This window comes from Ziziphus jujuba, chromosome 11 (genome assembly GCF_031755915.1).
Source record: "Ziziphus jujuba cultivar Dongzao chromosome 11, ASM3175591v1".
Lineage (NCBI taxonomy): Eukaryota > Viridiplantae > Streptophyta > Magnoliopsida > Rosales > Rhamnaceae > Ziziphus > Ziziphus jujuba.
In genome coordinates, this window is record NC_083389.1 from 9318856 (window position 1) to 9377212 (window position 58357).

At 33.1% G+C, this 58357-nt stretch overlaps 8 protein-coding genes across 12 annotated transcripts; 3 read left to right on the forward strand and 5 right to left on the reverse strand.

The window, feature by feature from the left end:
- Positions 1-1893: 1893 nt before the first annotated feature.
- Positions 1894-3534, reverse strand: LOC125419415 (uncharacterized). The gene has a single exon (XM_048465281.2). It carries the CDS (start codon positions 3304-3306, stop codon positions 2527-2529), a length of 780 nt encoding a protein of 259 aa, XP_048321238.2. The 5' UTR covers positions 3307-3534; the 3' UTR covers positions 1894-2526.
- Positions 3535-4770: 1236 nt separating this feature from the next.
- On the reverse strand, positions 4771-8299 carry LOC107433617 (protein CHROMOSOME TRANSMISSION FIDELITY 7). The gene is made up of 6 exons (XM_016044916.4): positions 7765-8299; positions 7131-7395; positions 6956-7051; positions 6705-6773; positions 6023-6369; positions 4771-5418 (listed from the first exon to the last, which is right to left on the reverse strand). Exons 1-6 carry the CDS (start codon positions 7944-7946, stop codon positions 5271-5273), a joined length of 1107 nt encoding a protein of 368 aa, XP_015900402.1. The 5' UTR covers positions 7947-8299; the 3' UTR covers positions 4771-5270.
- A 4477-nt stretch (positions 8300-12776) lies between these two features.
- On the reverse strand, positions 12777-21895 carry LOC107433628 (uncharacterized). Of its 5 annotated transcripts, none has more exons than XM_060813001.1 (20): positions 21626-21891; positions 21185-21250; positions 20989-21074; positions 20560-20682; positions 19797-19966; positions 19073-19222; positions 18778-18921; positions 18628-18688; positions 17945-18258; positions 17364-17495; positions 16889-17008; positions 16659-16745; positions 16211-16333; positions 15897-16017; positions 15640-15765; positions 14884-15018; positions 14492-14643; positions 14137-14277; positions 13101-13394; positions 12777-12996 (listed from the first exon to the last, which is right to left on the reverse strand). In XM_060813001.1, the coding sequence occupies exons 3-20, from the start codon at positions 21029-21031 to the stop codon at positions 12883-12885; spliced, it is 2550 nt and encodes an 849-aa protein (XP_060668984.1). In that variant the 5' UTR covers positions 21032-21074; positions 21185-21250; positions 21626-21891; the 3' UTR covers positions 12777-12882. The 5 variants fall into 5 exon arrangements, with proteins under 5 accessions (XP_060668984.1, XP_015900414.3, XP_060668983.1 ...); XM_016044928.4 differs by having other exon boundaries at positions 21002-21074; positions 21626-21890; XM_060813000.1 differs by lacking the exon at positions 21626-21891 and adding an exon at positions 21415-21561 and having other exon boundaries at positions 21002-21074.
- A 410-nt stretch (positions 21896-22305) lies between these two features.
- On the forward strand, positions 22306-25439 carry LOC107433629 (mediator of RNA polymerase II transcription subunit 27). Its single transcript, XM_016044931.4, has 7 exons — positions 22306-22764; positions 22908-23073; positions 23461-23920; positions 24554-24613; positions 24703-24771; positions 24866-24909; positions 25003-25439. Exons 1-7 carry the CDS (start codon positions 22467-22469, stop codon positions 25184-25186), a joined length of 1281 nt encoding a protein of 426 aa, XP_015900417.3. The 5' UTR covers positions 22306-22466; the 3' UTR covers positions 25187-25439.
- Positions 25440-26924: 1485 nt separating this feature from the next.
- Positions 26925-31206, reverse strand: LOC107432263 (receptor protein kinase TMK1). The gene is made up of 3 exons (XM_016043366.4): positions 31075-31206; positions 28251-30633; positions 26925-27714 (listed from the first exon to the last, which is right to left on the reverse strand). The coding sequence occupies exons 2-3, from the start codon at positions 30619-30621 to the stop codon at positions 27206-27208; spliced, it is 2880 nt and encodes a 959-aa protein (XP_015898852.3). The 5' UTR covers positions 30622-30633; positions 31075-31206; the 3' UTR covers positions 26925-27205.
- Positions 31207-38320: 7114 nt separating this feature from the next.
- On the forward strand, positions 38321-41207 carry LOC107433639 (uncharacterized). The gene is made up of 9 exons (XM_016044947.4): positions 38321-38485; positions 38576-38695; positions 38836-38903; positions 39452-39560; positions 39655-39723; positions 39929-39986; positions 40260-40495; positions 40594-40645; positions 40775-41207. The coding sequence occupies exons 1-9, from the start codon at positions 38483-38485 to the stop codon at positions 40840-40842; spliced, it is 783 nt and encodes a 260-aa protein (XP_015900433.2). The 5' UTR covers positions 38321-38482; the 3' UTR covers positions 40843-41207.
- Positions 41208-41616: 409 nt separating this feature from the next.
- LOC107433640 (protein LEAD-SENSITIVE 1) lies at positions 41617-44033 on the reverse strand. Its single transcript, XM_016044949.4, has 3 exons — positions 43875-44033; positions 43544-43617; positions 41617-42521 (listed from the first exon to the last, which is right to left on the reverse strand). The coding sequence occupies exons 1-3, from the start codon at positions 43892-43894 to the stop codon at positions 41845-41847; spliced, it is 771 nt and encodes a 256-aa protein (XP_015900435.2). The 5' UTR covers positions 43895-44033; the 3' UTR covers positions 41617-41844.
- Positions 44034-46518: 2485 nt separating this feature from the next.
- LOC107433638 (digalactosyldiacylglycerol synthase 1, chloroplastic) lies at positions 46519-51622 on the forward strand. Its single transcript, XM_016044946.4, has 7 exons — positions 46519-47360; positions 48128-48160; positions 48696-48783; positions 49201-49685; positions 49781-50047; positions 50231-50580; positions 50778-51622. The coding sequence occupies exons 1-7, from the start codon at positions 46734-46736 to the stop codon at positions 51310-51312; spliced, it is 2385 nt and encodes a 794-aa protein (XP_015900432.1). The 5' UTR covers positions 46519-46733; the 3' UTR covers positions 51313-51622.
- The last annotated feature ends 6735 nt before the right edge of the window (positions 51623-58357 follow it).

The following is a 58357-nucleotide window of genomic DNA, read 5'->3' on the forward strand; positions in this document are numbered from 1 at the left end:
AATGAACAAGTGGTGGTCTGTTGGAGCGAGTACCGTGAAATGTGTAGACGAATGTGTTTTGGCGAAAATACCCGCAAGGCTGACGTTTTTGGCAGGCACAAATCAACGCAACGGATGCTATCTACCACCAGTGACTGGACCTGTCCCATCAAATGACACGTGTCGGTCGGGTGATTAATGCTGAGGATGGGCTACCGTGACGGTGAAAATCATAGTATTCTAGTTCACGAAGAGCTGGGGCATGCCACTGGTACTGTGCTACTACTTTATTTACATTTCTATTTTTTTGTTCTCTTTTCCTTTTTACCCTTTATTGTTGTTTTCTTCTTTTATATGTATAGTTTCTTTTGCTAAAAAACTAAAAATTTATTGTGTCTAAGTTACTTGTAATAACCAAAATTTCAAACTCAACACGTTTTTTTTTTTTTTTATATATATAAAAGGTGGGATGATTTGAATTAGAATTATTGTTTGGGAATAAAAAGATTTTTATCCAGAGCCAAGTGTTATTTGCCATAAAAATAAAAAAGAATCTTGAAGTGTTTATGTTGAAAGCTCTTTTTCAATTGTAGTGTACTAAAGTATCTTTTATAGTAACAATAATAGTATTTAAAAGTTATCTATCAAAACTAAGCCAATGTAGAATATAATTTTGTTCTAGAATTTGAGATTCTTTCACTTATTTTGTTTTTGTTTTTTTGTGTTTTTTTTTTTTCTCTTTTTCAAAGAATAAAAATATAATAATGGCTATTTGGTGACTTTTTTTGGTAATTGATTATCTGGTGACTACCTTTTTTTTTTTTCGGTTGGGGTGAACGGTTATTTAGTGACTATTTACCAAAGTTTCAGCAACAATTGTATGATGATCAACTTCAAAGCTTACCAGAAATTTTTACATTAATCCACTTTCATTGGATTTTTTTTTCCTCCACTTTTTTAATTGAACGTGCTGTCACTATCATCATGATTACATTATGTGGATGATTTAACAAAAACTATTCATCTTTTACAAGACAATTACACTTCATATTATAAAATGAACAATAATGTATAATTAAACGTAAGTAAAGTCTTGAAATTCTCAAATTAACGTAAACGCACCGCATGGACAAGTAGGGGAGTATTCATTCTCATAATCTCTTTACTTTAGACAACGAACTTTATGTTTCCGAAAGTAAATAAAACATTATTCATGTAGGCAGTTTGTAAGATTATGATACACATTCGACATCGATTTCAAAATGGATTGAAAATAACAATATTATAAAAAGTGTATATATGTTTTTAAGGGAAAAGAATAGTAAATTTTAATTTAACATAAAAATTATAAAATTACCAAAAAAAACACTTGATTGCGGTCGTTAGATAAGCATATAATTAGTTTAGTTTATGTTAAAAAATCAACATATGCGTTTGCAACATGACCTTTTTTTTTTTAAATGAAAGTTTACAACATGACCTTAATTTGAGAATGAGGCGGAGGTACAAAAGAATCTTGGCTTATTTATGATCGATGTACCAGATCATACCTGATAATAATTTAATAACATCGATATTATTTATTACTTTCTCCACGATATTATTTATCTGCTCCAAAATTGGTAAAGCATAATGTAAAGAAATACCCAACAGTAATATGAATGGTAAATTATATATTAATTTTTTATTATAATTAAAATGTGAATTATCCGTACATCATCCTCACAAAATGTTTCGGTATAACCACCTTTTATGAATAATTTCCCTTATACATCATCCAAATGCAATTGAAATTACAAAAGTAATCAATGGATTTATTGACGAATTCAAAACTCGACGTTTAATATATATTTTTTCTTTTAAAGGTCCTCATTCCAGATTAATAGTAAAGATACAACTTTCTCCACACACCAAAAAACAAAGATTTGAAACTATTTTGATTCTAGAGTTTCAATTCCAGCTTTGAAACACTCTCCACATAATAAAACAATTGAACAAAATCTCAAAACCCCATTTAAGGGGCCATATCAATTCCTCTCCAAGGGAAAACCATGGTGGGAAACAACCAACATTACCTACCACACTCTTCCATGAACCCCATCCTCGGATTAATATATATATATATATATAAAGAAAAGAAAAATCTTTGATTTTCTTTCTGGAAAAGTCGCAGCTCCAAAACAGTGCCAGATACTAGAAAGCACTCTTCCTAAAAGTCCTAACTATTCAACCAAATTGGAAAAAATTTAAAAAAAAAAGAAAGAAAAACCAAAGAACCACACACATCCCTACTACCTCTTTCGTGGGGTTCACAATTGTAATTAATATATGGTATATGAACTGTTTCATATCCTAACTTTCTTTATGTCATGGGTACTATGGTACACCTTCCTTACCGTATACCAAACCACATCAGATCATCAACCTATCTGGCTATCTCACTCTGCATCCATTCTCTGTTTTCTGTCTTTCCCAATCTATACAGCAGAACACCAAAAAGGCAAGTCGAAACCGAAAAGCAAAAGCAAAAGAAAACCAGTCATATATCTAATCGGACCCTTTGATGGGTCGGGCAATCGGGCCGGCAGGAGATCGGAAGCCGACAGTGACAGTATCATAGATGCACCAATGGAACCCAACCTCCTTTCCCATCTCTTTAGCTTCCAAGCATACCTCACAAACCGCCTCACCACCTCTCCCACCTTTCTCTCCCACCATACCGTTTTCTCCATATGAAAGGTCCGACCCGGTCAGACCCATATTCATCAAATACCTCTCTTTCTCGAACTGCAAGTCCCTTACCCGTTTCTCGTATTCGACCCGATAAGCGTACGGCAAATTGAGTTGCGGCCCAGAAAAAGCCTGGTCCTGGTTGATTATACCCACATCACGCCTGAGAAGCATTACATTATCGGGCGGGTTTTTCTTGATCGGTTTCTGCGGTGGGGGTTTCATCGGAGACGTGAAGTACACGTCGCCTGCTGATTCTTGCTGACTCCTTCGCCGCCTCTCGCGTCTTGATCGCTTCAAGACCACGAGGAACGAGTAACCCTTCTCGCGAGAAATTGCGCCGAAGTTGACCCTACCAGTGATGGGTATTCTTCGGCCGGTATCCTGCGAAGAGAGGTAAACAGAGAACTGGTGCGGAGAGATCCCGATCTTCTGGCTCAGCATAGATTGGAACCGCTTGAATTCAAGAGTCGGGTAAACGACGATGTTGCCGATATCAGTCTCGCGTTCGCCGTCGAAAAAGACAAGCGGGAACGCCACGCCTCCGCCGCCGTCTGCCTCCGCCATCCCTGACTTGATAGCGTAAGATTCCGGCATGATTGGATTAGATAAAGTTAGGAAAAATCGGAAAGCAAGAAAGGAAAGAAAAAATAAATAAATAAATAAAGGAAAAAAAAAAAGGGAAATACGAACAGCTTTGGAGTTACGAGCTTAGAGGGGTTTTATATACAAAATTTTGGGGGTTTAGGTTTGAGAAGGTAAATATGTGGAGGCGGTGGGGCGGTTTGTGGAATAAAAGATATAAAAATGAAAATTGCTTGGCCCCCAAGTTTTGAAGGGACCGAAAAAAAAAAAAAAAAAATGCAAACGACGCGTACTTCTTGTGTTTGGACAGTGCCTGAAATTCCCTGTTTTATCGCAATGCTAGTCGAAATTGCCCTTTTATTAAGGATTAATTATCGTATATGCCATTTATGTCCCACAGGAGCTCTTTGGAACGGATGTTACCGTGGGGAAGCTCCCCGGTACATCTACAGAAAATATGTGGGAATTTGTCTCTTTCATTCCTCTGGAAAGGTCCATAATTCCATTTTAACTTTGTATTAAAAAAATATTTAACAAAATTTACAAAGGCCTTTTAACTTTTCTATGGAATATAGATCTTATTACCTAAAGCTTTTTTAGGTACTTTTTTTTTTAAAAAAAAGAAAAAAAAAACGTCATATTATATTCATAATGAGAAAATAAAACATCAAGCGGATTAGATTTCTTTTTTTTTTTTTTTTTAAGTTTTTTAAGTTATTGAAACACTTATGGAATGAGTTTGTGGCGCAAATTTGAGTTTAGATTATTTGGGGATTTCGTTTATTTGTTAAATTTTATAATTTTTTTTATTATAAAATACATTTATTTTTTAACTCAAAAAAAAAAAACAAAAAAAGCCCTTTAACAACTTATTAAGAAAAATTCCAAACAGCACTTAAAAAAACCGTTTGTCACAGCTTTCGAGGTGTAAACGGTCAAGAAAGGTCTTTTGAATGGCAAAAACTCATTTTGGTTGCAGTATGTAATATACGAAGTTGGATAACATCTCGAGGGTTGCTTGGTAAAAACTCAATAAAAAAGATGATTTTTTTTTTAATAAAAATTAATTACAAACAAATAGGACAATCTTTTCTGGTAACCCATGTGGAGTAATAGACCGAAGATAATAATGCGTGAATAAACAAAACGGGTTCATTACCTAAAAGTATAGTTCCTAAAAGGTTTCATTACCTAAAAGTATAGTTCCTAAAGGGTTGTTGGAATAAAAATCTTGCCAGCAACATTTTTGCTAAGAAGGGCCTTTTTAACAGGTGAATAGCACACATTTTGTTATTTGTTTTTGAAAATGAATTCTTATTCATCATAACTAGCAATATATACATCATATAATCTATACAATCTATCTAGACTTTAATGTGATAAATATTGAATGTAATATATTTTAATGTGTAATTCATTGTCACATTAACAACACAGTGACCCACTAGATGTGTACTCATGGTCAATATTTGTTAGACTGTTGAGCAAAATGCTGGTGAGTTTTCTTATGTTAGTCTAAAGAGGACTTGTAGCCCCAAATAGGACAATGGTAAAGGATCATAATGCAAGCTTGCAATGGAAAATACAACCAAATATAGCTCATTAATATAGCTCATTTTGAATGGAAAGGGTACACTGATTATAATGCAGTGTCTGAAATCTGGATACCCTTTCAATGTCACTTTCCAGTCAAACCATGCCTTGAGCTACGGAGCTCAGAAATAACTAGCTTTTCAGATTTTCTGGGAACTTACAGAACAAGTAGTTTTATGCAAGTAACCTAGCCTTGGTGATGGGAATTCTTTTTTTAGGCAATATTAATGGTGGAATTCTTTTGTAAGGATTTGCCATCCTATGATCTAAAAATCTGAAATCTATAATGTGAAAACCAAAGTTGTCAATTAGGGTGCTTTTTAAATATGTATATCCCTACAAAAAGGTTTCAAAACAATGTACCTCAGCCTTCAGATTTATGATTAACAGTCTGAGTCCACGTTGTTGGATTTGTACACCAAGAAAGATCCCACACCTACATAATTTGATGCCAATGCCTTTCCAGCCGAGGTAGGTTGAGAAAATGCTAATTGAGAGCGTTCAAGGACATATCCCAAGCAGAAACTTTTCCTGTGACAGAATGAGAAATAAGGGATAAGATGATCGTGCAAATGAAGCACTTTTTTATTTTTATTTTTTATTATTTTTTTTTTTTGGTGAATGACATTGCATTATTGTACAAAAAGCCCCACAAGGGGATTACAACCCAAAAAACTACTTCCAACAAGTCAGTACCAAAGTCAACCAGCATATCAGGAAGGGTATCATGAAAAGCAAAGTTAAAAGACAATAGACAGGCTTTTTAGCCACCAAGTCTGCAAGTGCATTATGTGTTCTTGCATTCCACACTAAATTCCAATTTAACATAGACAGTCCATGTCTAATCCTCAGATATCATGCCGAGTAAACCACCCCCTTTGGCCTTCACTTGAAATAAAGCTCATTAAGCTACTTAAAAAATGACTATTGCATTACAATAAGAAAGATTTCAAGATGATCAAGGTTGGGACCAACTTCCAACTTCCAACAACTACTGCGAAACTGAAGCACTTGGAAACGAGTGTTCTTATATTTACAAATAAAATGTTCCAGTTTATGCTTCAAAATGTTACGCCAATCATTCAAATGCTTTCAGTTTAGCTCACAAAGAGATTAAATGGGTACAGGAACTTACCTAACAGCATCTAGTAACTGGGTAGCTATGTGTTTTCTTCTGTTAGCAGGAGAAACCCAAATGGATCTAATGCCGCAAACAGCAGGTACTGCTTCCTTCTCACAAAAGATTGCTCCATTCTTCTCATCCAATAATAAAGTATTACTAGCGGAAGTAGCTCTTTTAACTACTTCCCTCTGGAAACTAATATCCCCAAAATGGAGCACAGTTGGCCTTCTCCTCTCTTCCTTTTTGTTAGCACCATCAGACGTTCCACCAACTGAAGTTGAGAACACTCTGAATGCTTTTTTAATTGGTTCGGCAACTACGCAACCAACAACCCTTTGGGATGAAATGAACAGAAACACCTGCAAATGGTGGCAAGAAACAACATCAAGATTCAAGAATGATGCTGATGTCCGAATCATAAAAGAGAACCCAAGTGTTTGATGGTCATATTGGAACTCCCAGGAGCCATTTGTTACAACTTCTGATCTTTATGACTCACTTTTATCATTCATGGAAAAGTGAAGATTCGCTTGTTTCAAATGTAATCAACTTAACTATTATTAATCAGAAAGAATACAATTCTTAAGATTTCATAAGAGATTTTGATTTAACAGATAATGTACAGAATTTTCTTAACTCATGAAATAAAACAGAATTTTCTTTAAGTCATGAAATAAAACGAAGTGCCAATTACCTTACACAGCTTATGGAAGATCCATCCACTTTCAAGCTCAATCTCCATCATCTTCACAACTTCCCTAACCTGGAAGAACAACAATATCCCAATGAGAACAAATGCTTCAGAAATATTCACGTTACTTTCATTTTTTAAACTGACAAGGAATTCATTCCATTATTACTTGATTTTGCAGTCCCACATACGTAGTAACAATTACGGACATTTATTTACCAAAACTAAGAATGCAGAGGACACAAATTCTAAACCTTATTTCTCCAAGCAGGAGGATCACTATCGAACACTGCAATAATCCGACCACCTTCATTGGTATGCATATGAATAACCCTTTCATAGATCCAACCCTGCAAAATTAAGTAAGAAAATGGATAGCACAAGCACTAAAAAAATTACATATACTCTGAAATTCTCTAGTATTTGTACCTTGAATTGAATTCCATGGGTATAGTCCTTATGAAAAGTCTTGTGAGCCTTCTCATCCTCTTTATCTCCTGGAGCATATTTGATGCCACATGTGGAACATGTGTGGAGAAGAAAATCAGATTGACCCAATTCTAAATGGAACTGGGCGTAGCTTCTTTTCTTGTTTTTAATCACCGTTTTCCCTGATATTGTCGATTCTGGCTTCGAAAAGCAATTATCTGAATTTGGTTTTTTCAGCAATTGGCTAGACGGCTCTTCATCGCTTCTGAAAAACATTCAGCCAGACGAGAAAATATCAATAATTAAAATTTCGCAAATCTAAAAGAAATAAACAAAATGGAAAAAAACAATGGTACTGCAGCTATAGGTTCTAAGCCAACTGCACGTTGAAAATTACTTATTAGTGGCTGATTCTCTTAAAAAAAAAAAATAACCAAATAAAAACAAACATCAAAAGTCATAATTTCTATTTTACTTTCCGCAGCTTTTTTCAGCAAGCAAACAACGCCTAAGCCCAATAGATTGGGTATCCATCTAAAACCATACAACTTCTTTTCTTTTTTCTTTTTTCTTTTTAAAAAAGAATATATAATTAGAAAAAAATAAAAAAAATAAAAAAAAGAAAAGCAGATACCTATAGAGGTTTGGAGCTCTGCGACTGTAGGTGTTGAAAAATTGATGGTCTTTGTTCTCCCAGATGGCCAAATCGTCATTCTCGGCGTCGATAATCGGAGGTGGGACCGGTGATTTGGGAGCAGGAGAAAAAGAAGAAGAAGAAGAAGGGGATCTGAAGAAGGCACTGATTTTGGACTGCATTTGAATACTACGATTTGAATCTTTGGGTGGGTTTCTTTTTGTTTTTTGTTTTATTATGAAGTAGTGCTCTCCGAGACCCTCAGACTCAAGCCACCATTACCACCAATATACCCATTCGCAGACGGTCCACAGAGAATACAAACCCGGGAAACCAAATCCTTCACGAAATCCAAACAAGAAGACGACCCTTCAATCTGATATGGAAAACGAGTTTGAAAATTGTGATTGTTGATGTGGGTATGGAATCGACAGCGGTGTTAGTAATTTTTTTTTTTAATTTTTTTTTTTTGGTTGGAAAATTGTGAATTTGTTCGAAAATTTTGCTCGAAAATTTGCCAAAATATTTTCCCGCTTTTATTGCGGAGTTTTTAATTTTGAAAGACATTATCTTTTATACGCGCGCGTAAAAGATCTACAATGATAGTAGAATACTCCCCCAACTCATATCGAAAGTGGATCCCACCGTGGGTCCAATTAACTTCAAAATAGACATTAATTCCCTGCGGAATCTGTTTTCTTTGACAACGAGAAGAAATAGTACCAGACCTTTTTCGTTTTTATGGTGTCGTATTTGACTATATTGGATTCGAAGGCTCACCTTTTCCGATTATTTGAATTAATAAGAATTTTGGTTTTGGGTTACAGAAAATAATAAATTATAAATTTGTTGCAATGAAAAATATATGGGTGTTATATATTATTGTTTTTGGATCTTATTATTATTGTTCGTTCTTATGATTGAAAGACAAATATATATATTACTAATCATCCAACCAAAAAAATATATATATCTATATATATATGTATATATATTATTATTTGTTCAAGAAATAACATCAATTAATTCATAAAAAAATAAAATTGTTCATAAATCCATAATATTTTTGGTTACAAACTTCATGGTATATCAGCTATACAATTAGAACCACAGACAAACTAACAATTAAATTCAAGCAGTAGCAGCAATAAAGCCAAATTCCATGAGTTCCAAGTCCAAAGCTTGATCGTCCTTGTTGAATGTAACCCTTTTCTTGTTGCTGACGAAACTGGGAACAGGGAGTGAACTCGGACTCGGCGAGTCAGAAGCCATAAAAGAGTCAGTACTGAAAAGCTTCGACCCATCTGAAAGTACACCTCCACACATGATCTCTTTCGTCAACGATTCAGGCAAACTCTCGCCACGCTTTATTAGTATCTTGGGCCCCATGCTAAGCTGCTTAGTACAAGCAGAGGGTGGGGGAACACGACGTCGTTGAGGTGCTGCGACGTTGAAGTTCTTGAGGCGATCAGGGATTGGAGACGAAGTCCTTCTCCAGCTGCCATTGCAATTCTTGAGGAAATAATTAGGGCTTGACAAAGACGAAGTTGACGATGATGATGTTCTTCGCCACTTGCCTGTGCAGTTCAAACGAGGATCGAAAGGAGACAAATTTTTGGTATAATGGCGAGAGATTAATGGGTGTAGTGGTGCCACATCCATCTTCACGATCGATCAATCAGGATGAACAGGAACTAAACTAGAATATTTGAAGAACGAAGTAGCATGAATGACTGTATGTATGTGTGTGTATACATATATATATATATATAGGTTCCTTGAAGGAAGGAAATAGGAAACTTTCCTAAATCCAAATACCGCAAGAAATAGAGTTATAGCCGTTACAGCCTACCTTGGTTGGAATATATATATATATATACATATATACATATATATATATATATATATATTTTTTTTTTTTTTTGTCTTCGCGTCATTCCGGATATTTATTCATTAGTGTACCATTCTTTTTTAATATAATTAATAATTTCGAACTAATTAACTTAGAAAATCTACAAGAAAATTTCCCATATAGAATAATTTTCAGATTTTTTTAATGAACATCGATTTTTTAATTTCAAGTGATCCAAAACTTTAGATTGATTTTCACAGTTATTGTTTATTTTTATAAAAATATTATTTCATACAAAAATAATTTTAATTTTTCATAAAAAAAAAAAAATCATTACCAACATGTACATGTAAAAATAATATACATAATTTATTCCCTTTCTCGGCTCTTCTTGTTATAATCCTCAGTTGACAGATAGCAGATTGTAAGCACCAGGCACAAGGGTTATCATGTTTGACTACATATTCCTTTGGAAAGCCTCGCCTTTTTCTAGTTTTGGTTTCGGTTTACATGAAATTAATAATTAAATTGATCTAATGAAAAAATAAATAATATGGGTCTTAATCTTATATTATTATTGCTTTTGTGATTGAAAAGATAAATAAGGGGAGTACAATCAGTGATTGTATAGTTCATCATCATTAGTTCAACCAAAAATAGAAGCATATAATTTGTTTGAGACCGTAAGTAGTGTTTCTTTTTCAAGAAAGAATTATCAATTTCATACATTCACATATATATATATATATATATACGGAAATTTTATGGTGAGTACGGTCCGTATGAGGACCGCAATATTAGTAACGGTTTTTTATAGTATTAACCACGATTTTTTAGAAAATCATCACTAATACTATGAAAAACTGTTATCAATACTGTGGTCCGCATGAAGACCGTTCGCACCATAGACGGACAGTAATATATATATATATATATATTACAGACTTTCCACTGCAAGTTATACAACAAAAAAGACAACAGTAATAAACTGGAGAAAAGTTGGACAGCTTGTTCAAAAGAAACTACAGAACTAAGTTCAAAAACAATATACTAAATAAGTCTATATATATAAAAACTATTAATTCAATTCAAGTAGCAAGAAAGCCAAATTCCAGGAGTTCCAAGTCCAGATCAGCTTCGTCATCCATGTTAAAAGTAACCCTTTTTTTGTCGCCCTCGAAACTGGAATAGGGAGCGAACTCGATCGGACTGGGTGAGTCAGAAGACAAAAAAAAGCCACTGAAAAGCTTCGATTCATCTGAAACTACTCCTCCAGTACCACTCATCTCCTGCTTCGATGGTTCAGACAAATCCTCTCCACGCTTTATTGGTACTAGAATTGGTCCCCATATCTAATCACATGTAATTGTAATAAATAATTTTGAAAATTATTTATATACAAATTAAATTAAATTAATTAATTATATTATTTTTGATAAATAAGAATTAAAAACTATTGATAGTTTGTTATCAAATTTACAATTTTTATTGTTATGGTTTTGCAGTTTTGCAAAAATTAAATAATTTGGACATCTTTTTTAATGAGTAAGGATGTACCATTCTAAGTTCAATTAAATAAATAAAAAAAATATGATAATAAAATAATAAAAATTATATAAAATAAATCTGATCAAATATAAACGATTGGATTAATTTATAAAGAACAAACAAATTAAAAGATTTTTAAATGCTTTGTAACAACAAAAATTTTAAATATAAATTTAGTCAACTAAATAAAACAACAAAAAATAACAAATTTTTTTTTAAAGAATTAAAATATTATAACAAAAATTGAAATTGAATAGGAAATATTATTCAATAGTTGTATTTCTGATTGATTGGAAATTGAAAAATCACTTGCTCTATTTTCTATTTATAGGTAAAAAAATTTAAAACTTGATAATGATACAAATATTATTTTGAATGATGAATATAAATTCTTTTTAATTCCTAAAATCAATTCATTGCTCCAAATTAAAGATTATTCCTTTATTATTTAAATTAATTTAAAAAACTACCATGTATGGTCATGCTTTTCTCAATCTGAATACTATGAATCTAGTCTTATTTATGTCTTTATCCATTCAAGGAAAAAAAAATTATTTTCAAAATAAATAATTAATCTTAGGCAGCTTCGTTTGCTTCAATATATAATAATCATTTTAAAAACGAATCATTTTTCTTATCTAGATTCATTTACTACCGTTTCAAAAATAAAAATATAATTTATTTGGACTTCTTTAATTTCATAATCAATTCTCAAATTTATTTTTACTATTTAAATATTGTAATTTTATGTTTTATTTTTTTATTCCTTGAAATAATTAATTATCCTATATTAAATCCTCATAATATAATTTAATTATATTTATTATTGTTATTATTATGTGCTTTATGAATATATTTTTAGCTTATAAAATAATTTATTTATAATTACATATATTTTAAAAAATCAAATAAAAAGCTTAATTTTATTATTAAAATCCATATATTATGATATTGAAATTTTATTTATTATATATCCATATATATATATATATATATTAATATATAGAATCTAATTATTAATCACCGTATATAATATATTTTATTTTACAATAAAATAAATATAACAAACCACTCTCTCTAACCAAAACACCAACAAAACTAAAAATTAAAGTTTTTTTATCAATAAACTATAAATAAAAGAATTTACATTGTAGTTTTATAATTATTTAAAGACTAATAACTTGAATCTTACTTTATTATATTGTCGTTCCTAATTGTTAATTTTAATATAAAAAATTAATCTCAAGTGTGATTATATTCTTTGATTCAAAAAATAAAAGTGACATCATATTTTGCTAATAAGCTTTTAACGAAAAAAATAATATGGAAAACTGGTTCTTTCAATGTTTTTTCCTTTAATATTTCTTAAACACCTCCCTTTTACAAACATACAATATTCTTTTAAACTCTTCAACAATTTAAGCATCCATTTTTAACTTCTAGTAATCGAAAGCTTTAAATTGCATCTTTCAATTTTAATTTTTTTATGAAAATATATATTTTTCATACAAAGATAATTGTAATTGTTTATACTAAAAGGAAATGATTACCAACATTCTTTTAAACAAGTATAAAAGCTACAATTTACCCCAATAAAAAAAAAAAAAGTATAAAAGCTCCAAATAACCATCTTCAATATATAAAATCAAAGCAAAGCAGGAAAAATAAACTTAACTAAATTATTTAATTAACATTATTGATATAAAAATAATATACAATTAGAAAGATACTTTTTTCCCTTTCTCGGTACCGCATATTACACTCTCCAGTTGACTCATTGCACATTGCACTTTGTGCCTTTCTTCAAGGGTCAAGCTGATTTCCTCGGAGGACTGCATGAAGAAAGTAGAAAACCAACAAGCTTTCAGCGTTTAAACAATGAAACAGAATAGAGTCAAACCCACGACATACATACTTCAAGGGTGCAAGATCTTACCTGCAAACAAATAATGTTCTGCAAAATACTGTCAACATCTTCCTTGAACGAAGATATAATTTGCCCAATCCTAACATCCTTGTGCATGAATAGAAGAACAGAAACAATTGCACCTACTGTACTTGAAGGATTTGTTGCATATTGACCACCATTACAAGAAACAATTGACGCAAACATTCTCAAAACAAGATTTAAAAGCACATGGCTCCTATCAAACAGGAAAAAGCAAGGTATAAAATAATAACGACATGCGCTCGAGTGAATGGAGTCGGTGTCCTCATCTTTGGAAATGCACTGCATTGGAAGGCATCACCACAAATCACTACAAGCTTCAGCTAGAATCATAAAATTCGACAAGACCAAAAATCTTATTTCCGAAACAAATAAATGGAAAACAGAAAAATAGACATTAAACTACACTAAGTTACAGTGCATGAGTTCGACAGCAAGATGTGGGAATCATGTTGAAAAGACACCAACATGCAAACTCTTGATCCACTGAAAATCATCCAACCATATATGCAACTATAAGCCCATCGCAGGTGGCCAAACACCATTACAAGCATCTTAACCATACCAATCTATGCATAGAGGTTCATATCACACAATGAGAAGGCAGATACACGGATACTACGTGATTTTTTAATTTTACCTCATCAAATTAAAATAATATTCTTCAGATAATTGGTGTGTGCATTCACCTAATTAACACAATTAACCCTTCCAAAATCCCAAATTAAGGAGTCTGGACAACATATATTAGTTTAAAGGTAACAATTATGGTCATCACGTCTTATTTTGAGCTCCAAAACTAAATGAGATAGGAGACATTATCAGAGTAACATTTTCTGATTTTAAAGCCCCTTATTTGTCCGCTTGGCCAAAAATGAAAACAGAAAAAGAAAGAGGGAAGTGTAAAAATAGAATTGAACATTAATAGCAAGTAAATAATAAGAAAGTTGTTTAGCAAAAAAAATAAATAAACAAAAAATAAAAAAGAAGCATAAATTTTATGTCAGACAAGAAACATACTTACACCAACAACATCAATTAGATACTCAGAAAGGAAATTGCCTAGAGTTGTAATACTTTGTTGAGAAAGTCTTGTGGGAGTTGAGTCCAGTGTAATTAGTACTCTTAGCATAGCACAGACATTATCTAGGGGAGGCTTTAGTACCTGAGACATAAAGAAATGTCACCGTCAGGCCTTCACTTTCAAGGAAATTTATTGAGGAGTAATCAACAATGTTATAACTCAAGTAAAAATTACCTATGCAACAATAATTTCTGAAGCATTAGTGAGAGAGTAACAAGCAGATACAGATATCACATATAATCATGGAAATATTTTAGTAATATCACATATCATGGAAATATTTTAGTAAACTTACTATCTGAGCAAGTAATATATTCTCTAATATGCGAAAAACAAGATTTTTATCACCCATCTGCAACATGCTTGAGCAGACGATGCTAGTGATGGACTTAAAAATCCCACGATTTGATATCTTTGCATCCCTATTTTCATCTGGATAACTATTTTCTGCACAGAGAAAGCCTTTCCAAGTTTAAGAACCTATAAACTCATCAATCTCAAACTGTATAAAATTAGATTACAGACCAAGGAGAACTACTATTAGCACAATGAAATTTAAGAGTGAAAAAAAAAAGCAGTTTGTGGTTGTCCAATAATTTTCTGTCATATGGAGATGAGTTGATGATAGCCACAAAAAAAAAAAAAAAAAAAAAAAAAAGGGAAAAGAAGATTTTCAATCTGAGATACCTGGAAAAACTCTAAACCTTGAGAGCAAAGTGATGAAGAAGCTAATGCAGTCGGCAATTTGGATACGCCCTGCTTTGTAGGTGGAATGCAGAATCTCTAATATTCGATACACTATTAATGGGTCCATATCAGGACCTGAAATGAAATGGGGAAAAAAGACAATGAGGGAAAAAAAAAAAAGGTTTCTAATTTGCAGGCAACTTCCACACATTAATGATGTTCATACCATATCAAAAAGTTCGAAAAAGAACTTTCCAAGTTTCTCAGATCTTTCTCTTAATGTATGACTACCAAAACTATGCATTTCTAAACTTATATTTTATTCCACAGCATACTTTCAGTGCAAAAATGTCCTACAAAATTCTGCTTTACTTCTTCAAGAACATGATGCCTCTTAAATGAAGAATATTAGGTATAATTTTCCAAGTATTACTGACACATATATTTTGCCACCCAAAGAAAGCTTCAACACTAGCAAAGCAACTTGTACACAGCATACTTTCAGAAACAAGAAGCTCATTTATACATTTGGCAAACATCAGGTAATTTATGCAAAAATATTCAAAAACTAAAACATTGGATTCACACAAGCACATACAAACAGTTTGGACAGAGTGTTTTAAGTTATTTATTTAGTACTTTATGTAAAGGGTATCAAACAAGCTTGAAACACAATAAACAGAAACTAGTTACACTCCATAGATCCTGTGAAGTTATTATTCATCAACACTCAACCAACAGATGTGTGATACTTACACAGGCAACACAAAGATATTGACTTTAACAGAAGAGGTTCCAAATAAGAGAAATAATAAAGGCAACAAAGAGCGAGCTCCTGAGAATCCCTGGCAAGTCTTACAAAAGGACCATAGCATATATTTCCTGCAAGAGGAACAAAGGGTATGATAAGAAATCAAGTGATATATATATATATATATTTTTTTTTTTTCCTGATGGTTGTTTAATTGATAGAAAAAAAATATATATAATTTCAGTGTGAATTTGATTCTTACCATCATCTGAACATATAATGTAAAATTTTTGCAGTAAGTGTTGCATGTTATCGTATCCCCACATGAGGGAAGGGTTCAACAAAGAACACTGTCCCAGCTTAAGTTGAAGGTGCAACACAACCTGCAAAAGGGAACAAGGGGAAAAGATGCAGCATCTGATAATAATATTGAAAAAATTGTAGATCAAAGCCAACTGGGATTTATTATGTGCTAAACTTTTATTTAATTGATCTCTATTGGGCCCAAAGCCAAATATTTTTAGCTCAGCTGCAAAATCAAGAATGATTTTGAGAGGTATAACAATAAATAATTACCTGAGAACTTGATGGATGTTTATCACCTAGCTGGATTAGTAACAGAGGAAGCTGTCTTATCCAAGCAATCTGATGATCTAGAAGATCCAGAGCACTTGCATCTAGATAGAGCATGTCTTCTCTCTATGATTTATATTAAAGTTTTATTAGTACAAATTTGAAAAAGAGAAGATATATATCAAATATATATATACAATTTTGCAATAGTGGGCTTGCATGCTTACCTTATGGTGATCATCTCCCACCCCACATGTAAAAGACAAATTTGCAGAAAATCATACTTATTGCCACATTAGATGGGGTGTGAGAGGCTCACTATAAGGTGAGCATGCAAGCCCACTATGAAAAAATTATATATATATATATATATAGAGAGACAGAGAGAGAGGGAGGGAGAGAGAGTTTGATAAAAGCAATCTATGGAAACTGCATATTAAAGAAAGCTTACAGGAATTAGCATTTTCTCAATTGTTGAAACAAAAGCCAATTTTAGCGAGGATTCTGGATTGCAATCCTCAAATTTCTTAGTAAATGCCTGCAATAAAATTTAATAACATCTCTATATTAGGGTTGAAATTTCTCTTGACAGCAAATAACTAAAAGCACAACACTTGAAAAAGTGAAGGAATATACAATTTTGTAAATAACTTTGAACTTGAAAATAAGAACAAGTCAAACCTGAAGAAGACGAAACTTCCATTCTGTCGCCACCTGTGAAACAAGTTTTGGAATAAAAGGAAGAAGCAAAAGTAAATGCTTCTCCTCAATTGCTTTACCAGATCGAGTGCCACTGCAGATCTACCAAATATCATTCAATAAGAATCTTTTACAAAATAATCATAACACCTCAACATGCAACATAGATGACTAATACGTTCTTAAGTACGTTAAGAATTTCTTACAAAGGTACTTTACCAGATTAAGTGCTATCTCATGCTAAGGATAAGTAAACATGTTCCAACTGCCAGAAAAGCTATGCCCTCCGTTGAGCATGCTTACCAAACCAGTTAAGAACAAAACATAAGTAATTTGTGGTTATATGTACTTATAGCACATCCTCAACATGATATAGAGCATACAAGTAAAAAATGCTAAGTTTCAAAGACCAGGCATCCTCTTAACCGGATATGATAAAGTGGTAGAAGAATCAAACCTTTCCAAGCAGTGCACTTTCTATGAAATCTAAAAATCTCTCCAATAGAACATCAGGAGGACAGATCCATTCACACAAGTGCAAAAATATTTCCGTAAACACAGTGTTCAAGGTAAAATATCTATCATCACCCTGCCAAGCAGAAAAAAAGAAAATGAATTAAACCTTGTGCCTCGCCCATATACCAACTCCCTGAGTCACATAGATGTACAACTCAGAATATAAATTGAAACTTTAAAATGAAAAAGAAATGTTGCTCATCAAGTTTTCTAATTTTATAACAGTATAAATAAAAATAAATCATAAGTCTTGAAATCGAAAGGGGTGAATACTTGCAACTATTGAAGAATCTAAATTTGCATGTCAAGCATGAAGTTTCATAATTAAAGGCGATTAATGTTAAAACAAACTTAACAGTAACACTTGGTTCTCATTCTCATTAAAATAGCAAAGCGAAATGGCCATAGATTGTAATAGAAACATAGAAAAAGATAGAATCATAAGAAGAGGTTAAACTTTAAGGGGGAAAAAAATTCTCATGGGAGAAAATATGACAAAACCAAAAGTTAAGCAAGCTATACCTTCTCCGAGAATTGATTCACTGGATTAAGGGGAAACATAACTAGTAACTTCTTCAATAAGAATGTTGTGATAGTTTCAGTCCACATAGTCGCATCAAGTCCTCCATGAGAAGCTTGTGACTCCTGCTTATTCTCACTAGTAACATAAATATAGAACCTGATTGAAAGATCTATGCTCTGAAGTATACACAGCATGCAATCAAATGATTGTCCATCAAATGATGGAAAAGTCTGAGCTGTAGGAATAAATTCTTGGAAACAACTGACTAGAACTGGTAGAAGGTCTTTAAGTTTTGGGATGATAATGGAAAACCCTGCAAAGATGAATAAAATGTCACCAGTGTAAATATTAAATTATAATTTTGGATTGATCTCATAGCATAATGACAAATATAATACTATGCTGCTGCACCACCACTTAACCATTGCTAGTGGAAAAAATGTACGAATACAAGACTAAGTTCTGAGTTTAATGATGTTATGCCAAATGTCAAATGCAAGGTACTAAAAAATAATTTGCACAAAATAAAAATATATAAACAACATTTGCAGATTTTGGTGTTATTTTGTAACAAATCAGGTCTTTCACTGTTATATAAACAATTATAACAAGCCAAGTGCTGACTCTAACAGAACATTGCAATAGCAATACCCACAAACAAGTAACGAGGCTTTTCACATACCAGAAGATTCTGTTGGAACCTCCGTCTCAAAAGCATGCAGCACTCTTTGTCCAGCATCCTTCTAATAAATAATAAAAAGAGAGATTCAGAAAGTAAGAGAGACTTCTTGGAAACCAAATTATACTTCATGAATTGAAAATCAGAAGGTACTTTTTCACATGAATCAACTTCTTCTTGATTACAAGGCAACATCGACAAACACCGAACCAACCCAGAGAGAGCAATCTTGAGCTTGCCCTTGTCCTGTAAATAATGCTGGTTCTTCCGCAAAATATCTTCATAGTTTTGAAGAACCTGTTGTTGAAGTAATCAATGGATAATATAATAAACAAAATGACTAAATTATAGTTCTCAATTATTTACTTCAGAACATTATTCAACTAACAAATGCCAATAAGAAGAAGGAAAAAACATTAAAATATATCATCCCAATAAATTAGGATACCTTTTCAGCATACAAGAAGAAGGAATGTGGGTAGTGCTGGACAACAAGGTCAAAAAATTTGAAAGCCATCAACCGAACATCAATAGCTAAATGTGTCATCGCTTTGAATATATAGGTCATTAGTAAGGAGATGAAAATCCCTTGATTATCCTGGAAGAAAAAGCAAGGAAATATATATCATAGGAAAAAGAAAACAAGAAGTAATACGTCGTTAGAAAAAAACTTATAAGACCCCACTATGGTTTCCATGGACAGAACAGGAATTGGCATGCATATAAAATATCAAATTGTTTATTTAATATATGGAAACGGGCTTGGTGGAAAAACTAATGATAATAACAAACACACATGCACAAGCGTTAACCACTATCTTGAATTGGAAAAGCTAATAGAAATGTATTAAGAGACAACTTACAGAACTTAACTCCTGCGATGAAGGAAACTACTAAAGTTGCTGTTATTATTTGTAATACTCTCCATGATAGGATGGAAAAAGGATAACCATAAAAATAATATCTCATACATGCACACATGAGTAATTACAACAATAAAAGAAATGTATCAAAAAATTTGTTAGCTTTATTGGTCTCTCAAAAGTAAGATATATGTAAGTGTATAGGAAGCAAGAGTGTTATAACAATTTGAAGGTGTGTCATACAGTTAATTCTGAATAACAACCACCTGCTATATCAGCAATTAGATGAGAAAGACTAGAAGACCTTACCTCTTTACAGGCAGGAAAAACCACTGACTTAAGAAGTTGATAAAGAGTTTCTCTAACTAGTTTATCATCATCTCCAATACGTTCACGTAGTTTTTCTATAACAGCATACTTGTGCAAGCTCAGTTCTGCTGGATATGTATGCAATAAATCCTTGATGCCAAGCAATGCATCTTGAAAAAGATGAAAAAGCAATTATTATTAAAGCCACCACACAATCAAACAAGAAGTCGACGTGAAACTTAAAATTCTAGACAACTTGACATATTAAAAAAATGAAGGACTAGTGACAAAAAATTCTTATAACTTCTTCAAATAAAGTATATCAATTATCTTGAAGATACAAGAAAGTGATCACAAAGATTAAGTAAATCAACTTTAGACTTAAATTTAAAACTCTTTGTTAAAAGTTTTCTCATAAAATAAGAGAATTTTACTCTTCAGTTAGGGAATGTTGGGATTTGGCGTGCCCTTTTGAAATGGCATTTGACTCACATCTATGTTTTTCTCTTACTCTTCTTTTAGATGTAGAAAATAACATGTATTTTCAAAACTTTATTCTACATTGCATTGATTCTTAAGACTTTTCCTATGCTAAGCATCTTAATTTTTTCCACGTAAGCAGAAGAAGAAAATACCATTACTTTTACTTTTCTTCCCAAACTATTTTCAAAAAATGAGCATTTTTTTTTTTCCTTTTTCTGAGTACCATTAATTATATTCACTTTCAGCATGTTAAATTATAACCATATATAACAATGAGTACCTTTGCGAACTTTTGCATTGTGATGAGATGTCTGCTGAAGAAGCTCCTTCAAAGTTAAACCTTTTTTGTTTACTGCTAAGCCTGTCTTCTCTGTTGCTACACTCTGCTCCGGAAGAATTATTGCTGCTCATAAACCAATATGAGACACTTTATTAAACTTAGAATTTAATAAAGACTTAGTGTAGATCATGCTACTTCCAGAGAATTTATAGGGATAAATGAATGCCAAAAAATCGTGAAATTTAAAATTTTAATTAATTAAACCCAAATAAAAGAAAACCTAAGGCCTATTAAAATTACACTGGGCAGTCTTAGTTATACTCTACTGTCTTTAGGAAATATTCCATCAAAAGCAGTTTCATATCTGTAAAATGTTCCCATGAAAACAAACAGGAGACTGAATGACTTCAAAGAACATGAACCACATACCTATAGTCCATACCTTTAGATTTAATTTCAGTATTCGTAGCATTGTTAGGAGGCGGCAATTTCCTGCCAATCTTTCGCTTTATTTTCTACAACAAGAGAAAATATATTCCATGAGGACCGCATGTTGAAATTCCGAATCATAAATTCATAAAATGAATCAGAGGCCATAAATAAATTCTAGGGATAACTAGATTACTTTAAAGTCGATGCCGCGCTTTTGCTGCTTCTTTGAGGAAGCTTTTGAAGGCGCCATTTTATTTACCTATGAATTACACACGAAAAAAGCAAGGAAACAATCTACTTATTAGAATTTACAGCTAGCAACAATGCACAAACAGCATATTCTCAGGTTTTGGAAACAACTAGTAGTGGGCAAGCGAGTATAAACCAGAACCGCCATTAATGAACGAGAAGTTCGAAACCTACAGCTCTGTTTGGCGGCAGGGAAAGGCAACAGAAAGTAAAAGAAAGTAACAAATTTGTCAGTTTGGTAATCTTGTCTCTTCTCTTTTGGTAGTTTTAGCCGAATTCAGCCATAGAAGAACATGAGGCCTCGTCAAGCATAAGATTTGGAGGCAAAAAAAAAAAAATGGACAAAATGAAAAAGTTGTTTTCTCTTTCTATGATTTTTCTATACCTTTTTTTCTCGTCAACCAAACACAGTATCAGGTTTCTCCGTATGCGCCGCCGGCGTTAGAAGTAACTGAAGAAGTAACTTGAAGGACTCAACGGTTAGTAAAGCGTACAAGGTGAATGAGCTGCTTCCGATCATATACGCCTACGCGGCTTTTATTTAGAAGTGGGCAACTACGGAATACGGAGTTTGTTGGACCCGAACTTGGGCTGCTCCGAATCCGGATTCAAATTAGGTTATCATGGAGGTGGCTGAAAAGTGATGGTACGCTTTTTTTTTTTTTTTTTTCTTTTTTTTTTGGTTGGGGAGAGATTAAATTTAATTAGATCTAATGATAAATTATATAAGAAAAATTTATAAGTAAAGTTATATTTATTTTGTTTAAAACTTTAGTATTGCTGATCACAATTTGTTGTAATAATCATTTATATGAAGTTATGTGGATTTTTTTTTGGTAAATAGAAATTATGTAGATATTAAATAAATCAATCATTGCTTTTTCATAGTCTCGTCAAATTTTATATATAATATTGGGTTAATTTATCTTGAAATGGTCATTATAAATTTTTTTTTTTTTTTTTTGGTTTTTATTCTCAAAAGGGTTTTATTTGATGCGTTAAAAAATAAAAACAACTAGAAAGCGAAGATTCATGGATATGTATACCGGATTTCGGAGTCGGGTTGGGCAAAATTCCTACCCATCGGTACATTTTAGCCAGCTAGAGCCAAGCCAGAGCCCAGTTGGCTATTAGCCGGGGGGAGACTTTCGATTCCCAATTCGCAAATTTTTCTCACGCCATAAGCAAGCGATCTCCAGGCGGGCAAAACACAGTGCGATAGAGCAATGCAGCAACCTCAGTCGGTAGCGACGGCAACGGCGGCGGCGACTCAGAACCCCACTTCTCAGCCTTCTTCTGGCAGTTCCGCCACCACTGCAGAGGCGCCACCCAAGCAGGTGGCGTTGGCAATGGACCGACTAGCTCACGCCGCTCGCCTCATCGCCGACATCAGACTCGGCGCCGACCGGCTTCTCGAAGCCCTGTTCGTTGTCTCGCAGCCTCACCAGAGCAACAAGCCCTTGCAACTCTTCTCCAACGAAGATGCTTCAATGCGTCAACACCTCCAAGACCTCCGCGCCGTTGGTATGCGAAGATCTCCTATATTAGGGCTAATTTTCCGAACCCACCAGTTCATAATTGTTTGATTTTAAGCATTTGAGAGAATGAATTTTTTTTTTTATTCAGTTTATAAGATTTTTTAGTGTCGTATTGTGGCTAATTGTTAGGAAGGCAGCTGGAAGAATCAGGGGTTCTAAGCGAATCTCTAAAGTCGCGAAGTAATTCATGGGGCTTGCACATGCCGTTGGTTTGCCCAGATGGTGCTGTAGTTGCATATGCTTGGAAACGTCAACTTGCTGGTCAAGCAGGTGCTTCTGCCGTCGACAGGACCAGGTTGGTTCGGTTGTCTTGGTTTTTAGCTTTTTATCATTTTCCAAATTCACCATGATACTGAGATTTTTAAGAACTACAATAAGTTGATTACTTGATCAAAATGAGGAATTATTGTTTACAATATAAAAGGATAAGCTATTTTTGTTGTATGCTGGCTTTGTGTGAATTTGTACTCAAAATGGTTGGAAGTAGATTAGGCAAATACCTGGACAGTTTCAGTGGACAAGCTGAAGCAGTCTGTCAAAGTCAAAGGGTTACCATAAGATTTTATCAAAATCAAGCAGATTCTGAGTTCTCAAAAGACGTGGGTTAGTTGGGGCGATGGTAGCATTTGCCATGATTATTTAGGATACTAAGAAGCTTCTGTGGTGATATTAATGTTTACAGGTTAGCTCTCAAGGCATTTACTGATCAGAAAAGGCGATTTTTTCCTCACCTCGATGATGTCTCAAATGATCAGAATGCTGAATCAAATGCGAAGAGACATTGTGGTCCACAAGTAGTATCATCAAGTCATCAAGAAGAGCTTAGTGATTGTAAAACACTATCAGAGGTTCTAGTGCGATTGAAAAAAGAAGTGCCAAATTTGAAAATTTTCACCTACCAACGATTGGATTGGTTAAAGAGAGCTAGTTCACTGCCCTCATCAGCAAATGAGAGCGAATCAGTGAAAGAACATAATTTTCACAGTTCAAATAGATTAAAACCAGGTTCTATGGGTGATGTTTCTGTAGATAAGGTTGCTGTAATTGAGTTGCTATTTCCTTCTGTCTTCAGAGCTATAGTTTCGTTACATCCAGCTGGCTCCATTGACCCAGATGCAGTAGCTTTCTTTTCTCCTGATGAGGTAACATTTTTTATCCAATGATAAAATAATGATTGCAAATGATTAGATAGACTGAATCACAATACTATATCAGCTTTTGAGTTTTCCCTATACGAGGCCTATTTGAATCTTGAATTAATAGGTCTTTTTTTTTTTTGGGTATATCTTGAATTAATAGGTCATGGTAATACTGTAAAGTGGTTCTGGCAGTTGAAGTGCAGAAATGTTTGTATTTCCTTCTTCCTTCCATATAAGTTCTAAAGTTGTTTTTTATACGTGTCTCTCTTTCTTTTCCTTTTTTCTCGTAATACACATATTTCAGAGACTTAGTTTTTTGCTCCTAAATGTGTTAGTGGGAGCTTAGATCATTCACTCTATTATAGTTTGTTAAGCCAGTAAGCCCTAAAACAGCTTCCAAGATGGCATATCATGACTTTGCTTCACATTACTTGATTGGTCGTAGTCTCACGAGATATCCAGAGTCCTATATTGAATAGGTTGTTCACTGGCTTTCAGAAATATAACAACATTGTATTTTTTTTCTTCTTCATCTTCTTTTTTGTTATGTTGTATTTTATTTTTTCCATTAAGCGCCCTGTATTATTAAGGATTGCTTGTGCTACAATTTGTTTACCTTCTTTCATCTTTCAACAGGGAGGCAGCTATATACATTCCAGAGGTGTATCGGTTTATCATGTATTTAGACATATCACGGTAACATCCTATATTTGCTCTTCACCCCTTTGTTCTAATTCAAGTGATATTGACCATTCTATTAAAATTTCAAAATTTTCCTATTTCAGGATCATGCTGCCATGTCGTTGCAGTTTTTTCTTGGAGTTGAAGCAGAAACAGCTCTATATTCTCTTTTGGTACCATCTGAGCCTAATCTGAGTATCTATTTTCATTTAAATTTCTTTTGTGGTACATACTTAAGTTTTCCATTTTCTACTTTTGTTTTTATAGCACTGGATCTGCAGCTATCAGAATCTGTTCACAAAAGATTGCAGGTGCTACATCTCTCTTCTATCTCAATCTTTCAGAATTCAATGGGGGCTTTGAGTTCTTGATTTTCATTGCTGTTGTTGTTGTTGTTGTTGCAGCAAGTGCGGACGACTATTATCTATGGATCGACAGGCAGCTTTACTGCTGCCTCCAGTTTATCGTCCATACAGGCAGTTCTTCACTTTGAAAAATGCATCAACCCAACCCATTTCCTCAGGGCAGGACCAGAATTTGAATATTGGCCGGGCCTATCATGTTGGTTGCTTTTCAGATGATGCATAACCACATGTATTGATAGTTAACCAAGGTCTTGTAACTGGGTAGAAATGTCAAAATTTGAAAATATTAAAAAAAAAAAAAGAAGAAGTTATTTTTATAGAGAGCCACCAAAGTGTTCTTTTGTTTGTATAACTAAGATAAAAAGAAAGATTAACCATGTCTAAAATTATCGGCTTCTAGATTTAAAATTTGTACATTAATTATGAAGGTTTTAACCTTATAATTTATTCTAAGACCTCTTACTCCTGTTCGTTTCCTTAACGGTTTCAATTATTATCTCGCTGGGATAGTTTCAATTAAGATAACGAAAGATCTTGATGTTCTGGTGGGGGGGAATCACTTTAATTTCTTGTTTTTTTATTTGGGTCAAAAAGTGAGAAATGCGCTTAACTTTTAAGAGAATTTTTTTTTTGCCTTTTTTTTTTTTTTTTTCCCTCCCCTAATAATAATTTTTTTGTCTCCCTCCTTTGCCTTTAAGAGCTTTTTGAGGGGTATTTTCGGCTATCCAAAATTCTACATACAGTTATAATTGATGACATATAACTGCCAAGGCGTTATATCTACCAATTTAATTGTGTTATTTTTGATTTTTACACTCATCTTCTAGAACTTGCTAACCAGAGACAACGACAGCCATTCTTGTATTGTCCTTCTATTATGATAACTCCCATTTCTTTGTTGAACAAGATTCTTGTTTCCCATGTGATTTCATAAACGTAACGATTTAGCACCATAGAAAATCTCGACAATTAACTACTCAAGGAAAATCTAGTTTTGTCCAGAATTCGATGATTTTTGGGTGTTCCTTATCTTTTAAACCATTCTTGAATCTTGCTTGCCACCTTCCTTAAAAAAAAAAAAAATTGATCTTTTTCAGCCAATTACCAATTTGCTATTTTCATGACATTATGACAGTGACATAACCAACAGAAAACTCCCACTAATAGCAAACCAAACAGGAACTTAACAGCTGTCATCTGAAAAATTTAGAGCTACTACGTGTCAAGCTCATCAATCAGACGAGAAGAAAAAAAAAAAAAGAAATTAAACATGAATGCACTTGGTAGGTTACTCATGGCGCTAATAATGCAAAAGCCCTTTTCAAGACTGAAATTGGCCTGCACGTTCCTAAGGATCCACCCATTAAAAAAAAAAAAAAAAAAAAAAAAAAAGAACAAATTGTCTTAGTCCCTCAAATTTCAATGTTAGCAAAACTGATTGACCCCAAGCTGCTGCCATTGGACAAACTCCATTAGCTTTACTGATCGTCGCCAAGTGGGCAACTCCCGACATACCTCGGACACCAATTCTAAGTTAGTTGCTTGTGGGCTCCATTCTTTTCCTCACCGCATCCCCCACCCCCATATAGTTCCCCAATTCTTCTCATTTTCAAAGAATGGCAAGCCGAAAGCTGTTTGGCTTATAGTTTCAATAATGAAATTTCATAATCATAGAGTACCAATAATGAGATTTCATACTAGTATTATCCTCCTGCTTTTACACAACTGGATTTGATAAGCTAAAAACAAGCAGTTCAATCACAACAACAACAAAAAAGGAGAAATTTAAGCTATTGTGAAAACCAAGATTGCCACCTATCCTAAAATTTGTGTGTTCTGATGCAAATTGGCAAATTCTCTGGTTTTTCTTATACATAAGAATGCTGCCAATCTATACGGGTATTCTATAGCTTTCTGCATTAAGTAGAACTATTTAAAACTCAGATATTGGAATTCTTAAGTGAACATCAAGAAGTAACTGATTAAACGTTTACATTCATCGTTGCTCACTATCTACATCACCATTATCATGTAAATTTTCACAGTAGAAAATTCAAAGCTTACACTTGAGAGATCTCGTAAGCAACAGAAATCTCCATTCAATCCTTCATAACAACAACAACAGCAACACAAAAACATATTGACATTTAATTTCCAAACAAAATGAAACAACATGCTATCTACACCTATCGAAAAGCGACACCAACATGTCACAAAAAGGAACAGAGAAAGAGGTCAAACGTCACCGACCATCAACTGAGGTGAAAGACTCCGCAAATCCAGTTGGCCTCGCTGGTATACTACCCTTGCTGTCTTGTAAGTCCATATAGCTAAAATCCTTTCCTTCGGTTTCCTGCCAGCCCTTCACCATCTGGTTAAGAGGTAGGCTATAATCAATCCCAGAATACTCCTCTGTGTCATCATCAAATGGTTTCCATTTTTCAACAAGAGGGGCCAATACATTGACGGCATGGCCCATATCTGGCCGTTGGTTCGGCTCCCTTGCAGTGCAGTGCCCAGCTAGTTCTGCTATAGTGGAGATGCTCCCAAAAGTTTCTTCTTTTATGTCAAGGGCTGGATCAATTGCAGCCATCAGTTTCTCCTTATCTGACTTTATGTGCCAAAACCATGCAGCCAAGTACTGGGACTCTTCAGGCCTATCTTCATCAAGTGCCATCATTCCAGTCAGTAGTTCCATTAACACAACACCAAAACTAAAGACGTCTGCTTTGGTCGTGATTTTTCCGGTGACTGTATCAATCAGCAGATGAAAGTGGAGTCAATAGGATATTCATATTCATCAAACAAGGATAAAAAGTTGATGTATGTTCTGCATATACAAGATGAATTCATATATCAAACTACACAGGCTTACATATTAGGAGATTTTCTTATCTTGGACCTGCAGTTTACTAATCAATACTAGATATTTCAGATTTTGCATTAAACTGAACTAAAAGCCTAATTAAAGTATAATATTAGTTTGCCTAAAGTTTTATGGTTAGAAAAACTAATCAAATCTTTCAAAATAAAAAGCGAATAGTATTTTAAAATTCCATTCAGATATGTTAAGCATGTGGCAAATACCCATCACAATATAACATTATAAAGGAGCATACTAATATTGGTATTATCTCTTCAAAGTAGTTTACTTTAAGTTATTAGGAAACCTATTTGCCATCCACCCAAAAAAAAATTTAAGGAAAAAAAAGGGGCAAAAAGTAGGGTTCTGTTTTGCATTAAATTTCAACAATATATGATAAATGGAAAAAGCTTCAGATGCTTACCAGCATACTCAGGTGCTAGGTAGCCAAAAGTTCCAGCAAGCCTGGTCACTACAGATTTTTCCCCATCAGGAGCCAATTTAACCAATCCAAAATCTGAGACTTTTGCTCTAAAATCATCGCCAAGTAAAATATTTGATGATTTAAGATCTCTGTGTATGAAGCTCTGGTGAGCCAAGCTATGAAGATACTCCATCCCCCTAGCAACATCTAAGGCTATATTTAGTCTCCTCTTCCAAGATAGAGGCTCTAGTTTGAAGCTCTTCCAGTGGAAAAGATGCTTGCTGAGAGCCCCTTGAGGCATATACTCATAAACAAGAATTCTCTCGCTGCCTTCAATGGAATAACCCAAAAGGGATACCAAATGACGGTGCCTGACCTTTGAAAGAACAGCAATTTCAGACTGGAATTCATCCAAGGCTTTGGAGCTAATCACTCCAGCCTCCATTCTTTTAACTGCTAACTTTGTCCCATCATCCAATTCTCCCTTGTACACTACACCAAAGCCACCACGGCCAAGCTCATTCTCAGGGGCAAAATTCTTTGTCGCATGCTGAAGAACTTGAACCGATATGACCAGATTTCCAGCTTCAATGACATGAGACTCACCAATTCCACTGCCGTTTATGCTTCCAGAACCACTCCCTGTCGCTGTAGATATGCTTCCGTTGGTATTATTGGCAACAACAATCTTAACCATATTATCTGAATCGGATGGATCTCTTGGGTGAATAACAAGGGAACTTGGGGCTTGTAAACTGTTCTTTCTCTTCTTACAGCAGTATATAGAGAGAGGAATTACAAACAATGCAGCAGCAACAGCAACACTTGCAATGGGTGCTACAATTGGAACTAAGCTGGAATTTTTGGAATCTTTTGGCTTGTTATTAGGTTGAACAGAAGTACCATTAGTATTAGAACGTGAACCTGTTGATGGAGATCCTGATCCACCGGATGAAGGACTGTTTTCTGGTGAGGGGCTTGGCTTTGGAGAACCACCGTTTAATAAAGGATTCCCAGCAGTGACAACCTTCACAGAGCTACTAAAAGATGGAAATGGAGGGGAAATATTGTTTCCGCTTAGATCCAACAATGTGAGGTCTCTCAAACTAGTCCAGTTTTCAGGGACCGAACCTCCCAAATTGTTATCTTGAAGTCTAATTTCACGAAGAGAATCTAATTTTGCAACCGAAGGACTCAAGGTACCATTCAGATTGAACTTAGGCAAATTTATGACAGAGACCTTATCATTTTCACAAGTCAGTCCCAACCATGGTCCTGTACAAGAGTCATTACCAGACCATAGAGAAACTAGCCTTAAAGGGTAATCCAACCCATCAAGGAACTCTATAAGTGCCATAACTTCAGGACCACAAGGAAGCCCAGGAGTTGATTGACAAAATGCATTTGAACCATACGTAAAATTAACCGCTTTGAAGTTTGGGATCGGACCCATTAGCTGGTTGTTGCTCAAATCCAAATTGTCTAATTTCATATTTGCTAAGCTCTCGGGAATCAAACCAACTAGTTGATTACTATTAAGATTAAGATTCTTCAGAGAAGTCAGTTTACCAATGCTTTCTGGGATTTTGCCGGTGAACTTATTCCCATGGAGCCACACTTCAGTAAGAGATTCCATTGTCGTAAGCACATCAATCGGACCAGTCATCCCATCGCCAACTTGATCGTTCAACCACAGCATTTTCAAAAGGGTGCCGTTAAAAGTCGCCGGAATTTCACCGGTTAATTTATTTCCGGACAACAACAACACAGATAGAGAGGACAAGCTCCCGAGAAAATCAGGCAACGGACCGACCAGATTACATTGTATGCAAGTTATATTCAGCAACTGAGCAGAATTCGCTAAGTCTCGAGGAAACATCCACCCAGTAGTGCCGTTCAGATTATTGCCATCCAATGCCAAAACCTCCAAAGCATCAAGACCGACAAAGAAATCGGCCGGAATCAAAGAGAAATTATTGTAATCCAAATAAGCAAACCGCAAATTCGACAACCCATTGAAAGATGGTAACGGCCCACTGAATTGGTTCCTCTGTAAGCCTATGTTCGAGAGCATAGAAAGCTTGTTGAAGCTCTGCGGAAGAGGACCCTTCAAGCCCATATTCTGAACCTGAATCTGAGAAACTCTGTTGCCGGCACAGTAAACGTGTTTCCAGCTTGGAGGGCCACATGGGTTATCGTCGTTTTCCGGCCAGTCTAGTAGCTCCGGATTCTCCAACCCTTTCCTGAATTGGTTGAGAATATCCAAGTCATTAGGGTCTGCGGCACTGAATACCACTGGAACTACAGAAAGAATTGCTAGTAAAAGCTTCACATATTGGCCTTCCATGGGAGATCTGATATGCGATGCCATGCTTCATAAGAACTAAAATGAAGTCCAAATGTTAGCACAGAAGTTTCATCTCAGTCATCAATGGCGGTTTCTTGGAATAATAACCAAAAAAAAAAAATTTCTTACACCCCACGAGAGTGGAAAGTAAAACAAACAATTCAAAGATTTATTGAAGACTGCAGAGGAATAAAGGGAACTGGTTAGAGAGAATTGAAACAGAGACTCCCAGACTCCAAATAGTCACTGAATATTATACTAAAAAATAATTACAAAAAAAAAAGAAGAAAAAAATTAAAGAAACAAGCTTGAAGACCAAGTTAAGACCTTCGAAGGCGGATCTTTCATAATTATAAAAATAAAAATTATGGACACTCAGATGAAAATGTAAGAACACTCACTGACAGACACAATAAAATATAAATCTGAAAAATAAAAATAAAAATTAATAAAAAAAAAATCTTGTGTAGTATGTACCTTTTTGGAAATTACGCTTCGTGATGTGTCTTTATACGGCTTATCTAATATTCTGGAAAGTGGTGTGCTATACACCACATTCTTTTTTCGCTTTCTTTGGCCACCCTTACCTCTCCTCTAATACTCAGAAGGGCTTTATTGTCTTTCTAATATGTATGCTACTGTTTTCTCCGGATTTGGTATATAGACGTGGGGACCGGGGACAGGTGGCTCTGTTTAATTCAATTGGGGGTGGGTGATACTATTAAGTTTAATTTTTCTTTTTTTGTCATTAATAATTTGACCCCCGTTAAATTAAACAAATAATTTATTAGTTTTTAATGAAATATTTTAATCGGGTTTTATATCACTTTTATTATGAATATTTTAAAAAAAAAAAAAAAACAGACAAAGAAAAATGAAGATAGAAAAAATATCGTTCTATTTTTTCTTATTAAATAAATAAAAAATACATGGGGAAAAAATGAGTTGAAACTTGGCAAAAAATATTGTATTGAATCAGCACCTCTTAGAAATGTTTTCTTTTTCTTTTTCATTCTTTCAGAAATGGTTATTTTCATTGGAATTTCTGTATATATTTACCAAATTATGGTCATTAAATATTTTGTTAAAATTACGTGTCTAGTGAGAAAAGTCATCCGTTTTTAACATTTTTACTATAAAACGAATTATAAGAGTACAAATATCTATTCCCTATTTTTTTTTTTTTTTTTTTGAGAGAGAGATATATATAGATCGTGCATTTTAACGTGTAAGATTGATGATTGACAGACAATTATGTGAAAGATAGATGTTATCTAAAATCATATGAATATGATATATAATAGAGTATGTTCAATTATTACATTTTTTTTTGTCCTATCGTACTATTCTCAATGTGATATTATGTTACAATTGATTCTTAATCCGCTTCTTTTTTTTTTTTATTAAACGAAAAACCTTAATTTGGTTTATACATATAGTTTTTATTTTTTATTTTTTGATATTTCATATATAAATAAATGTATACCCTACAATTGAAAAATAGTTCAAACATTTCTTTATTGGTGGGCAAATTGACTTGACTATTTTCTCCATATATTAATCATAGATTCTTATGCACAAACCAGATAATGTAATTTTCTATTTCAGCAGATAATGTAATTTTCTAAACTTTAGATTAATTATTATTGGCATCAATTTTCGTACCCGTGATCGCCCTCCATTTTTTTTTTAAATTTAAAAAATAAAAGAACATACGTGGAAGCACAACTACTAGGGTAACGTGATTATGAAGAAAGAGAGAGAGAAAAAAAGAAAAAATAAATAAAAGCAAAAAATGATAACGGTGAGTGGCAAGGCTGTAATAATAAGAAAAAGAATTAAAGTAAAAATAAAAATAAAAAAAGGTGCTCTCACGTGTTATGCGAGGATTACGGGATAAATTCAATGGCGGTGGTGACCGACGACTTAAGCACTGATTAAAGACTAAAGATTTCACCCAAAAAAAGGTAAAAGATTAAAGAGGTCTAAATCCAATATTACGTTTTACGTGTTTCTATTTCCACTTTGACTTTCTCACCCAGGAACTCACGGACTCTGTATATAATATCTACCGACTACCATTCTTGTTTGTTTCATATTAGATTCTTTTTTTTATTTCTCCAATTTTCTATTCCGCCAAACAACATAAATATCTGTACGTGTATGACAATAACATAGACGATTTTGTGGAAATTTATAGTGTTTCACAAGGAAGTAAATTTAATTGTTGAAAATTGTTCACTTTCTGTCCCCATTATGTAAACTGATTATAACAACTTTATTAAGTGAAACACATGTTTTGCTAGTCGGCCGTCAAATAGCAATCTCAATTTAGTGATCTACAAATTAGAACGTGTCCTGACAAAGCTTTTTCTGTTATTTCGCTTGTGATTCGTCATAAATGTTTATTGGAAAAGTCGATCTTTTTTAACTTTTATTGGAAGTAATTCTCAAGGATATAAATATTTAAAAAAAAAATTATTCAAATATTTTCAGAAACTGTTTTTAAATTTAATTTTTTTATAAATTATGTCAAATATGAACTTAAACTTCGAGTATGTAACCAATTAATATATTTATATTTTATTCATAAAAAAAAAATAATATATGTATATTTTTTATTTGCATATATATAATTCTATTTAAATAAGGATGCTAATAGAGAATATCATACATATTCACACACATTCCTTTAAGAATATGTATATAATTCAAATGCACACATATTATTTAAAAAGTTATTGCAAATCCACACAATATCTTTAAATTGACATCTTGACCTAATCATTGTTGTATGTGTATATATATATATATATATATGTTTGGATCTATATTTTTTTAAATGTATTATCATTATTATTTAAATAATAATGACAAATTTAGAGATTAATTGAGAAATTAAATCAACCTGAATAAGGCTAGAGTTTTACTTTGAAATATTGGTTTATAAACAATATTTAACGAAGAAATGTATACTTGATTTATTATGGTTTTTGGTCAATATTATGGATTCATTGAAGAAAGACTTGTTTTATTTGGAAGATTTTCGTAATCATGGAATTTGAAGATATCAAGGCAAAATTGTGTCAAACATGAAAATTGAAGGGAGCTTCAGCCTATGAATAAAACCATTGAACATTAAAAAGATAGGACATCTCTCAACTCCCAATCAATCATATGTATTACTATTTTTCTACAATGTTTTTTTCCTTAGTTTCAATTTTTATCATATTTGTTTCTTCTAAAAAAAAAATTATTTTTAATTTACCAATTTATTATCTCTCTTTTATTTATTAAATCTATTTTAAGTCTTATTTTTTAAGGTAAGAAAAAAAAATCCTAAATTTAGTTGTTTTCTGTAAATTAATTTAATCTCATAATTTTTTAATATTTGTTTTTTATGCAATTTTTATTATTTTCACTATTATATTTCTTTTTATTTCTCTACTCTAAATAAGATTGGCATGCCTATAAAAAACAAAAACAACCCAAATTATTTGATGTTTACAAAAATACCAATATATATATATATATTTGCATATGAATAGTCTTATCCTTTTTTGCTGAAAGAAGTCTCAACACGATCGCTAGCCACTAAATATAAGAATAATTTTGCCACCATCCAACTGTTTTGTTTTTTCCTTGTTAGGATGTTTTGTAGTCCTAGGAGCAAACCTTTTTTTTTTTTTTTTTTATCTTATTTTGAGTTTCACATCAAACTATTTGCTATTCTAACAATAAATACAAAAATTGTGATAATTTTATTTATTTATTTTTTTTAACATAGATGTAAATATTATTAATATTATTGCAAGGAGGCATATAGATAAGTATTGGATGATATATTTTTTAAAATTTTTATACTTTTTAATATGAGTCTCTCTTTACATGACAACCATGTATCATTAGTATTCTATTACCAATTTTAACGAAAAACAATAATTTTATTAACATTAATATGACTCCTAAAAACTACAGGAGGTGTAAAGGAGGTTGAGTGTTGTTGGTATTTCTATATATAGTCCTAGGAAAACAAATAATCATTTAAACACGATTGTTATCTCAAGAAATGAAACAATTGTTACTTTAAGATTCCTGACCAAAAAAACAAAAACAAAACGTTCTTCTAGATTAGCCCTATGTCTTTAATTTATATATAAATAAATAATCAAATTGGTTTAATCTCTACCCTTTTGTACTTCATATTTTGGGTCGGCAAACATTGATAGGTTCATTAAATTAGGATGTAATTCTGCCGTAAGGTTTATCTCTACTGCTTTGTAAAGTTAGTACTTTAATAAGAAAATCATATAACCCAACAATGGCTTATCACTGCACTGGTTGATTGGTCAGAATACGAACTAAGCAATATTTTCCTTAGCCAATAACTAAATAAAAATGCAATAAATTAAACCTTAAAGCTTTGGGTTCAAAAGCTTAGCAGCGTGGTTTACAGCAATGCAACCACGACAATTTATATTTTTGTATTGGAAATTGATAGAGACATCTTACAATTCTTTTGAGCTAAAAAACGACAATTATTTAGAGTACGGCCCCTTCCTTATTTTTTTTGGGTAAATTCTGCCCCTTCCTTATTTGCTACACGTGTTGTTTTTTAAAAGAAATAGCGTAGGTAATACGAAACTGATTTGTATTTATATTTTACATTATTTAATAACACTTATATTATTAAATATATTTTTTAATGGAATATTATTATAAATATTATGTTTTTTTATTTATTTATTTTTTCCTGTTTTATATAGACTATATCATTATTATTATTATTTGATTTCAAACTACTCGTAAGAGAATTACTTATTTTATAAATGTTATATATAGCAAATGTATCAAAACTGATTTGTCTAATGCAGAAATATCCATTAATGTATATTTTGATGGGAAAGATGAAGTTTCAAGATACAAAGCCAGAAGTTGTATTTTTCATGTTTAATCTAATAAAATTCAGATTTATTATATTCTGGTTTTTAAAAGATGATGCAGCAAGCACTCAGCAATATGCTTATGCATGAACCATGTATATTCTGTATGTTTATTATATGGGTTAATGTAAAAGAGAGATGAAATATAATATATATGTAAAAAAATACACACCAAAGGGAAAAAAAATATATATATATATTATAAATTGAAGTCAAGTGGAAATTTAGACAAAAGGTGGATAAAGTTCTCTATATAACCTTGAATTACTCCAAGATAATCTTATATGATATAACATTAAAGAAAGATTGTGTGTCGGCGAGCTAAATATTGACTCGGTTCATTGTATTCACTGTATAGATTTTCACAATTTTAATTTCTTATTAATCATAAGCTAACGTGATTCTGATAGATTTAAGTCCTCTCGTCGAAAATTACATTTCTGGCCATTTTGATTTTCTATGTTTTGGCTTCACTTTTCCAAACAGCGAAACATCAAAATCATAACTACCACAATCAAAGCACTGAGATTAATTATGGATTAATAGATTAAACTAAAAGTCAAAGAATGTGCATTTTTAATATTTATGCTAAAAACAAACTATGGTACTAGAGCAATATATCCAACAACCATATTATTGGAAAACCAAATGTTTATTCTTGTTGTCATATATCTTATGCAATGGACCTAAACCCAATCATTATTTTTCCTCAAAAACAAACCTACAAAGGTGGGATCCATATGTATGCATCTATTTGTCACCATATTTATCCATATTATTTTATTTTCGCCAAAAAAAAAAAATCTATATTATTTTAAAAAATTTTCCCTAAAAATTTGTTTATTAAAACATTAAATTAATAGATATATTTGTGGTGGTAAAACCATTCTAAAGGAATCAATCTAAAATTCGGTGAGACCTGGAGGTGCAAATTGAGGTGGCTTTTGATATTGCCACAAAGCAGAGACAAAAATGGGGGTCCCATGTCTTGTGCTATGCATTTTGTTTGTAGTGTAACAGTCCAATGGGTCCAAAAGTCTGGGGTCAATGGGACCCTCATTCACTTTCATTAAAAAATATACACACACACACTTTTGTTAGATTCGCCATAAGCTATGCTTTTGCCACTAAATCTCTAAAGTGTATAATTTAATATATAATATAACAATAATACAATTAAACAATCAAATGTATTGGGTCGGTGCTGAAAACACCCCTGTCCAATCATAAAATTTTCATACATGCCATTTCTGCTTCCTCACAAAAAGAAAATATGGAATCTAATTAAATTGGGATTTTTGCAACTTTTTGATGATTCAAAGGAGTATGGAAATCCAAGATTTAGGAACTTGGCAAAAAGAGAGATCCAAAAGCAAAATTGTCAGGCAAAGGGCCAGAGCATGCCCTTAGAAATGGCGCAAATCAAGCTTTACACAATTGATGTGTGGATGTGGGTAGGTATAAGTTATATTTACTAAGACTGCTTGACAAAGTTAAGAGAAAAAGCTATGCTTTTGACAAAGCTTTGGAATGAAGAAGCAGTTTTCTATCTCACTGGGATTGTTTCTCAAACACCTACAAAGCCAAAGAAAAAAAAAAACAAAAAAAACCATGGTGGGATAAATACTAAATGGTTTGGAATCTGGGATAAAAGGAAAAAAGGATAGGAATAACAGTGACAGTACTCTCAGAAAGAATAAATGTATCTCATGTTAAAGTGAAACTGGTTTTATTTGCAACATATAAAACTATAGAGAAAGAAAAAGTGAGAGATAGATTCTTTTTTTTTTTTTTTTTTTTTTTTTTTTGGGTGTCTGAGTGAGTGGGGGTAAAATTATGAAGAAGATTCTCATGGCAAATGGAATAAAGACCACCAATGGGTTTCATGCTCAATTATTCCTGGTGATAAGTCTCATCCAGATAATACTATTTTGTTCGTAGGAAGATTCCTACTCTGCCAATATGCAGGCTAAACATGGCTGTCCAGGCCGAGACATGACACCATTTTTTGGGTCCTTTCTTATTCAACTACCGTTCAACTCAGACCCATCTTATTTTTATGTATATTTTTCTTTCTTTTATTCGGTTTCGGTGGTTAATTAGCGGAAGTCTATAATTCTATTTTTATTGTTATTATTATTATTTTTTGCAACAACTATTGTCATAATAACTCATGAAATGGAAAAATATTTTATGTGTTTGTTAAAGAATTATATATATAGTAGTAATAGGTTTTTTTAAATAAATATATAGTCGTAATTTTATATTAAAATTGTAATCTTGCAAAAAGAATTATATATATTAAAAGCATAATTTTCATATCTTAGACAATAATTTGGGTTTGAACCCTTGATCCCAATATATATATATATATATATATTAAAAGAACAGTTTACTACACGAAATATAATATCAATTTTTTATTTCAAAAAATACAAGAGACTATGAGAAATATTCACCATATTTTAAACACCATATTTCATCAAGTGTAATAACAGTATACTAACAATACTCACACACAACACAGATTCAGAATCTCTGTTTTCTTTTCTTTTCTTTTCTCATTAAGAAATAAATTAAAATTTCAGAATTGCAATTGGGCTGCCAACTTGAGTATGAAACTCATTGCCAGCATCTTTTCTGGGCTTTGATTGGCCCAAAAGTTATGTGGACGCCATTAGTAAAACTTGTTGAGGCCCATTCTTAATATCCAAAAAGATCAGAATCCGACCGACCCATTAGAAACCAAAAGGGTATATCAAATTGCACCGACCCGACAGGAGTCAAAACCCTCATTTGGTTTGAAGAAAGGTTCCGCTGGAGCCGACGGAAGAACGCTCCGAAAACAAACCACAAAACCCTTTAACAGTAGATTTATTTATTTATTTATTTTTTCCAGTTTTCCTTCAGTCTCTGCAGATTTGTAACAAGAATCATCAGCCATGGTCATCTTTCTAACTCTACCGTAATTTTTGTTGATTTTGTTTACAGTCTGATTTGAATGTTAATTTATTTATTTTGTATGAAAACTATAGCCGCAAGGAGATTACATAGAGCTTCACAGGAAGCGTTATGGCTATCGTCTCGACCACTTCGAGCGCAAGCGCAAGAAAGAGGCTCGTGAAGTCCACAAGCGCTCTGCTACTGCCCAGAAGGTTGTTTTTTTTAATATTTTTTTCAATAATTTTTTTGTTTCTTTACTTTTTTTTTTTTTCTTTTTCAAATTATTGATTTAGCACCTTGTGTTCTTAATATTTTATTTACTTATTATTATTATATTTTTTTTATGTAACAGGCTTTGGGTATTAAAGGCAAGATGTTCGCGAAGAAACGCTATGCCGAAAAAGCTCAGATGAAGAAAACGTGAGTGTTTTTATTTTTTTTTACTATAATTTTTTTTTCTTTTTTTTTTGGGGCGTGTTCTAATTACTTTGATGTCGTTTTTTGGTTCCCTTAAATTCGTTTTCTTCAATTCTCTGGGTAGCTTATTTCCTTAGTTTGGAACTCTGATTCTGCTAGCAAATAAAATAGGAACAGAAGGTATTGGAAATTGTCTAGGCTTTACTTTGACATTGTGTTAGATTGACAAACTGTTACATTTCAGTGCCTAAAATGTTACTAAAAGAGCTGCTTATTATATATCAACGAGTTTTTAGCTCAATTCAATACCCCGTTTTAAACCAAATAGCAAATGAGTTTTTGGATTAAGGGTATAGTTGTTGACGTGCATCAAATTCAAGTTAACCCAAAGCCTTTTGTATTATGCCTTTGGACATTAATTATAGTGTTTGCATTGGACTTTTATGTGGTGAACATCAATTTGTGGTGACATTGAGCATCCATGACAACTTACAGTTTCATAAGCACATCCGTTTTATGTACTTGAATGTTTCTTTTTTGCCTATCGATAGATTGGCTATGCATGAGGAATCATCATCTAGGCGCAAGGTGGATGATGATGTTCGTGAAGGAGCTGTTCCTGCCTATTTGCTGGATCGTGACAACACAACACGAGCCAAAGTATGTTTTAGCTGCCATTGAAATTTACAAAACATTATGTGTTCTCAAAGATATCTCTTTTGTGTTTGTGGAACTGATTTTATGCTGCAAATAGGTTCTTAGCAACACTATTAAGCAAAAGAGGAAAGAAAAAGCTGGGAAATGGGAAGTTCCCTTGCCTAAGGTAAGATCATATCCATTGTTTTTGCATTAATATATTTTATGTGCTTGTGCTAGATCTGTGTGGATTTTCTTTTTTATTTTTTTGGGTATTTTGAAGGTTTGAATTAGAATTATTGATTTTATGGTTGTTGTGGGGTGAAAACTTTCATTGAGCTCTCTCTCTCCTCATGGTGTAATTTTAATGATAAGCTCTTTCCCTACTTTAGGTGAGGCCTGTTGCTGAAGATGAGATGTTCAAAGTGCTCAGATCTGGTAAACGAAAGAGTAAGTACTCTCTATCTATCTGACCATTGTTATCAACTTTTATAATTTGGTGGATCATGGATGTTACTTCCTGTTTTTTAACAGTTTGGGGAATGGAAACTGAACTGCCTTAAATACAACCATTCTTCACCATTTGGATATCTGATAACTTATTCTTCATTGCATGTATAGATTGTCTTGAATTGCATCCTTCATATTATTAGAACTTTGCCCCTGGTGACTTTGCTGATGGTTCCTTTTTATTTTTTTTTTTATTACTTTTCATTTTAACAGCTAAGCAGTGGAAGAGGATGGTTACAAAAGCCACATTTGTGGGACCTGGTTTTACAAGGAAACCTCCCAAGTATGAACGATTTATCCGTCCTACTGGGTTGCGATTCACCAAAGCACATGTGACTCACCCTGAACTTAAATGCACTTTCAACCTTGAAATAATTGGAGTGAAGAAAAATCCTAACGGTCAAATGTATACTTATCTTGGCGTCTTAACCAAGGGTACCATCATTGAGGTAATTTTCTTTTGTAGGCAATGTGGTGATCTGGACAAGATATATATGCTAGTAGTTTTAGACATTCTTCTGATTCCCCTTTTTTTTGTGAAATTCAGGTGAATGTCAGCGAACTGGGTTTGGTTACTCCGGCAGGGAAAGTAGTATGGGGTAAGATCTTCCATAGTATTTGTCATTGTTATAAACTTTGTTGTCAAGACTTTTCGTTTGCAATTTGTTTATGGGATTGTTCATATTCAATTAATTTTTGCATTTCTGACCCTTGGGTTGTGTTTACAGGGAAATATGCTCAGGTGACAAATAATCCAGAGAATGATGGTTGTGTAAATGCAGTTTTGCTCGTCTAGAAAAAATATTTTCCTATGTTGAGATGAGGACCAAGCATGAGTTACCTCGGATTCGACACCATTATCTTAATTCTGTCCGAATGTTTTAATCAAAGTTTTATTTCTGGTTGTATTATGCGATAATGAGAAATACCCAACAATTTTGTTACATAAGAGCAATTTTTTTTAGGTTTAGAAACAAACAGCCCCGATTTTCTTGAATTAACGATGCAACTTTCGTTAGTGAAATCAGACAGTGTTGCTGACTCCAGACTTATTAGCCTCGTTTAACTATCTGAGCGCTGTTCAACTGTTCAAGTGACGTACTCTTGCTAGAGAGATCAAAAGCTTTAATGCGTCAGATACTTTTTTTATTTCTATTTTTATATGTATTATTTTCTATAGCCTAGTGAAATCTACTCCTTCATTGCATATTGTTTAACTCAGCTGTACTGTAGACCTAAAATATTTTTCGAAAACCCCATCAAGAGAACTGAACTAAAAACATTAACGAGTTTTTAACATTTCGAAATTGAATCCTTATCGCTTAGGTGCACGATAAACATACTCGCATAACCAGTAAAGATTAATATGATACACACCGCTTTGTGTTTCTTGATTGATACACGGCCAACATTTTTCATCATCAAAAAAATAAAAATAAAATACAAGGCCGGCATTCCCGTAAAGCGGGATTGGATTACAAGTTCGCAGGCAAAGATTTAACCCATGCTCGACTTTGATGTAAACCAGCATGAATGGCACTCACTACTCACATCTGTGCCAATCAAACGATTTAAGATGCAAACGCATGCTGTTCATACCAATGTTTTCAAACAAATTTCAAGCACCATACAACAAGCAGCGCCCCGATGTAATCCCCTATTTTGAGGTTACAGCAGAACATTCAAGGACAGTTAATTGGCAATCTAGACAGTAATTTTCCACATCATTCTTATAAAAGAAATTAATAATGATAATAATTATGGTAATAAAAATTTACGACAACCGGCTATAGGCAGACTAATGGCTAAGATTTGGTGCGACCTGGGGTTCAATGACCTGGAGCAAACCGACCGCCAGTCTACTAGTCAGATCCTCCACAGAAATCTTCGTTACATCCCTTCTCATACCCACATCAGCTGCATATCTACTAGCACAATAGACTCCTACAGCTGTGGCCGCCATCCCATAAACATTGGTGGTAACAAGACGCAATGGCGTTGATAATACAGCTGCAAGAGGCCCTCCTATTATAGATACTGTTTGGCCACTATGACCAATTGTTCCTTGATCCAGAACAAGCAGTCCAGTTTTGCAGTAAATAGCAAAGTCCTTGCAGTTGTTCTTGAATACATTATAGCACCCAAATCCATTCTCATATAGGTATTTTGCACGATGGACCACGATATCTTCTGGCTCTGAGCTTGCAAGAGTGCAGGTTCCGCCACGAGCTTTTGCAAGAAATAGAGCAGGGGAGACAGCATACCCGAAACGGTACAAAACTCCACCAGCCAGAAAACAGTTCAGGCATGAGGAGACAACCCCACTGCCTTCTTCTGGTGGAGTGCATGTGGGGCAAGGCTCTGGTGATTGTGCTGGTCCCGAGCTAACTAGGAGAAGATCCAGCACTGTCCCTGTTCCTACTTCTTGGCCACGTCTGGTAAAATGAATGACTCTGTCATCACCAATATAGATGCCTGATTTACATGATATGGGGGAAAAAAATAAAAAAATTATTTTCCAGAATTATGTACAAGTTCACATGTATTTATACATATATATATATATATATATATAAAGGAAATCCAGATAATACAGAGAACAACACTCCAGATGAAAAACTAAAGACGATAAACTTTCTACAGAATACAAGTTATTGGAGTATATTAATCCACTTATCAGTCCCAAAATATCACAATGCTACCTGGTTGTCACATTATAACAGGGAGGAAGTGGGGTAGGTGAGTGAGTTGTAAGCAGGGGATAAAATCTGAAGTTGTAAGTGCTGGCTCTAGTCTCCCAAAAAAATAGTAGTTGCGGAAAACTGACTATGTCCATAGAAAATGACAAAAGAAACCTCATTTCAAAACCACTTGCATCAAAATTACATTTCATATTGAACTCTCATGTTCTGGAGGAGCTAATATCTTTGGATGTATTAAGAGACTAAGTGATCAATGGCAAAATGGATGTCACTTATAAAGCCAAGTGCTAAGTAAACCATTTAATCATGGACTATCCAAGAATGGAAAATTTTCTCCATAAAATACAATGTAGCTAGTAGAATATGGCAGATGAATATTCTTTTAATGGTAACCTTCAATCTTTCAAAACAAAATGGGATTTTGAAAACCCCTTGCCAACCATTACAAGAACATTTTTAGATAAAAGAAATATCAGGTATAAACAAATCAATGTAATTAGACCTTCAGAATATCAACATAATACAATTGATTCCAAAGTGGTTAAATTTTTATAATTCCCACATTCTAGTTCGTTTCCGCTAACCTTCTGACCTTCAACTGCATCAATTCCAGATTTTTCCTTTTTTCTACTATTTCATAACAAATAGAGAATCCATTCAAAAGCACCAGAACAGCGTCATTGAGTACGTGATGAACAGATTTGATACCAAAAAGATATATAATTTAAAAACGGTGAAAAAATAAAAATAACAGGATCAAAAAATAGGGCAAAAAAAATTGAGAAGAGCAAGAACCGTGATGGGCATAGACATAAGCAGTCCTCCAAGAGTAGATGTGATCCCCTGGTTTCAAGCTCTCCCTAGCAACCCTGATTCCATATTTCTAAATATTAATATCTTCGTCATACGTTATAATGATTCAAAATCAGAAAAATCCCGATATAACCCGTTTGGTTGCCCAGAAAACGTAAGAGTGTGAAAAAGAAAATTCTATAAAAAAGGTATATCAACTTCTCACGTCAATATATAATAAATTCCCACATTTTTCTTTTTGTCTTGCAACTTTCCTGCCAAATCTCAGCAACCAAACGGGAACAAAAAAAAAAAAAGTTAAGAAATCCAATACCTGTTAGAGAGCAGCCCCATTTGTATGCGATCTCGGTAACGAAGATTTTCTTTTGGTGACGAATTTGATTTTGATATGAACCCCGCTAAGACGTTTCGATTTCGATCAAAGCAGAAAGCCAATCGCAAATACCATTATGGCTGGGCTTGTTATCTTGTATTGACAATTTTGCCCTCTACCAAAGCCTTCGTCGTTAAGTAAAAGAAAGCGACAGGTGTGACTGGGATTACGCGTGGCGGCACCCGATGCGACCGCTCATCCTTTTTCTCGGAGAGATAAGGTGGGCCTGACATCAAGCCCATATCCTTCGGCCCAGTCTTGATTTCCATTTAATGCCCTTCTTTTTAAGGAAATTAATTAAAATATATTGGCGTTTTGTGTTGGCTCCGCAAGTGTTGCGTTTTGCAAACTTTCGGCATCTAGTTGTAGAACTAGCGTGCGTAAGCAGAATCTGTTCGTGGTATTCGGGATAAAAGTCTGCTTTAAGTTAAAACGCTTGCCGTGAATAAAGTAATTCATCTTTACGTAAAAAGATTTGAGGTCAAAATACAACATTCTCGGTGGGAATATATATGAGACCCTTTGGGTGTATGCATGGTATATATATTTTTAGCTCAAACGAGTATCCATTAGAAACCCCCATCCAAACCAAGTTGTGAAGTTTTGTTGTGCTGTAATATTAGTTGAATAATAAATCCAATCCTAAGATCCAATCACCAGCGGTATGCTTTTTTGAAAGGGTTTTTGAGATTGTTGCGGGGTTATGATTGGAATATAGAAGATCAATCAATTATTAGGAAAAAAAAAAAAAAAAAGGAAAAAGAAAAATTGACTTTAAATGATTACTCTTTTTCTTATGTTCATTTCATTGAAATCTAAGATGTAAGATTGCAAGTGTGTTTAGGCTGAGGATGTAAAGGGTAGTTGTTGTGTTTTAAGGTGTAGCTATGCCGTTGCATGGACATACAAACAAAGATTATATAAGGAGCCTGCCAATATGGAAAGGTTTTTCGGGATTCGAGAATTTTAGAAACGACATGTCATCAAGCAAAGGGTCTAAGGAAAACTATATACATTAGTCTTTACCGGAGTTCATTAATATTATCTTCGATTGCATTATCAAATATCAGTATCATTGTTTTTAGCCAAATATATATATATATATATATCAATTTCAATGTTGATGCTTATTAATCCCACTTCAGGATGTGACATTTGTGTGATTGTGAAGGACAATCAAGGATTTGTTCACCATATTTGGTTCACCAAGTTATCCACTCATTCCTCGTTGTTTGTCAAGAGAATGAATAAAGTTAAATATGAAAGCGACGCAAACGGTTCAAGGTGGATTTGGATTCGCATATCCCCTCGAAATGTTTTGTTTTATTTTATGAAATTACATCTCCCATGCTGGCTTTTGACGCGTGTTCGTGCACCTTAGATCTCCCTTCACATTATAGGATCTCGGCTAATTGCTATACACACACACACACTCATATATATTATTGGTTTCTTTTGATGTTTATAAATTTGGATCTTGTATTAGTCAACAGAAAAGACAATGTTTCCTCTGGAAATTTGTAGATATGGTTAAGAAACTTGGGGTTAAGATGTTTATTGAACACTTGAATCCACAAGTTTCCAAAGGCAAGTATTGGTTTTTGGGCTGAGTATCAAAGTAGAGGACCATAAGATAAGAAAATTCTTCAATCGAATAATCCAATTAGGGGGACAATGAAATACATCAATTTTTTAAAACTTTGTTAATTTATTTCGGTGTATAATTCAGACAGGGTCGGTTTGCGAGATGAAGATTTTTAGAAGGTGGGCTAGAGGCCAAGAAATGGTTGAGGTCCACCAGAAAATGGAACATGACCATAAACATGAAAGCTCCAAAACTAAGATAAAGTCATGATGCATGACATGCACGGTGAAAATTTAAAAGGGGACAAATAAAAGTGGGTTCACATTCACAGCAACCCACAAGTCTTTAGGAATAAAAGTAAACCACTCATGATCCATCCTTGTGGTTTTGAATTTTGATTTCCACACAGAACAGGGAAAGCATATGGAAAGCGTTCTAATACCTCAACTAATTAAAACCTTCCTAGTTTCAACATTGTACTATTCGCATTTTTAGTCCACGCAGCCGTCGTCGTTTTATCCTAAATTTCTGCGTTTTGATTCCACATTTCTGTATTATTTATTTATTTGTTTTTTCTTTGAACTTTCCAAGTACACCATATAAATTTTTACGAAAAAAAAAAAAAAAAAAAAAAAAGAGTAGACCGTATAAGGTTTGGTCTTCTAGTACTGTGATAAAAGCGTGGGGTAGAGGGGAGTTTAAAAAGGATTGGAGCCAATTCCAACCAATAAATCTTTGCCACGTGCTGCGATCAAATCAACAAAATATTCGGGCACCGTATGCAATCCCCCACCCTCAGCATATTCTCGGCTTCCGAGTTGTGCAGCATATTCTACGCTCCAGAATATTCTCATCCAGAACCGGGTATATCCAATCAGCCTTTGCCATATCATCTAGTCAATTGAAGAGTCTTTCTCAACGTCATCACGCGCAATCCTACGTGGAAATACACGTGTATCGCCTAGTTCCAGAAATATTTAGAACCCGAATCTTAGCCGTTAAATCCTCAGCCCCTCACCATATTTTTCTTTCCTCTCAAATTTTCCTCAGCTTCGCTTCCTGTTAGCATTCTGAGTACCGTCAAAATCCCAAGTTCTCAGAAAACTTTAGAATCTCAAGCATTAATTTTTGCCCTAGAGGGAAAAAAAAAAAAAGGAAAAAAAAAGAAGAAAAAAAAAAAACCAGTCAATAATCCTGGCTTTGAGTGCTTAGCAATGGTCAGCGACAGTGCAGCTTCGTCATCTTCTTCGAACGCTTTCTCGTTCATATCAAAAGGATGGAGGGAGGTTAAAGACTCGGCGGACGCCGATCTCCAATTGATGAGAGACCGAGCCAATTCGTTCAAGAACCTAGCTACGTCGTTCGACCGCGAGCTCGAGAATTTCTTCAATTCCGCCTCGACGTTCTCGGTCCCGGCAATCCGGTCATCGCCGCCAGCGGAGATTGACTTCGTGAAGAAACTGAAGCCGAAGCTATCGGAATTCCGCAGGGCGTATTCGTCGCCAGATTTTAGTAAGAAAGTTTTGGAGAAGTGGGGGCCGAGCTCGAGGATACGTATCGATTTGTCCGCCATAAGGAATGCGATCGTGTCGGAGGTGGATGAGGAAAGGGATGGGGTTATCGATCTTGACAGGCTAAGGAGAGGGAGGAGATTGACGTTCAGAGAGTTTTGGGGCGAGTGGAAGGGGGATGGGGAGGCTGAAGAAGGGCGGTCTAGGGATTGGGAGCCAATTCGGGTGTTGAAGACGAGGTTGAAGGATTTCGAGAAAAGGAACTCGTCGACAGAAATCTTTGATGGGTTCAGGAACAATGAGTTTATGGAGAAACTAAAGTCCAGCTTGGTGAGTTACTTTCTTCGCTTTCTACAACTTTCTCGTTTTGGGTGAAATACTCTGTTTTGTCTGAGAGGCATGGAATTTGTGAACTCGAATTGCTTATGAATAAGTTGTGAATGAACTTGTAGATGTGAGTTAGTGCGAAAATTTTAAAGGATAGAAGTTTATAGATTGCTATTGCATTTCAATTACTTTCCTTTTAACCTTAATAAGTTTGTGTATAGCCTGGTGACCAGTCCCTGTTATTTCACTGAGCTTGTATTTATTTTTTCAAGCATATATAAGTATTTTTTGAAGCATATATGAGTTCAATATCTTCACCACCTTGGAAGGAAATGGGGATTTTGTTTCCAGTTGACCCCGGAACATCCCATGATGACATATTTTGATTCATGTTATATTGTGGAGCTTTATAACAGAGGCACAAGGTTTGCATCAAGTGGTGCAGTAGATCAGTTGAAGCTTTATTCCTGTGTATGGTACTTCAAATGAATGGCAATTATGAAGATGATGCTTCTTGCAATGAATTTAAGTTTAATTATATTCCCATCATCTGTTGCAAATTTTTGGTGATGGGTGGCCCTTAAAATGCTTTTATTTTACTTTTGCTGATCAAGTTACATTCTTCTTCTGGTTTATAACTAAACATTTTTGAATGACTATGTTCAGGTGGTGTTTACTATAGCCGTGCGTTCTTGTTATCCGTGCCATATTTTTGCACGTTTAATGCTCAATGCTTGATTTCTGATGACTTCTCCATTTTTTCGTTTCAGAAATCGATTTGCAAGGAGCCTCAGGAGTCAAAGGTTGGTTTGATGTCCATATATATATATATATATATATATTATATATCTTGCTGGTATTAGTTGTGCTTGTGGGTCCTCAAGTTTATATTATTTCTCAATGCGAACCTCTTAATTTTAAAATTGTATAATTAAAATTGAATTAGTCAAGGACAATTGGTGATAGAGACTAGTGAAATTGACCAGAAAAACCATATCAATTCTGTTTCTTCCTCTTTATCTCTTTTTATTTTATTTCTGAAAAATATTGTCTATGCAGTCAAAATGCCAATCTTTAGGACTAAAAGATAGAAATAAAAAGAAAAAATCGAGTAATACAACATTAGCTGGGTCAGGCTATGCTCTTTTCACCTCGTTGAACTGAGAGGGTTGAAGTTAAATTGCAGGATTGAAACTCTTTTTTTGCCCCTTGGGAGTCAGGTTTTAGCATTCACTTCTTTGCTTATGATGGAATTAAACAGACATGTATATTCTGCAATTTTTAGTGGCATTAGTGAAAACATGGACTTTGCTAATCTTTGCCTCTTATCTGATGTAGGAAGTACCACCATTGGATGTGCCAGAACTTTTGGCATATTTGGTTAGGCAATCTGGTCCATTTTTGGATCAACTTGGCGTTAAAAAAGGTAGGTAATCCTTTGAATTGTATTTGCAGGACAGTTTTTAGATGCAAGGGAATATTTTAGAGATACTTTGTTTTCTTTCTGAGAATCTGAAGTTCACTTTATCATTCAATTAAGTTTTATCTCAAAATAACTAAATTTTACCTCTGTATAATGGAGGAGTCCTATGACTTTGGCATGGTTAGTATGGGTGATAAAGTGCACTCTCTCTTCCTCTCTCTTATTCCTTCCCTCTCTCCTGGTTGCTTCTTGTTCTTTATCTTTTTATTTATTATTATTTTTTTAATGTTAAAAGGATTATTGTTTATTGCTATTTTAGTAATAGTTAAATTGCAAAAACTTAATTTTATTTGAGTTGACAGTTTGATTAATTGTTGGTGCTGCTTTTGAAATTTTTTTGTGCTATCAAAATGGTTGCAGATATATGTGACAAAATAGTGGAAAGCTTGTGTAGCAAACGCAGGAACCAACTTTTGTTGCGGTCTCTCTCTCCTGGAGAATCCCTTGATGTAGAGAATGAAAACATTAATGATGAATTAGATTTAAGGATAGCCAGTGTTCTCCAAAGTACAGGTCATCATTATGAGGGTGGGTTTTGGACAGACCACACAAAGCACATCCCATCAGACCAGAAAAGGCACGTTGCAATTGTGACAACTGCTAGTCTTCCTTGGATGACTGGAACAGCTGTGAATCCACTGTTCCGTGCTGCGTATCTTGCGCAGTCTGCAAAACAAAATGTCACACTATTGGTTCCATGGCTTTGTAAATCAGATCAAGAACTAGTATATCCCAACAATCTCACTTTTAGTTCAGCAGAAGAGCAGGAAAGTTATATACGTAACTGGCTTGAGGAAAGAGTTGGTTTTAAGGCTGATTTTCAGATTTCCTTTTATCCAGGAAAGGTACATGTCTGAGCAAAAAAGATAAGGTGTCTCCTGTTGAATTGATTATAGAGTAACATGGTACATATTTGACATGTGTTCTTTTTGTTTCTTAGTTTTCAAAAGAGAGGAGAAGCATAATACCAGCTGGTGATACTTCTCAGTTTATTCCCTCCAAGAACGCTGACATTGCTATCCTGGAAGAACCAGAACACCTTAATTGGTATCATCATGGTAGGCGGTGGACTGATAAATTCAACCATGTTGTGGGTATTGTCCACACAAATTATTTGGAGTATATCAAGAGGGAGAAAAATGGGGCTCTGCAAGCATTCTTTGTTAAACACATAAACAATTGGGTAACTAGAGCATACTGTCACAAGGTATATGAGGATCTCAGGTTTTTATGCTTTAATTTTGGATTTCAAATTTTGTACTTGAGAGTACTTGCGTTAATTATAAGGTGCATGGTTTTGAATCAATTTTCCTATTTGATTTGTCTTTTTTTTAATTCCCTGGTTGTTCAATATCTTGCAATATCTAAATGTTTTACAATTTTTATATAGGTTCTTCGCCTATCAGCTGCGACACAGGATCTACCCAAGTCTATTGTTTGCAATGTTCATGGTGTGAATCCCAAATTTTTGAAAATTGGAGAAAAGATTGCTGCAGAAAGGGAAATAGGACAACAGGCTTTCTCTAAAGGAGCATATTTCTTAGGCAAGATGGTCTGGGCCAAGGGATACAGGGAATTGATAGATTTGTTAGCAAAGAACAAAAGTGGTCTTGATGGTTTTAAACTGGATGTGTTTGGAAATGGAGAGGATGCCCATGAAGTTCAGACTGCAGCTAAAAGGTTGGATTTGAATCTCAACTTTCTGAAGGGAAGAGATCATGCAGATGATTCTCTACACAGGTAAGGATCCCTCGAAACCCATTTGACTGAGCTTCATCATTTCTACTCGCTATTTTATTTTTAGACAGTGTACATTTTTTATTTTGTTTATTTGTTAAGTCCACTCAATTTTCATGAAATATTTTGTCATCGCTTGAAGATGCAAAGCTTTCATAAACCCCAGCGTTGTTGATGTAAACTTTTTTCTTTGCTTGAAGGTATAAAGTCTTCATAAACCCCAGTATTAGCGATGTGCTCTGCACGGCTACTGCTGAGGCGCTTGCGATGGGAAAATTTGTAGTATGTGCAGACCATCCATCGAATGAGTTTTTCAGGTCTTTTCCTAACTGTTTGACTTACAAGACATCTGAGGACTTTATTGCCAGAGTGAAGGAAGCATTAGAAAATGAGCCCCAGCCTCTTACTCCAGAGCAAAGATATAACCTTTCATGGGAGGCTGCCACCCAAAGATTCATGGAGTTTTCAGAACTTGATAGGGTCTTGAACAATAAGGAAGAGGGTGAAAAATTAGGCAGAACAAGTGGGAAGTTAATGACAAAGTCGGTATCAATGCCAAGCCTGACAGAGATGGTTGATGGAGGATTGGCATTTGCCCACTATTGTCTCACCGGTAATGAATTCCTTAGACGTTGTACTGGAGCCATACCAGGGACGCGCGACTATGATAAACAGCACTGTAAAGACTTGCATCTCTTGCCTCCACAGGTGGAGAATCCAATCTATGGCTGGTAATGGATAAGTAAGCCTATTGTATTATATTTACACTTAAACGCAAATAGTTATAGGAGTCTGCTATGCTTAATTGATAGTAATAGAAGGTTTTGTTTTTTTTTTTATTTTTTTATAGTTTCTTAGAATGATGTAACTAATTAATATTCAAGAAAATAACCTTTAGATAGTGAAATCCAAGTTTTGTTAGTCTCTTGTTAATGTAGAAGTCCAACTGCTGTTTGTCATGAAAATCAATATGCTTGGTTGTAAAAAAATTTAGAATTAATGAAAATGTAAGCTCAAGCTGTTAAGAGCTGGTTGCGTAGAGCAATTTCATCTAGCATAAGCTGATAATTGTTGCTTTTGTTTGTAGTTTATGGTTTCTCTTATTTCTGGCTGATAATCGTTGCGGGATCATTAAATTCATGGGGTTTTTATTTTATATTATACGTATAGCGCAATTTGTCGTGAAAGCCAAGGCTATTGCCTATTGTATAGCTTATTTGAAGAAATTTCCTGTTTTCTACGAGAGCAAAATCTGATGATAAATCGTACTTTATTCAGCGAATGGCATTGATTGGTAACGATGACTTTAGCAATGCCATGTGACTATCCCATATAAGAGATCGTCTTCATTTTGTGTTTAAAAGAATTAACAAACCATAATGGGATTGTAAAATTGATGCTGCTTAGTATATAAGAAAAGGGCTGATGATAAAAATTTTATTCTCTTGAAACTCAATTCTAAAATTTAAAAATTCAATATTGTAGTACTAAAAATATCATTGCAACTTTCTTTATGAATTGAAAATTCGATACTGCGACTAACAATTATATATTAAAAAATTAACAATAACGGGAAATATAGGTATAATTTTTAAAAGCAAAAGAAAAAGAAGCTCTAGTAGATGCAAGTGTACGTATTTGAAATAAAAATTAGATACAAAATTCTACGCTGCATTCTATAGGTTTAACAAAAACAAAAATCAAAAAACCGAAAGTTCCAGTTAAAAGATAATAATTTTTTTAATTTTAATTTTAATTTTTTTAAAAAAGAATCTCAAGCAGAGAAAAACTGAATGAAATGAATGGGTGTCCACCCATACCGTACTTATGCCGAGCGTGTGGTTCACGTGCGGCATAACTTTTCGGTTTTTTTTTTTTATCTTTGGTGTATGCAAAATTGCAATTTGCAAATGTACATGAATTTAATTTGCGTATAAACCTAATTAAAGTGAGGGTTTGCAGTGCACGTGATCCCCATTTAGTGCGATTTCTGACTCTTCTTCACAACCAAGAGTTGTATATACACGCTAATGGCCACCATGGGCATTGGATATTGAAGAAAGTTTCGGAATCTTCTAAGTGACCTGTTTGGATTACCAAACAAATTATCGTGCTAATTCACTTCTTAGCTAGATTAATCTGTTTATTAGGTATCTCATGACGATACCTTATTACAAACGTAATCAGCAAATTATGGAGACCGAATCTATCACTTAAGAATCATGATTGTATTCATCATAAAAATATTCATAAAACCATGTCCTATTTGTTCTAAGAGTTTTTCATCATGTTTTTTTTAAAAAAAATTTTTTTTATACATTATTCTTAGTTATTAATTTCCCCATTTTTAAAATGATGTTCAGCTTTTTGAAATGTGAATTTCTACCAAGTAAAGAAAATGGTACCGCTTGCATTGCTAATAAGTTGTAATGGGGGACAGATTGGGCTAATTAGCTGTTGCCCATAAACCATAGTACAAAATAGACGCATTTTACCAAAAAGTACAAAACAGATGCATGATGTTCAGCTTTCTAGTTTGCCTTTAGCCTGTGGGATTTGCAGTTACGGCTGCCTAGTTTACTTTGCTAAAGATTCTTTTTTGTCAGAAACTAAGTTTATTTTATTTTATTTTTTGGGTGAATAACTAAGTTTAGTTAATTGCATATTGTGTTTAATTATATATGTATATTTATTCAAAATTTTTCTATGTATATCATTTCCTACATGTATGTAGCTAGTAATGAATCTTTTGGTTATATGTGCAGTAGTTCACTCTTTTTTTGTTTTTTGTTTTTTGTTTTTTTTTTTTTTTTTTTTTTGGGGAATATGCAGTAGCTGATCACTCAATAGTTAATTATTGGTAATTGATCACTCAATGATTAAGGTAAAAAGCAAAGGTTACAAATGTTTGTATATTCCAAAGCTTGGTGGTGGTTGTTGGGATAAGGTATATACAAACATATCTTCAATTTGACTTCTTAGCTTATATGCAGCATTAAAAAAACATGTGAATAGTGAGAAGCACTTAGTATGTCTTCTTTACTTCCTCTAAATCGATAAAATCATAATCTTAGACATATATATATATATATATATATATTATAATGAAAGATTTATGGAAAAAAAATTATAAAACATAACCATTCATAATTATTAGATCATACATATTTTGATGATTGTAGATATTATCTTTTACAATTTATTTTTATCAATGTTTCGCTATATTAAAATTGATATATATATATATACATATTTATATACAAAATCAACACAATCAATCTTTTATCAAGTCACAGTCTTATATTAAAACAATTACCGAATCTAACACTTCATATTTAGCTTTGCAAATAGATCCAATACAATTAAACAAATTCAATATTTGTGATAAAAGACACATAGCGGAATGATCAAAGCATATTAATTTTACAAATAATCAAACCCTGATGATGAATTTTTAATGTTTTTTTTTTCTTCTAATCTTGTTTTTGCTAAGAATATTGTAAGTGTGGTAATGGGAATATTCTATATCTCTTGTACCTCCAAACTTTTGTATGGTTTTGGAACGTACGCTCTTATCCTAAACGGAGAAAAGCCCTTATTTTTTGGTGAATAGTGAAGCAAAACTGCATATTTCTTTAGCTAACCTACCCACTTTAACTAACACCAAATTGTCCTTATTTCGTTAAGCAAGTAGTACCCAATTAATTTGCCTTTCGTAAGAATAAGGTCATATATAATAAGAAAGAAACTAGAAAATGAATCAATGGCAGATCCTGCTAAGTGGAATCATTTCCATTGTAATAAGATTCACCTGTGTTTGCACGTGATTCAGATGGATCCAGCATCAAATTAATTAATGGTAGTGATTCCCACTAATTAGTAGCATAAAATTAATTAATTTGTTTGAACTTTTTCAAGGATATTCGCAAAGCTTACTCATAATATTGTCAAATTTAGAGGCCTTGAATTTGTATAGATGACCATTTTGGGTCTAAGTACATATATGTTGGTGGCTTTTATTCAGTTTATTTATTTATTTATTTTTGGTTGGAAGGTAGCTTCTATTCAGTTGTGTGTGTGTGGTGATTTTTATTTAAGTTTTATGAAAATATATACAGAAAAATTTTAAAAAGATTCATCTTACATTTTTAAAATGAAATTTTTCAATCATGATCATTGAATTTTATGTAGTTGAGCCTAACTAATATGTATATATACTAATATATATATATATATATATATGTAATTCAAACTCAATATTTTAATATATATATATATATATATTGTCTAATTCAACCTCAATATTTTAAGAACTCTCGTGGGCAACAAAGCTACTACCCCTTTGTAGGTCTTAGCTAAAATTCTACTCAACCAAGGACGTAATAAAATATCATGGATATAAAGCCTAGTCGATGGAAAACTAATGAAGTTGAAAAGTGAAATTAAATATTAGTACTTTTTATATATAAGTGTAGGTTGGTTCAATAGCTAGAAGATGCCCAAGTGAATTATAAGGAGACTTAAGAGAAAAGTGCTAAATTATTAGGATCCAGAACAAAGAGGTTCGATGGCTTGCTAGCAGGGCCACCTCCTTAAATTCATTTCCTCTGCTCTTGGAAGGAAACAAGTACATGGGCTATTGGTGCAGGTGGGAAACACATCATAACTCCACTCTTATATCCATCCATTCAGAGATTTAGGACGAGTATAAAAGCTTCCCTCACATTTTTACTAAATCATTCATACCCCTACGGCAATCTATATAACCTTCATATCCATACTCAAATTAAATTACCTTTTATGTTTTATTCTTTTTTTTTTGGGGCAAAAATTACTATTTTTTTTTTGCAATTTTACAAAAATTAATTAGCTAGAAGACTTGAAAAGTTTATTAATCCATATTTTTAACTAATTTTATTCAAACTATATGATAATTTTTTAGTTAAAATATATATATATATATGTGATAATTTTAATATAACCTTTTTTTAACTAAAGTAATAATTTCTCAAATATATTTAACTAAATTTATTAAAATGTATTATAATTTGTCAAATATATTTACTAAATATATTATAATTTTATATATTTGTCAAATATTTAAATTGCTTTAAAAGGCTTATGTAATAAAAATTATCATATTTTTTCTAAAAATGGAAAACCTATCATATTGTTTGAATAAAATTTAATTAAAAAATATAGAAAAAAAAACTTGAAAGCCTTTCAAATTGATTATTGAAAAAAAAAATGAAAGAAAAATAAAGCTTTTTAAAAATAATTTAATTTTAGTAAATGTGTAAGAGTAATTTAAATTACCTATAGGGGTATGAATTATTTAAAACCTGAGGGATACTTTTGTATCAATTCTAAGTACAAATAAAATATGTTATAAGCATTAAAATATTTATAAAATTTATTTATCAAATAATATATATTAAAATATTATTTATTGACATATTAATATAATATAAATATAAATTTTTAAATAAATAAGTTAATTAAAAAAAAACTAAATACTATAATATTATCTATCACATCGTTAACTAAATAAATTTTGTAAATTTTTTTGATAACTTTAGCATTATTAATATTTTATATATAATCAATTAATAATAATATGTTATTTAATATTTAAGTTGTTAATTAATAATTAGAAATCTGCTAATATTTTAAGGAATATTAAGGATGGCAAAACAACCTATGTAACCCAATCTCTACGAAGATCCACCTCATTATTCCCTTATAAAATAGGGAATGGGATAGGGAGGGATCGACAGAAGCCTCTTTGCCCCTGATTAGAGACAGGGATTGAACTCCCTGCTCCGTATCCATCCTGTTTATATATATATATATATATATATATACACACAATTAGGTTTTAATGAAAATATTTTTAACTTTTTAAGTTAAGAATAAGTGAACTCAATAATTAAACTTGTTAATTTTTAACTTAAAAAATTAAAATGATTAGAGCTATGAAATTCTTAACGTAAAAAATTAAGGATATCTTAATTAGAGTTTCATTGTACACACACACATGTATATTTTATATGAAATAAATGAAAAACATGTTTGAAAAAATTAATTTGATTTCTTGTATATATAAACCGGAAAACCGCCCCATTTTGATTTTCAAACTAGAAATCCAACTTCGTACCATTTTGCTTTACTTGAAGTGGAAAATGAGATACAGACAGGGCACATATAAAGGGGGCAAGACGGGAAAAGGGGAAGGCCGCTCAGCTCCACCCATCCCCTTGCTATCCTTTAAATTTGTATAGATGATTACTTTGGTCCAAGTGTATATATGTTGGTGGCATTTTATTCAGTTGTGTGTAAGTTTTTATGTATGTATGTCTTAGTTGATTTTTTTATTATTATTATTATTTTGGTAATAATGTATTTCTTGGTTAAAAAAATGTATTTCTTAGTTGATGGAAACTAATAAAGTTGAAAAGTGAAATTAAATATTAGTACTTTTTTATATATAAGTGTAGGTTGGTTCAATAGCCAGAAGATGTCCAAGGGAATTAATGAGACATAAAGAGAAAAATGCTTAATTATTCGAATGCAGAACAAAAAGGTTAGCCAGCAAGCCATTAAAGCCACCTCCCCAAATTTATCTCCTCTGCTCTCGGAAGGAAACAAGTACATACCTATTTGAGGTGGGAAACACCTCATAGCTCCACTCTATCTATCCATACACTGTATAATCAATTAATGAATGCCTAGATTTTATTTAATATTTAATTAATTAGAAACCGTCCGATATGCTGCTGAACATAATTAATAGTACTATTTTTTCAGAACATAATTATTTAAGCTGTTAATTAATTAATTAGAAACCGTCCAATATGCTACTGAACATAATTAATAGTTTTAGCCCAAAAAAAAAAAAAAGGGAAAATAATTAATAGTACTATATTCATTTCAGAATTGATGAATGCAAATTAAGTTGTCCAATGTTATCATTATTAACAGTCTAATTTTGTTCTTGAACTTAAGCAAAAATATCTATTTGAGCGAACATATCTACGGCAACACTAAAAGTGGGAATAAAAAAATTAAATGGTACTCTTTTGTAATTTTCTCAATTATTATTATTTTTTTTTTCTTGAAAATCATAATTTTTTCAATTGTTAAGAGTTATTTATTAAGCCTTTGCCTCAGCTCCACTTAATTGTTGAAATAAGATGGTGATTTTGTAATTTTTTTAAAATTTTATGGTTATTATTAAGCCTTTTTTTTTTTTCTTGCACTAATTAAATTGTAGTACAGGATAGCTACATGTAAGTGTTATAATTTGTCCAATATATTTAATTATTAACTGCCTTTCGTACTAAATACCCACTTAATGCTAGCAGCGTCCCACTAGTGATCAGTAGTGCAGCCGGAAGCTGTAGATCAGCCTTGGTCAAATTATAGCTTATGTAATTTGCTTATATTAAAGGTTTGTGCTCTAATCTTTTTATGATTAATTTAAACAATGTAATCTCAAACTTATATCTATACTTTTTATAGATATATGGTGCATGTTTCAAGCTGCTTGACTAAAGAAAGGACCAAATTTGTTGGTTGTTTATAATATTGCTGCTGCGTTACGTCTTGTGCACCAACATTTGTCATTGTCGTTTATTTATTAATATTCTTTGAGAGGGAATTGTTATATAAAATTGCAGTTTTTTTCATTTAGACTTTAGAGCTACAATATTAATAGGCAAAAAACTAAAAACATCGAATTGAATTTAAACATTCATTAATTGATTTCGTGTTAATTAAT

Coding starts and splice junctions, on each gene's coding strand:
- LOC125419415 (XM_048465281.2), bottom strand. CDS start 3,306: ATGCCGGAATCTTACGCTATCAAGTCAGGGATGGCGGAGGCAGACGGC.
- LOC107433617 (XM_016044916.4), bottom strand. CDS start 7,946: ATGCAGTCCAAAATCAGTGCCTTCTTCAGATCCCCTTCTTCTTCTTCT. Junction 7,396..7,764: donor AGAGCTCCAAACCTCTATAG/GTATCTGCTTTT, acceptor AATGTTTTTCAG/AAGCGATGAAGAGCCGTCTA. Junction 7,052..7,130: donor CCCATGGAATTCAATTCAAG/GTACAAATACTA, acceptor TTAATTTTGCAG/GGTTGGATCTATGAAAGGGT.
- LOC107433628 (XM_016044928.4), bottom strand. CDS start 21,241: ATGGCGCCTTCAAAAGCTTCCTCAAAGAAGCAGCAAAAGCGCGGCATC. Junction 21,075..21,184: donor AGCGCGGCATCGACTTTAAA/GTAATCTAGTTA, acceptor CTCTTGTTGTAG/AAAATAAAGCGAAAGATTGG. Junction 20,683..21,001: donor TACTGAAATTAAATCTAAAG/GTATGGACTATA, acceptor GTTTATGAGCAG/CAATAATTCTTCCGGAGCAG.
- LOC107433629 (XM_016044931.4), top strand. CDS start 22,467: ATGCAGCAACCTCAGTCGGTAGCGACGGCAACGGCGGCGGCGACTCAG. Junction 23,074..23,460: donor TCTGCCGTCGACAGGACCAG/GTTGGTTCGGTT, acceptor TAATGTTTACAG/GTTAGCTCTCAAGGCATTTA. Junction 23,921..24,553: donor CTTTCTTTTCTCCTGATGAG/GTAACATTTTTT, acceptor ATCTTTCAACAG/GGAGGCAGCTATATACATTC.
- LOC107432263 (XM_016043366.4), bottom strand. CDS start 30,621: ATGGCATCGCATATCAGATCTCCCATGGAAGGCCAATATGTGAAGCTT. Junction 27,715..28,250: donor CCTAGCACCTGAGTATGCTG/GTAAGCATCTGA, acceptor TGATTGATACAG/TCACCGGAAAAATCACGACC.
- LOC107433639 (XM_016044947.4), top strand. Junction 38,904..39,451: donor AAAGCTCAGATGAAGAAAAC/GTGAGTGTTTTT, acceptor GCCTATCGATAG/ATTGGCTATGCATGAGGAAT. Junction 39,724..39,928: donor GGGAAGTTCCCTTGCCTAAG/GTAAGATCATAT, acceptor TCCCTACTTTAG/GTGAGGCCTGTTGCTGAAGA.
- LOC107433640 (XM_016044949.4), bottom strand. CDS start 43,894: ATGGGGCTGCTCTCTAACAG. Junction 43,618..43,874: donor ATGGGGCTGCTCTCTAACAG/GTATTGGATTTC, acceptor ATATGGAATCAG/GGTTGCTAGGGAGAGCTTGA. Junction 42,522..43,543: donor TTATGTCTATGCCCATCACG/GTTCTTGCTCTT, acceptor CATGTAAATCAG/GCATCTATATTGGTGATGAC.
- LOC107433638 (XM_016044946.4), top strand. CDS start 46,734: ATGGTCAGCGACAGTGCAGCTTCGTCATCTTCTTCGAACGCTTTCTCG. Junction 50,048..50,230: donor CTAGAGCATACTGTCACAAG/GTATATGAGGAT, acceptor ATTTTTATATAG/GTTCTTCGCCTATCAGCTGC. Junction 50,581..50,777: donor GCAGATGATTCTCTACACAG/GTAAGGATCCCT, acceptor CTTTGCTTGAAG/GTATAAAGTCTTCATAAACC.